This window comes from Lethenteron reissneri, chromosome 4 (assembly GCF_015708825.2).
Source record: "Lethenteron reissneri isolate LAM-NWPU_2019-01 chromosome 4, ASM1570882v1, whole genome shotgun sequence".
NCBI lineage: Eukaryota > Metazoa > Chordata > Hyperoartia > Petromyzontiformes > Petromyzontidae > Lethenteron > Lethenteron reissneri.
Window position 1 is genome coordinate 8547549 of NC_083782.1, and position 69853 is coordinate 8617401.

At 50.7% G+C, this 69853-nt stretch overlaps 5 protein-coding genes across 11 annotated transcripts in view; 3 read left to right on the top strand and 2 right to left on the bottom strand.

The window, feature by feature from the left end:
• Positions 1-12203: 12203 nt before the first annotated feature.
• LOC133350172 (zinc finger protein 883-like) lies at positions 12204-17340 on the top strand. The gene is made up of 2 exons (XM_061564236.1): positions 12204-13042; positions 14161-17340. Exons 1-2 carry the CDS (start codon positions 12767-12769, stop codon positions 15334-15336), a joined length of 1452 nt encoding a protein of 483 aa, XP_061420220.1. The 5' UTR covers positions 12204-12766; the 3' UTR covers positions 15337-17340.
• A 9026-nt stretch (positions 17341-26366) lies between these two features.
• LOC133350177 (zinc finger protein 79-like) lies at positions 26367-42496 on the top strand. Of its 7 annotated transcripts, XR_009756020.1 has the most exons (7): positions 26367-26882; positions 28910-29490; positions 29791-29889; positions 30103-30195; positions 37063-37137; positions 37606-39011; positions 39712-42496. XR_009756020.1 is itself a non-coding variant. In XM_061564252.1 (6 exons), the coding sequence occupies exons 2-6, from the start codon at positions 28929-28931 to the stop codon at positions 38265-38267; spliced, it is 1491 nt and encodes a 496-aa protein (XP_061420236.1). In that variant the 5' UTR covers positions 26367-26882; positions 28910-28928; the 3' UTR covers positions 38268-42496. The 7 variants fall into 7 exon arrangements, 6 of the variants coding, with proteins under 6 accessions (XP_061420236.1, XP_061420269.1, XP_061420250.1 ...); XM_061564252.1 differs by having other exon boundaries at positions 37606-42496; XM_061564285.1 differs by having other exon boundaries at positions 28913-29490; positions 37606-42496.
• Positions 42497-44585: 2089 nt separating this feature from the next.
• On the top strand, positions 44586-53715 carry LOC133350205 (zinc finger protein 239-like). Its single transcript, XM_061564310.1, has 5 exons — positions 44586-44794; positions 46996-47658; positions 48496-48639; positions 49072-49134; positions 49748-53715. The coding sequence occupies exons 2-5, from the start codon at positions 47013-47015 to the stop codon at positions 50440-50442; spliced, it is 1548 nt and encodes a 515-aa protein (XP_061420294.1). The 5' UTR covers positions 44586-44794; positions 46996-47012; the 3' UTR covers positions 50443-53715.
• A 4154-nt stretch (positions 53716-57869) lies between these two features.
• Positions 57870-66441, bottom strand: LOC133350741 (uncharacterized). Its single transcript, XM_061565456.1, has 5 exons — positions 66126-66441; positions 63333-63380; positions 62552-62738; positions 58061-58781; positions 57870-58003 (listed from the first exon to the last, which is right to left on the bottom strand). Exons 3-5 carry the CDS (start codon positions 62711-62713, stop codon positions 57870-57872), a joined length of 1017 nt encoding a protein of 338 aa, XP_061421440.1. The 5' UTR covers positions 62714-62738; positions 63333-63380; positions 66126-66441.
• Positions 66442-66474: 33 nt separating this feature from the next.
• SMIM44 (small integral membrane protein 44) overlaps positions 66475-69853 on the bottom strand; it is a 4068-nt gene continuing 689 nt past the window's right edge. Inside the window, exon 2 of the mRNA XM_061565681.1 lies at positions 66475-66913. Within this exon, the coding sequence (XP_061421665.1) occupies positions 66621-66913 (293 nt within the window). The 3' untranslated portion in view covers positions 66475-66620. The remainder of the gene's footprint in view (positions 66914-69853) is intronic.

A 69853-nucleotide genomic window follows, 5' to 3' on the forward strand; every position in this document is an offset into this window, starting at 1 on the left:
GTATAGAATACCTAAAATTTCCATCAGTTTTATGATGTATTTATTCTGACAAGCTAGCGAGCCATAAATAACACAATATAAGACCGTATGAAATCTGACCGCGAGCCGTGATTGCCCCGCGGGACGGACTTTCGACATGCCTGCCCTACGGCAACGCCGTGCGGGTCGTGGTGGGGTCATTTGATCATACTTCACCACGCGTGCCAATGCGGCTCGCTGTGTTTACGCCACCCGCAATATGCGGTACAAATACCTCCGCAACCGGTGACACAGACGGGTGCAGGCGCAGCACTGAAAGTGCGAACTCGGCAAACCCGCCGGCAGAAGGGCCTCCACCAACAGGGAGCTCTGCAAAGCCCCGTGTAGAGGGTATTTGGCCTACTCTTCCACGTTGGACAGACGTCTTGGAAGAAGAGGTCGGAGTATCCGAATTTTACCCCACCACGTGATAGCTGATAATAATAGACGGTTTATCTTCTTGGTTCTTTCGGTGAAGTCACGTAGAATGGGAAATAATAAAGTAATAAAAATAAAACATGATAAAATAATTCTCACGACGTTTCGGCCACAACGCAAGCAGCCGTCCTCAGGTGAAGAACAGGTCTGTCGAGACGACAGAGTCTGAATGACACACCCCAGGTTTGGAGCGTCTATTTAAGCTGGGAGGGAGGAGGAAGAGCGCCTTGAAAAAAGAATTTGCATATCAAGAGGAATTGTTTTATTTTTATTATTTTATTATTTCCATTCTACGTGACTTTACCGAAAGAACCAAGAAGATGAATCCCTGCAGTCACGAAAGCTTTAAATCGAAAAATAGACGATTTCTTACTCAAGGTATCTATTTGGTATTTGAATATCTTAACACCCTGTTTTATTGCCAGAAAGGGGTGGATCTATTCTTATTTTTTATTGTTTGATACGAGCAAAAAGGTCCAACGATATAGGCGCTCACCTCGAGCTACAAATGCTCTGATACGTGCCTTGTCTGGATTTGAAGCTTTCGTGACTGCAGGAACCCATACTCTTTGGTTCTTTCGGTAAAGTCACGTGGGTAGAAGATAAACTAAATCACAACATCTCGATCGCAACACAAGTGGTCGTCCTTAGGCGGAAAAAATATATATATAATCCAGCAGTTCCACTGCTGAACAGTTCAGCAGAATCAAAGAGTACGTGCCATTGTCTATGTGCTGTTCGCCTTTTGGCGTTCTCTGGTCTAGCACTTCTAAATTTGAAGCTTTCGTGACTGCAAGGATTCATATTCTTGGGTTTTTTCGGTAAAGTCACGTAGGTAAAAATTTTTCAATTAAAATTAATAAAAGTAAAATAAAATAAAAATCACGACGTTTCGGAGGCAACACAAGCCTCCGTCTTGTTTTTTTACCTACGTTACTTTACCGAAAAAACCCAAGAATTATGGTCTAGCACTGGTGAGAGGCAAGGCCTTATCTCTGGTGTATGCCAATCAGCTTCAAAGACAACGCGTGCATTATCAGAGCGTGTTTGTTTGTATGTTCACTACAAGTCCTGCGTGTTGTTAATGCAGATTTTATTCCTTGCAATAGGCACATTGATTACCATATAAATAACCCAACCGGCAATGGATACCCATAGTCATTTATATTCCCTCCCCTACTTCGCACAAGAAGAGCTCACGAGCGATGCCATCACATCTACCCCTCTATTTAAGGAACGAAACAGGAGGATTTCTCCACAAATCTGGCTGTCGCCTGGTGAAGCTAGTTGTGATTAATGACGAAACGTCGTACTCAGATTGTAAATGTTGTGGCTTTGCTCTCCAACACACCGGTGTGATGTACTAGTAACGAACTGGTACGTTCTGTTTACGTGACAAACCTTACTAATTGGCTGTGTCGGGTGGTGGCGGGTTTAACGACACATTTATATATTTACGCGATCTAATAAATAAAAACCTGTGTTATGTATCCATTTGGTGTTTGAACATCTTGACACCCATACTCTTAGGCTTTTCGGTAAAGTCACGTAGGTAAAAACATAATAAAATAAATAGAAGTAATAATAGAAGTAAAAGAATAAATCACGACGTTTCGGAGGCAACACAAGTAATGCAGTAATATTCTTGGTTCTTTCGGTAAAGTGACGTAGAATGGAAATAATAAAATAATACAAATAAAACATAATAAAATAGTGAGAATTATTTTATTATGTTTTATTTGTATTATTTTATTATTTCCATTCTACGTGACTTTACCGAAAGAACCAAGAAGATGAATCCCTGCAGTCACGAAAGCTTTAAATCGAAATTTAATGCAGTAATTTTTGCTGTGACGGTCTCACCTGATGACGGAGACTTGTGTTTCCTCCGAAACATCGTGATTTAGTATTGTATTTCTATTATTACTTCTATGAATTTTATTTTTTTACCTACGTGACTTTACCGAAAAAGCCTAAGAGTATGAATCCTTGCAGTCACGAAGCTTCAAATCTAGAAATCTTGACACCAGCTGTTATCAGGGGCGGCCCGAGGCTAGCTGCCAGCAACTGTTCGCCCTCGGCGTCGCCCACTCATACACCCCAAGGGCAAATCTCTTTTTTCCCGTTTGATGTTTTTCAATTCGTCTTTTTTTTTAACAGAGGCACAATTATTCGGGTTGTCCGTCCGTCCGTCTGTCCAAACAATACATTCCCAGAAATGCTGAGAAATTAATGGTAATTCATTATTGCCTCGGTACGCGCACGGGAATTGAAATCATGACATCGTTGTTATTGTATTAGTATTTCCATAATAGAGCGGTTTTTTGGGGGAGGGGGTTAGGTCGCGTAAATATATAAATGTGTCGTGAAAACCCGCTACCGCCCGACACAGCCAACTAGTAAGGGTTGTCACGTAAACAGAACGTGGCCAATTCGTCACTAGTACAACACTAACCGGTTGTGTGTTGGAGAGCCAAGCCACAATATTTACAATCTGAGTACGACGTTTCGCTAATGAGTCAACGTGCATTATGCGAGCCCTTTGATCTTGTCACTCACCTAACTTGGCCCCAAAGACGACCACCCTAGTTCGCCCTATATGGACGGGCCGCCCTCAGCTGTTTTATTACCAGAAGGATTAAAGCCTAAATTTCGATTTAAAGCTTTCGTGACTGCAGGGATTCATCTTCTTGGTTCTTTCGGTAAAGTCACGTAGAAGGGAAATAATGAAATAATAATAAAAAAATTATTATGCTTTATTTTTATTCTTTTAAAATATTTGTTTTCATGTTTTATTTTTATGACTTTATTATTTCCCTTCTACGTGACTTTACCGAAAGAACCAAGAAGATTAAAGCCTAATCTTATATTTCATACTTTTATCCTGGTCAAAACAACAACAACAGTTTCCATGACCTAGACCAACTGCGGTGGCTATGTGGAATTGTCATAAACTCGTCCCCCATTATTCAACCGCTACACCAGGAGATGGAATCGAACTGGCTGGTTTGTAGTTGCAGGTCCCGTGCGCCGCTCACTGCTGCCCCATCACTGTGGCATCAGCAAGCGGCTCTCTCCTGCAAAGCGGATTGGATTGATATTCTTGGTTCTTTCGGTAAAGTCACAAGAAGGGAAACAATAAAATAATAAAAATATCAAAACAATACAATTCTCACGACGTTTCGATTGCAACACAAGCAATCATCATCAGGTGTATAAATAAAGTAGGGAACTGATAAGGGGTTGATAGGTATGCACGATACATTACACACTACTTTACACTCAAATACCCATCTATACACTGCACTATACACTACACTACCCATACACTATACACTACACTATACACTACAAACTATACACTCAAATACCCATCTATACACTACACTATACACTACACTACCCATACACTACGCTATACACTACACACTACTCTATACTCAAAAACTCATCTATACACTACACTATTATACACTACACTACCCATACACTAAACTATAATACCTGTCAACCCATATGCTCTACCCCGTATTCTTGTACAGGGAAATTGAGTTGTCAGGTTCATACGGCGTGCAGCCGTTTCAAGACGGACAACAACCAAAATGTCTTTGTTTGTGTCTCTCTCCTTGTGATGGGACTTTGTAGGATGAACGTTGAGATGTGTAATAAAAGGACTCAGACGCTTCTCTCTGACTCCGTGTCCTTTATTTGGGGTTCGCGTTCTCCTTCCCACACGGCACTCCTCCTGAGACTCTCTCCCTGGCAGCCCCACATCTGCCTTCGCTCCCGTAGCCTTCCACGCTCCTGCAGCTCCGCTGCAGGCTCTTAGTGCAGCCCTCTGGCTGCTCTCACAGCAGCTCCATCTCTGCTCCCTGTTCCTCCGTGCGTGGCGATCTCGCCACCTCCCAATGTCAGCCCTTCGTGGCCTCTATGGCTATCTCGCCATTTCCTACCTCAGCCCTTCGTGGCCTCTGTGGCTATCTCGCCACTTCCTACCTCAGCCCTTCGTGGCCTCTGTGGCTATCTCGCCACTCTCTCTTCCACCCCGCTGGCTGGCGCCGTCATGAGCCCCTCAGCCACCAGGCTGAGGCACGGCGACCACCCAACGTGTTCACCACCCTTCACTCCCCCGACTGACCCAGATAGCTTCCTGTCTCCCCGCTATAACTTCTCCCCCACGTCACCCTGACTCCTCCCTCTCGGATCGTCATATCCGCCCCGCCCATTTACGCCCGCATTACACTACCCTCCCCCGTAGAGAAAATCCCAGCCGTCCTCGGCTGAAACAGAACAAAATAATGCGGGCGAAGGCATCACAATCAGGAGTCCCCCAGACACAACGGAGATTATAACAACAACAACACAAGCAACGAAAGGGGAGGTATCAGGAACTGGAACAGAACACCGGCCTGTCCTCCGCGCAACAACAACAAGAATAAGAATGGCACAATGAACAACAACGGCAACTGACACGCAAGAACGGCCAACGCGCACAACCCAGAAATGTGATGTTTTAGTGCGTGTCCATGTTGCAGTTCCATCCGCTCGGCTCAAGTCCAACGTCAAAGAGCAAGTGGTAGAGCAGAATGACGAACGGCGCTCAATTGCTCCTTCAAGTCCTCATCCAGCTAGCACACCAGGTAACACCCAGTGCGACGGGAGCTGAAGAACCTGTGACGAGAAGGAGAATCCAATCCCCTGAGGCACAGCACAACAACGCACATCCGCATGTCGTACACGACAGCCACCCGGCCTCAGGGTAGTGGAGATGATGTAAATCCAGCCCGCTTAAAAAAAACTCCCCATAAATACCCAAAATAACGCAATGGATGCCCCCTTATTTATATTTTAACAACAATATTATTTACACGTGACAACAACAACAACATTTCCTGCTCTTACCCACCAGCAGTCCTCCCTTGAGGACCAGTACAGACATCGCACGTACACAGCATGTACCCACGGTCACTCTCAGCAACCCAACAAAACGCCTAATCGCACACCCTCGTGTGGAGAGAGCCACGCTCCCCAGCGGTAACGTTTAACTCGCCCTAACCCCCACCGTGGTCGTCAACCCCCAGCAACATCCACTGACCATACTCTCCGCTAGTGCAATTTCGGGGATGAGCAGCAACTCGGCCACGCTCCTCCCTTACTATCCCATCAGAGATGGACACACACCAGCCTCGTATAGTCCGATGCTTTATAGCCCAGGGAAGGTTCATCCCCCAGCAATGCCAGACCCCCTGTACTCCCCCCACGGGGCAATGTTCTCTTATAGAGACAATAACACCCTAACCCAGATCCCGTGAGCCCCCGGCACACCAGGTTCAGTCTGCCCCCGCACAACTGAACCATGACTCCCCGAGCCATATGAGCACATGGCCCATTAGTTTAAGACATACCACGGAGGTTTCGCCTCCGGGCTGTCAGGTCAGCCATCAGCCATAGGCCGATGTGACCACAACTCGTGCATCGCCCAATCAACAATGGCAGGCATAACAGATGGAATATTTGCCCCACCTCGGTTTATCCCGCGCGCTCAAAATGGCGTCCCCCTTCGCCCAGCGCGTTCGCGCAATATCTCGCGCGCACTCAAAATGGCGGCCCTTTCCGCAAAGCGCATCGTCACCATACCCCGCGTGCGCACAAAATGGCGACCCAACGTGCGAACACGTGGCCAGTTTTCTCCATTCGTGCACCCCAGCTTCCCTTAACTGGGGGTCACAAGACGCATCCCCCGTCACGTTATAACAACCCCACCAACGATAGACGCACAGCCCCAGCTTGCTGCGCACAGCTGTCATATCGTGGAATTTTTAACCAATATTTTACCAACCACATTGGTTACACAACCCAACTCGCCAAGCAACTCGTGGCTGCATGCGATCAACCGAATACGCGACGCCACTTGGCGCCAATTTACGGTCCCATTAGCATTAACCTTTGAGACACCCACAACGGCGTCATCGCGCACCCTCATTTTCAAAAAGCTCAATTACCCCTATAATATACACGCAATCTCGTGTGCACAACACCCATACAACCAAATTTTTGGGTCCCCTCTATAATATACACGCAATCTCGTGTGCACAACACCCATACAACCAAATTTTTGGGTCCCCTCTATAATATACACGCAATCTCGTGTGCACAACACCCATACAACCAAATTTTTGGGTCCCCTCTATAATATACACGCAATCTCGTGTGCACAACACCCATACAACCAAATTTTTGGGTCCCCTCTATAATATACACGCAATCTCGTGTGCACAACACCCATACAACCAAATTTTTGGGTCCCCTCTATAATATACACGCAATCTCGTGTGCACAACACCCATACAACCAAATTTTATGGTCCCCCTCTATAATATACACGCAATCTCGTGTGCACAACAACCATACAACCAAATATTTGGGTCCCCCTCGAATTTGTTAGCAATTTCCAACAGGTACGCACAATATAATAACAATCTCAATTCCAATAGTCAACCACTGCATCGCACCCCATAACCATACAGAACGGTATAACAGCACATGCAATCAGCATATCGCGATCACACGCGTACATTTAAGCACAATAGCAAGCAGATCTGCAGGCAACCAACACACCATTAATCCTGTCGTAACTTTGCAGCAACAACACAATTATTCTCTCTCTTGCAACAATCGCATCGCACACAGCACCTCGCAGCACAATACACCAAAAATATATATATATTTTTTTTACAATTAAGCCCATCGCACAAGGTACAGCCCAGGATACCCGACGCTCCCAAGTTAATAATTAACTTCACCATCAAGATAACAACTACACGCAGCAGCGCACACACACCATTTGACACTCAGCAAACACAGCAGACTCTCCGTCCATTCTCAACACACGCACACACTTATATTGACACCAAGCAACAAGCAGATAGCGCGTTCATCGTTATTACATACACAGTCCGAACCGCGCTCCGCACAATAGAGTCATAAGAGAAAACCAAAATAGCCCCCCGGACCTCGAAAGATGAGTGAGGTGTGTGTTAAGGCCGGGTGCGTATCGTTATGACTCGCCCGGGGCTGCAGCAAGAAGAGGACGGCAGGGTGGCAACTTGAGACGCCTCGCAGAACTCGTTCGGCGACTTGACGGCTCCGTTGTCACGCACCCGAGCCAGGACGGGAAGCTCCCGCCCCAGCAGCTGCAGCATCGGCGTCTTCTCCTCGCAGCACCCCCTCGAAAAACAGCAGCTCACAGCAGGCTGCTCACCCCGCGGCACCTCCAGATGGCAGCGCAAGGCTGCCTCTCCGCCGCGATGTTGAAGATGGCGGCGTCCTCCCGCCGCGGTGAAGACAAGATGGCGGCTTCCCGCCGTTTCTCCCCTGCCACGCCCAAGATGGCGTCTTCGTGCCACGTGGCAATGGCGCTGGCAGCGCAGGAAAGGCAGAGGCCTGCGGATCACCACCGGGCCTCCCCGACGTCGTCCTCGGCGTGGTGAACTCACACAGTCGCGCCAGCACGATTTTCAAGGTCCCCATCTGCATCACCATCTGTCTCCATCGTAAGTTGGCATCCTCCGGCACAGACAGGTCCACCGACGCGGCGACACCTTGCTCACCCGGACCCGTACTCGTTCCAGAACGGATCTCCTCTTCCATCGCAGGCAGGTCCACTGTCTGAGGAAGGTCGTCGTCGTCGGATGATGTAGCAGGAATATTTTTTTTTCTTCTTTCTCTCAGTTGTTTTGAGATGCCGTTTCACTTCTGACTCCAGTGTAATAAAAGGACTCAGACGCTTCTCTCTGACTCCGTGTCCTTTATTTGGGGTTCGCGTTCTCCTTCCCACACGGCACTCCTCCTGAGACTCTCTCCCTGGCAGCCCCACATCTGCCTTCGCTCCCGTAGCCTTCCACGCTCCTGCAGCTCCGCTGCAGGCTCTTGGTGCAGCCCTCTGGCTGCTCTCACAGCAGCTCCATCTCTGCTCCCTGTTCCTCCGTGCGTGGCGATCTCGCCACCTCCCAATGTCAGCCCTTCGTGGCCTCTATGGCTATCTCGCCATTTCCTACCTCAGCCCTTCGTGGCCTCTGTGGCTATCTCGCCACTTCCTACCTCAGCCCTTCGTGGCCTCTGTGGCTATCTCGCCACTCTCTCTTCCACCCCGCTGGCTGGCGCCGTCATGAGCCCCTCAGCCACCAGGCTGAGGCACGGCGACCACCCAACGTGTTCACCACCCTTCACTCCCCCGACTGACCCAGATAGCTTCCTGTCTCCCCGCTATAACTTCTCCCCCACGTCACCCTGACTCCTCCCTCTCGGATCGTCATATCCGCCCCGCCCATTTACGCCCGCATTACAGATGTATAAGGGGCACGGGGTGACCAATAAGGTCTGAATTGGTCTGTGATAAGGTAGGGCACTGATAAGGGGTGACAGGATTGTAGTAGTGTATAGTGTAGTGTATTATATATTAGTGTAGTGTATAGTGTAGTGTATAGTGTAGTGTATATAGTAGTGTGTAGTGTAGTGTATATAGTAGTGTATAGTGTAGTGTATATATTAGTGTGTAGTGTAGTGTATAGTGTAGTGTATATAGTAGTGTATAGTGTAGTGTATAGTAGTGTATAGTAGTGTATAGTGTAGTGTATAGTAGTGTAGTGTAGTAGTGTATAGTGTAGTGTATAGTGTAATGTATAGTAGTGTATAGAGTAGTGTATAGTGTAGTGTATAGTGTAGTATATAGTGTAGTGTATAGTAGTGTATAGTAGTGTATAGTGTAGTGTATAGTGTAGTATATAGTAGTGTATAGTGTAGTGTATAGTGGTGTATAGTAGTGTATAGTGTAGTGTATAGTAGTGTATAGTGTAGTGTATAGTAGTGTATAGTGTAGTGTATAGTAGTGTATAGTGCAGTGTATAGTAGTGTATAGTGTAGTGTATAGTGTAGTGTATAGGATGAACGTTGAGACTTATAAGGGGCACGGGGTAATCAATAAGGTCTGAATTGGCCTGTAGCACCCTCGGTTATTTTAAAATTGTGTGCGTAGTTCAAGTTCATGTATTAGGTATAGCCCTGTGAGCCATTCGGCTCTTTAATCGGGTGCAACTGCAACAAACAAAAAACAAAAACATGAACAAAAAAACATCTTAAAGTGACTTTGTGCAAACAGAAAATCCAAGAAAAGACATTGCAGAAAAAGCACCGTACACCAACACTGTGTGCAAAAATCCCAGTGGGATACAAGTCAAACAACAACAACAACCACAAGACAACTTAAATTAAAGCAATCAGTCTAAATCTGTATTGCAACAAACAAACATGGCCAAACCAAAAAACTCTTCGAAAATCACCAAAAAGTTCATATCGTGCCTCGCCAAACGCTACCGTTTCGGTCTTTATGGGCTAATTATTTTCGCCGAACGCGTTTTAAAATTAAAGGGGGCATTTATTTGGAACGCATCTACATCGTTCAACGAGGACTTGCTGCGCTGCAGTAATAATGTTGGGGAGTTCCCACAAACGCACTCGGAGACGCAGGTAAGTTGAGAGGCTTTCGCCAAAGGTTAATTAAGGATATAACAATAACACACACCAGGGTATACAACTTCATAGGGATTTAAAGCTTTCGTGACTGCAGGGATTCATCTTCTTGGTTCTTTCGGTAAAGTCACGTGGAAGGGCAGTAATAAAATAATAAAAATAAAACATTAAAAAATAATTCTTACTTCCCTTCTACGTGACTTTACCGAAAGAACCAAGATGAAATATCAAAACTAGTTAATTATATCAGTATAGAAGTTTTCCCGTAGGGGTCACTAAAAACTAACGCAAGCGATTATCTCATCCCTTAACTTGTTGAATCATAAATATCGTCGAGATGGCGGCGACTTGGGAAAGCCTTCATCCAGCAGTAGATCGACCTTGGCTGTTTCACATTAAGTTAGTTCATCATAATCATCATCATTTATTCAACAACTTAAGTGCGTTCTAAGAAACGTGTTACCAGTGAGCAAATCGCCGCGGTCCCTTGGTATGTTGATGGGGGGGGCTTCAAGAGACCGCGGTGAACTCGCCAAGGCCTCCCGCGTTCTCGACACTTCACGTAGTCGTCGTTGTTGTCGTAGTCGTCGTTGTTGTTGTTGTTGTTGTTTTGGGGGGCTTACGTTGACACGTGAAGACTCGTCTCCCTGTTGAGTTCATTTTGTTTTCTCTGACGGTCCCATGGAGGCGGGGCAGCGGGGAGCTGCTCGAGATGCCGCGAGCCCGAGCCCCCCACTCCTCTAATCCGCGAGCCCGAGCCCCCCCCCCCACTCCTCTAATCCGCGAGCCCGAGCCCCCCCCCCCCACTCCTCTAATCCGCGAGCCCGAGCCCCCCCCCCACTCCTCTAATCCGTGAGCTCGAGCCCCCCCCCACTCCTCTAATCCGCGAGCCCGAGCCCCCCCCCCCCCCCACTCCTCTAATCCGCGAGCCCCCCCCCCACTCCTCTAATCCGCGAGCCCGAGCCCCCCCCCACTCCTCTAATCCGCGAGCCCGAGCCCCCCCCCCCCACTCCTCTAATCCGCGAGCTCGAGCCCTCCCCCCACTCCTCTAATCCGCGAGCCCGAGCCCCCCCCCACTCCTCTAATCCGCGAGCCCGAGCCCCCCCCCACTCCTCTAATCCGCGAGCCCGAGCCCCCCCCCCACTCCTCTAATCCGCGAGCTCGAGCCCTCCCCCCACTCCTCTAATCTGCGAGCCCGAGCCCCCCCCCCCTCCTCTAATCCGTGAGCTCGAGCCCCCCCCCCCCACTCCTCTAATCCGCGAGCCCGAGCCCCCCCCCCACTCCTCTAATCCGCGAGCTCGAGCCCCCCCCCACTCCTCTAATCCGCGAGCCCGAGCCCCCCCCCCACTCCTCTAATCCGCGAGCTCGAGCCCCCCCCCCCACTCCTCTAATCCGTGAGCCCCCCCCCACTCCTCTAATCCGCGAGCTCGAGCCCCCCCCCACTCCTCTAATCCGCGAGCCCCCCCCCCCCCCCCCATTCCTGTAATCTGCGATTCTATGAACCTCGATCCTATTTGTAATCCTTAATCCCATTAACAGCGATCCCATTAACCGCGATCCCATTAACAGCAACCCCACTCCCCTAATCCTTGATCCCATTAACCGCGATCCCATTAACAGCGACCGCACTCCCCTAATCCGCGATCCCATTAACAGCAATCCCACTCCCCTAATCCACGATCCCATTAACCGCGATCCCATTAACAGCGACCCCACTCCCCTAATCCACGATCCCATTAACCGCGATCCCATTAACAGCAGCCCCACTCCCCTAATCCACGATCCCATTAACCGCGATCCCATTAACAGCAATCCCACTCCCCTAATCCACGATCCCATTAACCGCGATCCCATTAACAGCGACCCCACTCCCCTAATCCACGATCCCATTAACCGCGATCCCATTAACAGCAGCCCCACTCCCCTAATCCACGATCCCATTAACCGCGATCCCATTAACAGCGACCCCACTCCCCTAATCCACCATCCCATTAACCGCGATCCCATTAACAGCGACCCCACTCCCCTAATCCACGATCCCATTAACCGTGATTCCATTAACAGCAACCCCACTCCCCTAATCTGCGATCCCATTAACCGTGATCCCATTAACCGTGATCCCATTAACAGCCCCACTCCCCTAATCCGCGATCCAATTAACCGCGATCCCATTAACAGCAGCCCCACTCCCCTAATCCGCGATCCCATTAACCGCGATCCCATTAACCGCGATCCCATTAACAGCGACCCCACTCCCCTAATCCACGATCCCATTAACCGTGATTCCATTAACAGCAACCCCACTCCCCTAATCTGCGATCCCATTAACCGTGATCCCATTAACCGTGATCCCATTAACAGCCCCACTCCCCTAATCCGCGATCCAATTAACCGCGATCCCATTAACAGCAGCCCCACTCCCCTAATCCGCGATCCCATTAACCGCGATCCCATTAACCGCGATCCCATTAACAGCAACCCCACTCCCCTAATCCGCGATCCCATTAACCGCGATCCCTTTGAAGAGAACTAAATTCGTATTGTGGCCACGCGCATCCACGATGTCCACATCTCCTCTCTTCCCACGTTGAGTCCATCGTGACACTGGACTCCATCATCATCAGCAGGACGAACCGTGACCCCCCCCTCACCAGCATTCCACGCATCTCGATTCCCTGCCACTCAGTCTCGATCCCGTTATCTGCACACCCATCATCTTCGCCGATTGGTGACCCCCCCCCCGTGTATCCGCTCTCCGTGTCCGCACTCACCGCTTCTGCCCATGGAGCCTCTGTCTGTGCAGCAGGAGATGCAGGAGAAGGCCGAGGCACCTGCTACCGTGGAATTCGAGTCCCGGGGCTCTGCAGTGGTGGCTTCAGGCCCTTTGCCGTGCGATTTCGCGGTGGCGCGGGCCGAGCTGATGGCATGCGGCGAGTGCCGCAAGGAGTTTGCGAACAAGCGCTCGCTGCGTGCCCACGCCAAGCGAATGCACGCGACCCAGCGGCCCTACCCGTGCCAGGTGTGCGGCAAGGGCTTCATGAAGCCCTCCACGCTCAGGGTACGTCTGCACGCACTTCACTGCGCACTCGTTCACACACACAGTACCCTTTGAACTGGTGCGAAAAAATTCCTTGTATGAAGGTGTCAGTTTTTGTAGCAGTTGAAAGGGTAAAAAGCTACTACTATATTTTGCCACTGGTAAAGGAGTAAAGTACGCTGTTTTTGAGTTTTATTATTATTATTTTATTATTTCCGTTCTACGTGACTTTACCGAAAGAACCAAGAAGATGAATCCCTGCAGTCACGAAAGCTTTAAATCGAAATGTCTTTGAGTTGTACGCCTTTTGGCGTCATCTGGTCCAACACCAATGGAGACTAGGCTCTAAGAAAAGCTGTCTCGGGTGTGGACCAATCAAATTCAAGGACAGTGCATATCATTATCATCATCAGAGTTGTTTCTTTTTGTTTGCATTTTGACTGCTTGTGTTGTGGTTATTGCGAACATGCCTTGTATAAAGGTGTCAGTTTTTGTACCAGTTTAAAGGGTAAAAACCTACTACTATATTTTGCCACTGGTAAGGAGATGTCTCATAGTGTACACACAGAGTGATTGCCACCAATGAACCACAGTGCCTTGACGATGTCGGCGAAGGAGCAGAAACCATCATCGCGCAAAAACTCGCAGCGGCTTCTGGCTGGCCATCGAACAAAGACGGTCAACGCGTTGCGCGCTTTCGGATGCGGTTCTGCGTCCGTCTGGAACGCTCTTCCCAATATTGGGAAGCCGCTGGAGCAATGCACTTGTTTAAATCATCGTCTAGATTGAAAACTAATTCAATTAGAACAGCTTTTATTGAATTTTGATTTAAAGCTTTCGTGACTGCAGGGATTCATATTCTTGGTTCTTTCGGTAAAGTCACGTAGAAGGGAAATAATAAAATAATAAAAATATTAAAATTCTCACGACGTTTCAACTGCAACACAAGCAATCATCAGGTGATTTTATTGAGTTTGTTGTCCTTTCCCCGCACCTCCGATTACCACGGTCGCTACGTACGGTGCGAATGAAGTTCGTCACGCATGTACACATTGGTGGAGACGAGTACACTGCAGTAATTTTTACGAAACGTCATCTCGTCACCCCGGTTTGTGACCCCTTCCTCTCGTCCCGCCCAGGAGCACGAGCAGACGCACTCGGGCGTGCGCCCCTTCGCCTGCGAGCTCTGCGGCCTCCGCTTCCTGCTCAAGCACCACCTCGGGGCGCACGCGGCCACGCACGCGGCCGCCCGCCCGCACGTCTGCGCCGCCTGCGGCCTGGCCTTCGCGCTGGCCGCCGGCCTGCGCAAGCACCGGCGCGTGCACACGGGCGAGCGCCCGCACGCCTGCGAGCTGTGCGACCGGCGCTTCGCCCTCGCCGGCACCCTGCGCGCGCACCGGCGGACGCACGCCGACGGCGCCGCCCCCGCCTCCGTTTCGCCGGAAAAACTCCACATGTGCGAGGAGTGCGGCAAGTTGTTCGCCGACGCGGGGCGCCTGCGGCAGCACCGGCGCGTGCACACCGGGGAGAAGCCGTTCGAGTGCGCCGAGTGCGGGCGCCGGTTTTCCCGACAGGCCTACCTCCGCAGGCACCGGCCTACGCACGCCGTCGCCGCCCCCCCCCCCACGCCGCCGGCGCCGCCGCCGCCGTGCGGGGCCTGCGCCGCTTTGCCCGACCCGCGCCCTCCCTGCCGGCACGGCCGCGCGAGGGAGCGCCGGCACGCCTGCGAGCGGTGCGGAGAGCGCTTCTTCCTGCCGCACCACCTGCGGGCGCACCGGCGCGTGCACACCGGGGAGAAGCCGCACGAGTGCGAACGCTGCGGCCGCCGCTTCTCCGGCCGCCACCACCTGGACGCTCACCGGCGCACACACACTGGCGAGCGGCCTCACATCTGCACCGAGTGCGGTCGGGCGTTCGCGCAGCCCGCCGGTCTCGCCAAGCACCGGCGCGCGCACGCCGGGGAGAAGCCGTTCGAGTGCGCCGAGTGCCGGCGCCGGTTCGCCAGCCGGCACCACCTGGCGGAGCACGCGCTCACGCACGCCGGCGGGAAGCCGTTCGCGTGCGCCGACTGCGGGAACGTGTACGCACAGAGCAGCGGCCTCCGCAAACACCGGCGCCAGCACTTGGCCGGCGGCGTCGGCACGCGGCCGTTTCTGTGCGACGAGTGCGGCTTGGCGTTCGGCAGGCGCGCCGCCCTCCTGCGCCACCAGGAGGGACACCGCCACGGAGACGCGGGGAAGGCGCCGGCGGGCACGGTGGCGCTGGAGGCCGTGGGAGATGTTCTCGACGGCGGTCCCGGCGATACGCGGCCGTGAATCGGCGGACGTCGGGGTCGTGGGGAGAGTCGGGTTCTGGTGGGGTTGGGGAATTTTGCAGAGATTGGGTTGTGTGGTGTTGGACTCTGAAGCTGCGTGGCTGTGTAGTAGCCCTTCGACGGCAAGTACCACGATGGGCTCACTGCTGTCATGGATCAAAACTTCGATGAAAAGCTTTCGTGACTACAGGGATTCATATTCTTGGTTCTTTCGGTAAAGTCATGTAGAAGGAAAATAATAAAATAATACAAATATAAAAACAATAAAAATTCTCACGACATTTCGACTGAAACACAAGCAATCGTCATCAGCTGTGAAATACACAGCCACTTTTTTCAAAATTTCTTGCTGTGGATTTCACACCTGATGATGATTGCTTGTGTTGCAGTCGAAACGTGAGAATTTTTATTTTTTTAATATTTATTTTATTTTATTATTTCCCTTCTACGTGACTTTACCGAAAGAACCAATCAAAACTTGTTTTCCATATTCTTAGGCTTTTTCGGTAAAGTCACGTAGGTAAAACATTTTAATTCATAAAAATAAAATAAAAATCACGACGTTTCGGAGGCAACACAAGCTTCCGTCTTCAGGTGGAAGTCACCTACGTGACTTTACCGAAAAAACTTAAGAATATTAATCCTTGCAGTCACGAAAGCTTCAAATCTAGAATTGTTTTCCATACCCATCATTAACACTGCCTTGTATCATGAATGTGGGTGGAGGAGGAGTCTGTGCCACAGTCGTTAGCGCATTGCTTTGTAAACACGGCGATCTGCATTAGATTCCCGGACACGGCTAACATCAAAGTACTGGGCAAACTCCTGCTTGTTCATACTGCAGCTGCTAGAGTTCTTACACCACATACACCATTCCATGAGCACATTGCACCAGCCCTCCTATATCCATTGGCTACAAGTCAAAATCCGAGTGGATTTAAAGGTATTGCTATTAACCGACAAGGCTTTAAAAGGGCTCACCACACATCACTTGCAGGAACTATTACATTTATATATTCCATCAAGGTCCTTAATCTCTTCTGATCTCCAGCTGATCAGTGTTCCCATGTCTACAGGTTGAGCTCTTTGGGCGATCGGTGCTTTTGTTAGCGTGGCAGCAAGCCACGGAACGCCTCGCCGCTTGAAATCAGGGCTATCAGAGTCGGTAGATATATTTCAGTCTGCTTGAAAACCGCATCTCTTTCAAGTGGCCCTTCCCTCTTTAGTGTGGTCGGTTGCCCAGGATCTCTTTTTTTTTCCTGCCTTTCATGTATTGCACATTGAGATCCTAGGATGGAATGCCCATGAAACATTTTAATTCTTATTATCAGTGGCAAGCGATATCTGTACCGGTCCTGGCCGCCCCTTCATAACCCGCAATCGACTAGCGTGGTGAAATATATATTTTAAAATTGTATTCTCACCAATGCATTCAAAGATGTTTTTCATTAGTTTTGAGTGTTCTAGCCACGGGCACGTTCCCTCCCTTGGGCTGCCCTTTCCATGGTGCGTCTCGACCACCGGACATCGTCGGAGCCAGTGCGCAGCAGCGGGATGCTGGCCAGGCCATGAGAGATGACGCAGCTTTGGGGACCACTTAATCCGACGGTGGATAAGATCATGGCTGATGATGGTGATAAACACATTCCTCCTGCGGAGGGAGCTGGTAGGAACGTTGGGTTGCTCGGTCAGTGGCCAGGGTCAAAGGCGGCATGGTGTATTTCCGCAAATATGGCCGACTGTGAGGGCGGGCACAAGCCGGCGTGAGGAGGTTAAACGTTGAGTTTTATAAGGGCACCACGGGGTGACCAGCCCCTCTCCACCCAGCCCCACCCCTCCCACCCCCCCACCCAGCCCCACCCTCCCCACCCAGCCCCACCCTCCCTACCCAGCCCCTCCCTGCACGACGGACGGACACAATAATCCCCTGTGGGCTGGTGGAACCAGTGGGTTCCTACCAGTATGAATCCCCTTTGTAATAAAGATCAGTGTTGTTGTGTACATTAACACGCTGTGGTGGTAATGTGCCGGCATAAGGTGGTACGCCATGCCGACGTCCCTCACAACACCAAACACCTACGAATCATCTCAACCCATGGCACCGCCTGGGCTCTGTCCCTTGACCTGCCAGCAAGCCTTCGGCACTACACGTGGCCTCAGTGCACCTAACCTGGCACAAACGCCGCGGTGACGTCACAGCCACTGGGTGGCGATGGTGGCTCTTGAGTGAGTGTGTGTGTGTCTCTGTGTGAGTCTATGGGTCTCTATGTGAGTCTATGGGTCTCTGTGAGTCTATGGGTATTTGTGTGAGTATGGGTCTGAGTCAATGGGTTTGCGTGAGTATGGGTCTCTGTGTGAGTCTATTGGTATCTGTGTGTGAGTCTATGGGTCTCTATGTGAGTCTATGGGTCTGTGTGTGAGGCTATGGGTCTCTATGTGAGTCTATGGGTCTCTGTGTGAGTCTATGGGTCTGTGTGAGTCTATTGGTCTCTGTGTGAGTCTATGGGTCTCTGTGTGAGGCTATGGGTTTCCGTGTGAGTCTGGGTATTTGTGTGAGTATGGGTCTGAGTCAATGGGTTTGCGTGAGTATGGGTCTCTGTGTGAGTCTATTGGTATCTGTGTGTGAGTCTATGGGTCTCTATGTGAGTCTATGGGTCTGTGTGTGAGGCTATGGGTCTCTATGTGAGTCTATGGGTCTCTGTGTGAGTCTATGGGTCTGTGTGAGTCTATTGGTCTCTGTGTGAGTCTATGGGTCTCTGTGTGAGGCTATGGGTTTCCGTGTGAGTCTGGGTATTTGTGTGAGTATGGGTCTCTGAGTCAATGGGTTTGCGTGAGTATGGGTCTCTGTGTGTGAGTCTGTGAGTCTCTGGGTCTCTGTGTGAGTCTATGGGTCTCTGTGAGTATTTGTGGGTCTCTATGTGAGCCTATGGGTCTCTGTGTGAGGCTATGGGTCTCCACGTGAGTCTATGGGTCTCTGTGTGAGTCTGTTTCTGTGCGAGTCTGGGTCTATGTGAGTCTATGGGTCTTGTGTGAGTCTGGGTCTGTGCGAGTCTGGGTCTATGTGAGTCTATGGGTCTCTGTGTGAGGCTATTGGTCTCTGTGTGAGTCTGGGTCTGTGCGAGTCTGGGTCTATGTGAGTCTATGGGTCTCTGTGTGTGTCTATTCGTCTCTGTGGCCACCCGGTTTAATCACACAGCCGGGGTCAGCGGTGTCTCACCCGCCCTGCCATGGAAGAGTAACGCTCATCGCAGGTTTCGCGCCCGTTTCGAATCGATTTCCACGGGCGAAGCAGATAACAATCCTCACTCCCACACTCGTCGTCTGATGTGCTCGTTAAGGGAAGTGGTTTAATGATCGGTGCCGAGGCGTGGTCACCGAGATCAATGTTGCTCTGCTCGGGGCTGCCCCGCGTGTGGGTACAAGCGCAGCCCTGCAATGTCTCACACCACTGCTGACAAAAGGGCCTTCCTTTCCAGGGAGCTCGTCCCCCTCTCTTGAAGGTTTTTTGGCCGTTTCTTCCACGCTGACGTCCCGGAAGAGGTGTGAGTACCCACAATTCACCCCTCCACACGTGACCTGCCAATCTTAGAGTGTGGTGAACCCACCTGGGTGGACAGAGGCAGTGGACGGGTTTGAGAAACGTGCTCCAGACGGCACGTCGTGTGATAATCTCTGCGGGTGTTACACCCCGCAGTAATAACCAGGGCGGCCGCTGTAATCGAACCGTGCCCCGCTGCGTCCCGCTGCGCTCGTTTGTAAATATCGGGCAGTTCACCAGCATTGATTCAAGTAAGCCAGAGTTTGCTGATGAGACATTGAATATCGAAACCGGCCCAGATTGTTGCTTGCGTTGGACCAATTCTGCAAAATGTGTGCACTCCCATTCGGCCGCGTGGCTGATGAGATGTGTAATCCATGCTGTCAGGCACTTCTCATTAGTTGAGTGATTTGGCATCGGAATGTTTTACATCAGCCTGACATTTACATTTCGATAAGGCGACGGCGCAGTGCAAACACTGGTTGTTCAATTGCTCTGAGTTGCCACGTGTCTGGATGACCAATTGCAATTAGCTCAGGGTAAACGATCTTTCTATTCGTTTCGATTTCAACAGACAACTTCCCCGCGCCGTGTCAATCACGGCGGTTTGTTTTACCATACTTCACCACGCTGGTCAGTGGAGGTTGATGGAAGGTGGTGGGGGGGTGAGGGTTCAGTATCTGCTCGAGTGCGACGCGCCACTGACGTGAGCCGTGGCCGGGAATCGAACTCGGGTCGCCAGGTTCAGAGTGCGGTGCGCTAACCGCTGCGCCACCGCTCCCCGCACCCACAAGCAAAGCAAGTATGGCGCACCATCTGTTCACATCATGCTCTTCGGTTTTTTCGGTTAAGTCACGTAGGTAAAAATAAATAATAAAATAGAAATAATAGAAATAAAAATTAGAAATCACGACGTTTCGGAGGCAACACAAGTCTCCGTCATCAGGTGGGACCGTCACAGCTAAAATTACTGTAACCAGGTTACACTGAGACTTCGTCGTGATTTATAATTTGTATTTCTATTATTTCTATTATTTTAAATCTCGCTGTGACGGTCGCACCTGATGACGGAGACTTGTGTTGCCTCCGAAACGTCGTGATTTAAAAAAAATATTTCTACACTATGGGGACCTCATTTGCCAGTAAAAATATGATAATTGGTTCTTTACCCTTCTATCTGGCAACAAAACTGACACCTTTTTGCAAGGAGTCATGTTTGCATAGACCGCAATACCTGCAGTCATAAATACAAACAAAAGACATAACTCTGATAATGTGCACTGTCCTTGAAGTTGATTGGTCCACACCCGAGACAGCTTTCCTTCGAGCCTAGTTCCATATGGGACTAGGCTCGAAGGAAAGCTGTCTCGGGTGTGGACCAATCAACTTCAAGGACAGTGCACATTATCAGAGTTATGTCTTTTGTTTGTATTTATGACTGCAGGTATTGCGGTCTATGCAAACATGACTCCTTGCAAAAAGGTGTCAGTTTTGTTGCCAGATAGAAGGGTAAAGAACCAATTATCAAAAATATTTCTATTATTATTTATATTATTTTTTATTTTTACCTACGTGACTTTACCGAAAAATCCTAAGAGTATGAATCCTTGCAGTCACGAAAGCTTTAAATCTAGCATGTTCGCATCATCTTTGCACAGCCTCAACTATTCTCGCATGATTGTATCGCTGTGCAATCGTCGTCCTCGCCAGCCATGGTCAATCCACCACTGGATGAAGGCCTCCGCAAGCCACCGCCACCTCTCACGACCTGAGCCAAATGTTAAATAGCCCAAAGAAATGTTGCTGGTCTCTGGGGTGAGCCTCCTGAATAATGGAACGGAATTTATTTTAAAAAAAAAGACGCGTGCTGGATTAATCGAGCCCCGCAAGGTGTTCCACTTTGCCACCCAAATACAAACCTCACACAGACTCGCATGAAGAGTCATAGATTCACGTGGAGACCGATACGTAGAGAGACCCATTGACGAGGCTCACACCCATAGCAAGGCGTCGGCAAAGTACCCTTTTTAAATCCTTTATATTAAGTTCACTGGCTTGCTTGCTTGCGCGCTTACGACCGTGCAAATCTTTCGGTCGTTTTTTAACCCACTTCCCGTGATCCAATCGAGCTGACATTTTGCACACAGACTCGTTGTGCGTGACAATTTATTTTCGTGAAAAAATTTCCAAAATTTTCTACTTTATAGGAAATTTTTTTTCATATTTAATTTAAAATACCAATGTGATAAAAATGAAACTCTTACTCAAGAAAAACAGAAATGAATAATAAAATAAAACCGATGCCACGCATATAAAGGATTTATAGTGAAAACTTTGTTTTTAACGGGTTAATTTTTTACCGGGTAAAAGGGGTAAAGGTAAAGGTGTCGACATGCCAAGCGGTAAGGGTAAAGGGTAGGGTAAAAGGTAGGCTCGTTGCTTTTTACCTGTTACCTTACCTGCTAAAGGGTAAAAGGTAGGGTAGAGTGATTGTATTGTGGTAAGGTAAAAGGTAGGGTAAAGGTAGGCTCGTTTTTTACACTTTTACCTTACCTTGCCGAGACCTACCCATAGCCTCACATGGAGTGGTGTTGCATGGTTTACGCGGGGCCTGGTACCTCCTGCCATAGGAATGTGGAATTTCCACCACTGGCTCTGGACTGTAAAGCAATACATGAGCAGGACATCGTTTTGACTTCCATTCATATGTCCTAACGAGTGGTTGTAATGGAACCCGTTTGGCTTTGCTGCTGTGCAGAGCGGGGGGGGGGGGGGCTTTGTGGAGGTCTAAGCCCTTTGGGCTCTCCGCTCGCCAATTTCGTTTACCAAATGTCTGAGAAACCTCAGTGAGTGATGTATTTGAGGCCAGTGCCCCGTTCCGAATTGGGGATAACGCCTCTAAGGGAGACAGTGAGCGAGTGGGCACCGATCTGGACAAACACCACAACGCTCCTGTACTCGCTCACGGCGATGGTGGGGTGGGTGGGGGGAGACAGAATTGGAATTGCAAATTAAAATCGACTTGAAAACAGAGAGAGAGAAATTAACACGCGTCCCGGTTCGCAGATGTGAAATCCCTCTTTCCTCCTGAAATGTTAACGCCGTTCCCATTGAATGAGATCTGGCACTGGGCCAGGTTATTTGCCACGAAGAACGGCCGATGCCTGCAACGTCGCCTATTGTATATATTATACGTTTCACTTGGTAAAGGCACGCTGATGTCATTGACGAATATGGCGTTGTTTTAGTTGTGGTTGCACACCCCCTCTTTCAAAGGTCTGGTCAGCATGGAAGAGTAGGCCAAATACCCTCTCGAGTGGCTTTCTAGAGCTCCCTCTAATTAAGCTCGCACTTGCAGGGTTTGCGCCTGTACCCTTTTAATCCACTGCTGGATGAGGGCCTCCTCACGCCGTTCGGGTCGTGGGGGAATGTTTCATCATACTTCACCATCCCTGGCTGATGCGGGTTGGTGAAGGTGGCGAAGGAGCATAGTCGTAGAGTCCAACAATTGATTGGGCTGCACCGCCCTCTGCCGACAGCTGTCACGCCACGCGTCTTGATTGGGCCATCCTCGACGGTAAATTTGGCGTGAGCACGTGGCCGGGCAGAGCCAGTCCCACCGTGTCGGTGAACTCATTCAGACTGCAGAAGGAAATCCGATGAGCTATGAAGCTCTTTTCCAGCCCCCTCCCCAGACTTGCTGACGATGGGACACGGGGTTAGAAGGTCAGAACGATATAAATAAAATATTTAAAAATACTTTAAAAAAAACACATTTTAATGAAATGTACTGCCTGAGCTGCCCTTACCCCTGCCCCTTTCCCCCATCGCCCCTCCCCTCCTTCCACATCCCCCGCCCCTCGGCGTGGCTCCATGAGGCTTGCCGTGACGTCAGGGACCACGTGGTGATTTACAGACAACAACGTGAGTTGAGCGTGGACAATTAGAGCCGTAAATAATTGTTAAAAAAATATTTTTAATTTTCAATGATAGAATATAGTATTGTCATCATTATGACATAGTTATACCAAGTTTGCAGTCGATAGGACATTGGGAATACGGTTAAAATTGAGTTACAAGATTTTTTGATACGACAACACATCCAGTAAGTTAAATAAAAGCGTGTAAAAAGTTTTAAATATGTTTAGGATTTTTGTTTTTGTGATAGAATATCGTGTTGTCATCAGTATGACATAAATATACCAAGTTTGCAGTCGATAGCACATTGGGAAGTGTGTAAAAATTGAGTTACAAGATTTCTTTTTTTAAATCCTTTATATTAAGTTCACTTGCTTGCGCGCTTACGACCGTGCAAATCTTTCGGTCGTTTTTTAACCCACTTCCCGTGATCCAATCGAGCTGACATTTTGCACACAGACTCGTTGTGCGTGACAATGTATTTTCGTGAAAATGTTTTTTCCAAAATTTGACACTTTTTAGGAAATAATAAATTATATTTAATTACCAATTGCTTAATGGTGGCAGCCATTCATCTGACCCATAGGGTGGCAGCCATCTCAAGCCAGAGGACGAGAGGACTCTAGCCGCCACGCATATAAAGGATTTATAGTGAAAAACTTTGTTTTTACGGGTACATTTTTTGAGGATACAACAGACGAAGTGAGTTATAAAATAATAATAATAAAAAAGCGTGTAAAAAGCGTGTAATCACAATAATAAAAACGCTTCGGTCAAATGATCGCGGGCATACCCATGGCTGTCAACCCATCCGGTTTACCCCGCGTTCTTGTGCAGAGGAATTGAGCATTCAGGGCCATGCGTCTTACAGCCGCCGTTTCAATCCGGGAGAACATTAATCATATTTATTGTCTTATCTGTTTGTGTTTCTCCCTCGTGATGGGGCATTGTAGGATGAACGTTGAGATGTATAGGGGCACGGGGTGACCAATACGATCTAAATTGGTCTGTGATAAGGTAGGCAATGATAAGGGGTTGACAGGTATGTAGTGGTGTAGTGTATTGTGTAGTGTATAGTGTAGTGTATATAGTAGTGTATAGTGTAGTGTATAGGATGAACGTCGAGATTTAAAGGGGCACGGGGTGACCAATAAGATCTGAATTGATCAGTAATACGCTAGGCAATGATAAGGGGTTGTGACAGGTATGAGTTCCTGAGCAGTTTCACGCACCAGCACGACGTTTCGGGCAACTATCCTGCATATAGCACGTGGATAGAGTGGATTTACATTTAAGGTTTGGATGTTGTGCTTGTTCATAGCACGTCGGCCTGTGAAATGTTTCCTAATGATTTAAAGCTTTCGTGACTGCAGGGATTCATCATCAAACATAATAAAATAAAATGTTTTTTTTATTATTTCCCTTCTACGTGACTTTACCAAAAGAACCAAGATGTGTTTCCTAATGAGTCGTTTTAAAAATAAAATGTTTTATTTTTATTATTTTATTATTTCCCTTCTACGTGACTTTACCGACAGAACCAAGAAGATGTTTCCTAATGAGTCGTTTAAATTTTTTTTTTGAAATATTAATGCAAAAGTTCGCCTAACTATTCATATGCAAATGTGTATCTGAAGTCGCCTATCCGATTGGTCAATGGCTTCTGAATCGATTCGTCATTAAATGGCAGCAATGATATCGATTGATTAACAAGGCATGATCGATTCCTCGTACAATACGGGTGCATGCCGTCGTCTCGTCAGTATTTGCAAAGGACAACCATTTGGCCGCCGAATCATTTATAATCGATCTCGAGTTCGCTCGTCAAAATACTCGATATCCTTTACGTTAATTTTTAAAAAAAACAATGCGTTGCTTCTATTAATTATCGTGACGCGTGCTACTTAACGTTGTGGCTATTTCAATTTCCGGATAGTCATACATGTTTAAAATCAATGCATGACGTACATCGATTCCACATATATCGATTACCACGTCTTTAGTTTCCACCTTGATCGATTCAATCTTCATCTATTCCATCTTCATCGATTCCACGTCTTTAGATTCAACCTTTATGGATCGATTCTATCTTCATCGATGCCATATTTTTCTAATTCCATTGTTATCGATTTCACCTCTTATCGATTCCACCGCCCTCGTTAACCCCCCCCCCCACCCCCCGCGCGGCCGCGCCTCACTCTGATTGGCCACTCTTCTCCGCCAATAGAACGCCGTCTTAGTCCGAGGCGCGCCGGTCTCCACCAATCGTGCGTCGTCTTACTTCGCGGGGGTGGGGGGAGGCGTTTGGCGGGGCGGGGGGAGGGGTTTGGGGGGGGTGGGGGGAGGGGTTTGGGGGGTGGGGGGAGGGGTTTGGGGGGAGGGGTTTGGGGGGAGGGGTTTGGGGGGGTGGGGGAGGGGGGAGGGGTTTGGGGGGGTGGGGGGAGGGGTTTGGGGGGAGGGGTTTGGGGGGGTGGGAGGAGGGGTTTGGGGGGGTGGGGGGAGGGGTTTGGGGGGTGGGGGGAGGGGTTTGGGGGGGTGGGGGGAGGGGTTTGGGGGGGTGGGGTTTGGGGGGTTGGAGGAGGGGTTTGGGGGGAGTGGGGGGAGGGGTTTGGGGGGAGGGGTTTGGGGGGTTGGAGGAGGGGTTTGGGGGGAGTGGGGGGAGGGGTTTGGGGGGGAGGGGTTTGGGGGAGGGGTTTGGGGGGGTGGGGGAGGGGTTTGGGGGGTGGGGGAGGGGTTTGGGGGGGAGGGGTTTGGGGGGAGGGGTTTGGGGGGGTGGGGGAGGGGTTTGAAGGGTGGGGGGAGGGGTTTGGGGGGGAGGGGTTTGGGGGGAGGGGTTTGGGGGGGTGGGGGGAGGGGTTTGGGGGGTGGGGGGAGGGGTTTGGGGGAGGGGTTTGGGGGGAGGGGTTTGGGGGGGTGGGGGGAGGGGTTTGGGGGGGTGGGGGGAGGGGTTTGGGGGTTGGGGGGAGGGGTTTGGGGGGAGGGGTTTGGGGGGGTGGGGGGAGGGGTTTGGGGGGGTGGGGGGAGGGGTTTGGGGGTTGGGGGGAGGGGTTTGGGGGGTGGGGGGAGGGGTTTGGGGGGTGGGGGAGGGGTTTGGCGGGGTGGGGGGAGGGGTTTGGGGGTTGGGGGGAGGGGTTTGGGGGGTGGGGGGAGGGGTTTGGGGGGTGGGGGGAGGGGTTTGAGGGGAGGGGTTTGGGGGGTGGGGGGAGGGGTTTGGGGGGAGGGGTTTGGGGGGTGGGGGGAGGGGTTTGGCGGGGGTGGGGGGAGGGGGGGTTTGGGGGGTGGGGGGAGGGGTTTGGGGGGTGAGGGGAGGGGTTTGGGGGGTGGGGGAGGAGGGAGTGGGGGAGGGGTTTGGGGGTGGGGGGAGGGGTTTGGGGGGTGGGGGGAGGGGTTTGGCGGGGGGAGGGTTTGGGGGTGGGGGAGGGGTTTGGCGGGGGTGGGGGGAGGGGGCGTTTGGGGGGTGGGGGGAGGGGTTTGGGGGGTGGGGGGAGGGGTTTGGCGGGGTGGGGGGAGGGGTTTGGGGGGAGTAGGGGGCGGGGCTACCCTGATGACGCGAGACGCGCGTCACGTGAGCGGGTGAGCGCTGAGGTTTCCCGCCTGATTCTTCCTCACCAACCCTCGGCCCCCCTCGACCCCCTCATCCCCCTTCGTCCGCCGTACAACTCCGACACTAGGGACCGGCGTCTGGCGGCGGCGGCGACGACGTCGAGGGAGAGAAACTCTCTCGCAAGCGGCGGGGGAAGACGGCCACCCTCGCACCAAGCGGGGAAACACGTGGCGTCGATTGGCGTGCGCCGCTCTTGTGAGGCCTAGTTCAGGCTTCAGCGGCCCAGGCCGAGCCTGGGACTCCCCTCTCGACCCGTGCCCCGGGGCCGCCTCTCTCCACCCTCCTCCTCTTCCTCCTCCTCCCCACCCACTCGGGAGTTGGCGTCGTGGCTCGCGCAGTTCTTCGTCGTTCCGCCATCATTTGGTTCTCTGTTCGCCGTGACCCCCATCACCACCACCGCCGCCGCCTCCTCACCCGATAGAAGCCGTCCACCTCCGGGTGGCTGGGCCCCCCGTGTTTGCCTGCCAATTGGCGTCCGTGGTGTTCGGTTAGTAGCAGGCATTTATATTTTATTTTTTGACCGAGATTTTTGTGCTGCTTTTGTGTTGAGCTATCGCCCTTTACTGCACAGTTTTTTTGGTTAAATAATAGACCTGGGCCGACTCGGAAATACGTCCGATTTTTGATCTTTTTCTCCACTGGTTCTGTCCTCCTGATCCTCTTGCTCCACTGGTTCTGTCCTGGTCCTCTTGCTCCACTGGTTCTGCCCTGGTTCTCTTCCTCCGCTGGTTCTGTCTGGTTCCCTTGCTCCACTGGTTCTGTCCTGGTCCTCTTGCTCCACTGGTTCTGTCCTGGTCCTCTTGCTCCACTGGTTCTGCCCTGGTTCTCTTGCTCCACTGGTTCTGTCCTGGTTCCCTTGCTCCACTGGTTCTTCCTGGTTCCCTTGCTCCACTGGTTCTGACCTGGTCCTCTTGCTCCACTGGTTCTGTCCTGGTTCCCTTGCTCCACTGGTTCTGTCTGGTTCTCTTACTCCACTGGTTCTGTCCTGGTCCTCTTGCTCCACTGGTTTCTGACCTGGTCCTCTTGCTCCACTGGTTCTGTCTGGTTCCCTTGCTCCACTGGTTCTGTCCTGGTTCTCTTACTCCACTGGTTCTGTCCTGGTCCTCTTGCTCCACTGGTTCTGACCTGGTCCTCTTGCTCCACTGGTTCTGTCCTGGTTCCCTTGCTCCACTGGTTCTGTCTGTTCTCTTACTCCACTGGTTCTGTCCTGGTCCTCTTGCTCCACTGGTTCTGTCCTGGTCCCCGTGCTCCACTGGTTCTCTCCTGGTTCTCTTCCTCCACTGGTTCTGTCCTGGTCCTCTTGCTCCACTGGTTCTGTCCTGGTCCTCTTGCTCCACTGGTTCTGTCTGGTTCCCTTGCTCCACTGGTTCTGACCTGGTCCTCTTGCTCCACTGGTTCTGTCTGGTTCCCTTGCTCCACTGGTTCTGTCTGGTTCCCTTGCTCCACTGGTTCTGTCTGGTTCCCTTGCTCCACTGGTTCTGTCCTGGTTCTCTTACTCCACTGGTTCTGTCCTGGTCCTCTTGCTCCACTGGTTCTGACCTGGTCCTCTTGCTCCACTGGTTCTGTCCTGGTTCCCTTGCTCCACTGGTTCTCAATTTGGCAAAGTCGATATTCGCCCACATTACACAGCTCGGAACGATACAATGCAACCATCGCACACGACGGTGAGGTTTCTCTGGGAACTGTCGTCTCCTGGCAAGTTGGGCAGATCTCATTTACATCTGCCATATCTTCGATATTTTTAGGACTTGGGTTTCAGGCCAATTATAAGACCACATTTAAGTTGACGGGTTTGTCTGTGCAGTGTCTGGTGACCAATCTGAGACTCGTCCAAACTAACCACACCTCAGAACAACTCGTTCAGTCAGTTTGTTGGTCTCTGTATAAGTCTTAAATGTCACGTGAGTTATTTGTCACTGGGCTCAGAGCATCATCTGGTTTTGTTAGAGGTGGCTTAAACATGGATTTAATTCCAGGTTCTCGGCGGTGCTGGCTCTCTGATTAGACATCTCGACATTTCTGTATCAGATGCAGAAAATTCTGCCTGAATACATTATCTCAGGGCAGGATGTAACCTCGATCCCAGCAACACGTGTTGCTGGTGAATTAGAAATGCTATTGTTAGTCTGTGTCACCACCTCCACCAACACTAGAAAATAAAAGAAATCACATTTTTGGTCGATTTCCAGTATCATTTCGGTCACAATTAATTTTTGGGTTGGGCCACTTAATTATATGGCCAAACTTTTGTTGTGTAAACCCTCCACCACCCGACAGCATCACCGCTGTGAAATGGGGTTCTCAAATGTGAGTGTAAAGGTATTTAAACTGCCAGTTATTGTTTCGGCTCGCCGATAAGTTAAACAATTGTCACAGCCGAATTTGGTAGTTGGATACGATGGATTGCTTGACACTGCATGAAACATCGTAAGGTATTCAATAATAAAACTAATATAAAAGTATTGAAAGTGATTGTATCTTTATGTCACCACCTCCCATCCTACCATACCCCAGCAGTGCTGATTAGCAAGCGATGGCGGCGTGCGCGGTGGAGGTAAACCCGCGCGGGGACTTCCCGGCGTGGCTGGCGGCACGCGGCATGAAGCCCACGTTCGCCGACGCCATGCAGCGCGAGCTGGGCATCAGCGACTACGAGGAGCTGCTGGCGTGCGCCGAGGACGCGCAGGTGACGGCCGAGCTGCTGGGCGCCGCCCGCGACCGCCTGCCCTTCGCCTTCTACGCCGTGCTGCGCCGACTCGTGCTCGCGCTGGCGCCGACGCGGCGGCGAGGACGTCGCCGGCGGGGGACGACCCCGGGCGACAGCGACGGCGAGGGAGAGGAGCGGCGAGGGTCCGTGGACGAAGACGACGAGGAGGCGGGGGCGTGCGGTCCCCGCTGCGAGGGGGCGCTGGCGAGCCGCGCCGTTCTCGGCAGCCTCCTGGACGCCATCGTGGCCACGCTGAGCTCGTTGAGCCGCGAGTTGCTGCAGTCAGCGCAGCGGTTCCGCTGCCTGGAGCCGGCGCTGGAGCCCGGATACTGTGGCTCCATTGGTGCGGCCGGATCCAACTCTCCTGGAGAGAAGCTCATCGACACAGGTGACGCCGTCACGCCACCACTGCCGTTATAGGTTTATAGTGTCGCGGACACGCACTAAAACAGCACGCACATACGCCTACCGGATTACGTGACGCACCCCCGTTGCGAAGTTCGCATGGGTTCACCAAGAGAGTTACATATATGATCAAAGACTCGCACAGACACCCAGAGCATCTTGCAGAGACCCATAGACTCGTACAAAGTGAATTCTACAAACTCAGATAGATGTGTGGCGTTCACTTTGTGTTGCTGAGTAAAGGTCTCTGTCTGAGTGGCATGTTCTCTCTGGCTTTCCCTAGACATGGTGGACGATGATAACGTGGAGAGCCTGGCGGACTTGCAGCACGACGAGATAGGAATGAACGGACATGCCATTTCGAGTCAAAAACCCTGTGCAGGTGAGAGGACGTTGGTGGGTGGGTGGCCACACTTTGGAGGCAAAGGTTGATGGTTTACGTAGGACAGGGGTCGGTAACTTAAGGCCTGTGGTTCAGATAAGGCCTACCGCGTGGAAATGACACACCGGCAATATATTTTTTCTCCGTCCGCAGCTTGTGTGACCAGCAGCACCCGAGCTGACAAAGTTCCTTGCTTGTTTTTGTGTTTTTTAGACCGCGCCCAACGTGCCCAATGTGACCTCCACACCACCAGCACGGAGACGCCGTTTCTGAGCATCAAGGTCGAGCAAGAGGACGAGACGGAAGGTGAGATGCGTCTGTGTGTGGAGTGCGTGTGGGGCAGCCGCCCTCCAGCAACAGTGGAGGGCAGAGGAGCGACGCTCGCAACGAGCTGAGTGCAAGCAGCTAAAACGCATCAAGTTGGCATATTGGCGAGCACGGGTGGTGTATCTACCAGTCAACCCCATGGCCCCCTGGGTCTGTACCGTGACCGCCTGCTGGCGAGCCTTCCACACTTTGCGTGATAGCCTGAAAGTGCATCTAATCTGGCACAAGCACTGTGGTGGCATCGCCATCATGGGAGGTGAACGGCGGGTGTTGCGAATACAAATAAAACACTCGGCCTTCTAGACCGAATATTTCGTTCACACTCCGTTCAACCACCACACTGCAGATCACGTCACTTCTCTCTCTGCCTCTTCCATCGCACTGCTCCACTCTGGAATTTCCTCCCGTCGTTTCTTTTCCCATTTCAATATTTGTGTAATTATTTTTTTATCTATTCCAACTTTGGCAGTGCTGTTTGTTTGCTAGCCGATTGACGTTTTAGACCTTTGGGCCTGTGCCCAGCAACCGTGTAAAAAAAAGACAGTACAACGAGACGCAGCAAAGTGAAGAATCTGTCCATGAATCAAAATGACGACAATTCATCCAGTCGCGTGGGAGGGGTCGGGGCAGATAGGGGGGGTGGGGGCTGGCGGTGGCAGTTGGGAGGGGACGAGGTGAATCGTTACACCGTGGCCCAGCACGGGGGACCAGCGCTGCCTCCTAGCATCTTCGTCTTTCTTCAGGAAGGTTTTGGCAAGTTGCTGGAGCTCAAAACATCTTTGCCTTCGCCCTGCAGGAGACACAGCAGCCGAAGCAGCAGGGTGCCGTTTGCACGCCGGCTATTCAAAGCCCCCAGCCGCAGAGCCGCAGGCCGCTGACGCCAGTAGCTCGCAGCACAGCAGTTCCGACTCAAACTTCCGCGTCACACTTTTGCCGGAGAGAGACAAAAGCGGCAGCTCGCCTCTCGACTGCGACTACGATGAGGACAAGGAGGAGGAGGACGACCCGTGCGGTCGCTCTGCGTCGGCAGACGAGGGACCGTGCCGGCCAGAATTCCTGGGCTACCTCGACGGCACCGCGCTGGCACTGGTAGACGGCGGCCTGGAAGGGCCGGGGCTCGGGGCGTTGTGCCGGGCCGGCATCGGCGGTGGCGTCGCGCGGAGCGGCTCCACCAGCGGGGAGGCGAGCCGCTGCTGCGAGCAGTGCGGACGCTACTTCTCGTGCCGCAGCAAGCTTCTGGTGCACGTGCGGCGACACACGGGCGAGCGGCCCTACCGCTGCTCCTGCTGTGGCAAGACGTTCGCGCAGGCATGGAACCTGGTGCGGCACCGACGGATTCACGCGGGGCAAAAGCCGTACGAGTGCCAGAACTGCGGGCAGGCCTTCTTTCAGCAGAGCGAGCTGCAGAAGCACAAGTGCCAATCGCCGTCACCGCCACCGGCAGCAGTAAAGGAGGAGAAGGGTGGGGGGTGTGCCAGATAGTGCTTGTGACGATCGGTCTGCCGAACAACGAGCTCGTCCCCCTCGCCGTCTCCGCCCCGTCGATGTTTCGTGCCATCGCGGTGGCCACCGCCTGCTGCTGTGCGCAAGTACAGCCGAATGTGATCCATACTTATTAGTAGGTGAGCAGTAGCCGGGTTAGTAGGCCGAGCAGTCGTTGATTGATAAGTTGCCGTGTAACGATTCACTGCTAACCCCCCACCCCAAAGGTGTGCTTTGAGGGTGGGGGAAATACCAAATAATTATTTTTACTTTATTTAGCGTCATCCATGTACATTCTATCTCAAAACACTGAAGATTGTGAACCACGAATAACGTCCAGAAAGGGATGAGGAATGCTATCAAGACAACACCAATACGGTCAAGGGTGTGTGGTAACCAAACGCAAACCAGGCGGGGTGACGGTAAACACTTGAGCCCCTGTTATTGCAGAACGTCTAGAGAATGACCACACAGCACACCAACCATGGAGTCCCCTACATGGAGACAGCAATAAGACGAGGTTCCAACCGGCACCACAATGCTGGCAGATCGACACCAGAATGATTCATCACAGCTGCGGACAGTAACCGCCACCCCTCACACACAATGTCATTTCTAAGTTTACCACCGCCCTCGCCGCCTCTCCCGGGAGAGTCGATGTACCGTGAAGTTGTCAGGGTTGCAACCTGATTCATGAATCTGTTGCGTGCATCGTGCATCTCGTTTGGGTGTTTTCTTGTGTTCTGCCCGTTTCTGTGGTGTTTTCCGTCTCGCTTGTGTTTTCTGTCGCTCCTTGTGTTGTCCTTCTCGTTTGGTACATTAGGCTACTTGAGCGTCGCACAGTAATTCCTCGTTTAACGCGGCAGATTCGTTCCCGAGAAGTGCCACGTTAACATGAAATTAATGAAGCAAAAAAAAATTCCCCACGGGAGATGTTAGGAAATAGTTTGGCCAGCTACGATGTACACACACACCATAAGGTGGCGGGGCAGAGAATTGAAATTCGGGTACGTTACGCACTGTGTCATTCTGCGCGTAAGCATTCCCGTACCGCTCAGCCGTGCAGCTCAAGGAGAACAGTAGTTCGTCGTCGGATGCTCAGAAATCGTGTTATTATGATGTGCAAAAAAAGTATTCCCTAATAGAAGAACCGTGTTATAGTGAAATTGCGTTAAGAAAAGACTTGCCGTACAGTTTACGCATGTTTTTTTTTGTGAGTGAATGATTTTTGGGTTAAGCTGCAATGATCTGGCCAAAATCTTTTTTTTTCCTAAGATCCACCACTGTCAAACACGGTCACACCAATTCAGATTGTTACAAGGCATTTCGGGATCATTAAGGGCGGGTTCAGCAAGTCACAACGGCAAATAATTTCAAAACAACTATAGGAGTGCACAATAGGTAAGAAAGTCAGGAGATATAAACAACAAATTATGTTTTGATTTAAAGCTTTCGTGACTACAGGGATTCATATTCTTGGTTCTTTCGGTAAAGTCACGTAGAAGGGAAATAATAAAAATATAAAAACAATTTTCACGACGTTTCGACTGCAACACAAGCTGTGGATTTCACACCTGATGACGATTGCTTGTGTTGCAGTCGAAACGTGATAATTTTTATTCTTTTTATATTTTTATTATTTCCCTTCTACGTGACTTTACTGAAAGAACCAATAAAACATATAATTCAACTATTTCAAGGCTTGGACAAGGCAGCAAAAACAACAACAACAACAACAACACTCCCAGACCAAACTTAGGGTAACACATTTTACGTACCAACTATTTTTGTTTCGGCTCACTCTCGCCACGTGGGTTCAGAAAATCTCTCAACCAAATATAAGCGTCCCTCGCATAGCGTGCGACATGCATTCCTGAGGGGGGTTACCGAATAAACAATTATCATTTCATTATTTTAGCCCTGGATTTGTATAATAGGTGAAAATTATCGTGCCTAATTATGATATTAACATAGCAAAAATTACTTTAATAACCACTTATTAACATAAAATAATTGCTCCTTGCAAAGATTTATATTTGATGAGGGTAACTTTGAGGGCTTCTTGAACCCTTTCCGTGCACGATGCAAACAAAGACGGCAGATCTACAACGGCTACGCCCAGCCTCGGTGACGCCATCAGAAATATTCGGGGTTTTTTTATTATCGGAATTGTTATCGTTAAAGATTATTTTTTACTTTGAAAATGTTTTATACTCTTAGGTTTGTTTTCTGCTTTCTGAGCACGCAACTGTGAAACGCATAGTCTAAGTGTGACGTATGCCCCTTGAAGATGAATCTCTTGACCCCGAATTTGTGCTACGGGGGTGGGTGGGGGGGGGGCACGTTACGCGAGGGATGCATGTTAGAGAATTTTTGTTCAAATATTTCACCTGGAAAATCGCTTGGGACGGATCACCATCCCGTTCGCAGGGGAGTCCAGGGTATCAATTGACACTTGCGTAGCGAACACGTGATGGTGCCGCTTATGCGCGCACACACACACATTTGATATCTATAACTTCCATCGTATTAATTTATAGACGTGCGCACCCAGTCAAATAAAAATTGCACGAGTCATCGTGCCTGGAGCCAGCGAGGAAACACAATTGTAAAGCAACGCTAACAGTACGTTCACGGTGAGACTAAAAAGTAAATGGTGGGCTTCGGAGATCTCGTGGCGTCATTTGGAAAGATTAGTCAGTCATCGGTGGGTTTGCAGAGCCACATCACCCTCCACTGTGACACTACTGCAGACCGTGAAAGCGTCACGCTATACCAGTGTTCTTCACTCGCTTTAAAAGGCGGGGGGGACAGTTTCGCCGATAATTACACTGGTCAAAAAAAAAAACCATTTTTTTCTGGCCTGGACTTTTGCAGCTGTTTTAGACTAATTTCAGGGTGCTGATTCCAAATCTGATCTCAGATTTGCTCTATCACATCTCATTTTATGCTATCGGCATACCCCATTTTCATTGATTTTACCCGAAATTAACTCTGTCACTTATGATTGCAAGTTGTTGCGAGTCAGTGACTGCTTTAGTGTTACAATATGGTGCTGTATTTTTAGGATATTGTGTTTATAATATCATTTTATGTAGATATCCACATTTATTTAATATTTTTCTTCTGCAGTTATTGAAAATGCAATATTTGATATCTCAAAAACCTGATGTGATAGGATTTGGAATCAGCACCCCAAAATTACCTTAAAACTGTTGGAATACCTTGTGCCAGAAAAAGTGTGGTGACCAGTGTAATACATCATCAGTGTGAGGGCTGCAAGTTGTGTTTTCACTTTTGTGTCTTGTTGGGAGACCGCATCAGTGGCCCGTTGACCTTGCAATGAACAACACTGTGCGATGAGAATGGCGCAAATATCAGATTTTTGTATGTTGAACTTATTTCGTTCTAGATTTGAAACTTTCGTGACTGCAAGGATTCATATTCTTAGGTTTTTTCGGTAAAGTCACGTAGGTCAAAAATTAAAATTAATGAAAATAAAATAAAAATCACGACGTTTCGGAGGCAACACAAGCTTCCGTCTTCAGGTGGAACCATCACAGCACGATAGCTGTATCAAGTGATCAGTGGCCCGTGGACCTCAAGTGATACAGCTGTCGTGGCTGTGACGGTTCCACCTGAAGACGGAAGCTTGTGTTGCCTCCGAAACGTCATGATTTTTATTTTATTTTACTTTTATTAATTTAAATTTTTTACCTACGTGACTTTACCGAAACAACCTACGAATATGAACTTATTTCGCTCCATACGTAGCCAATTTCGATAAACTAAATTGTCAATTATTACTCGTTTGCTATCTGTGTGCCTATCGACACTGGACGCATTTGCAATTTGAGACGTAATCCATCCCGAAGGATTTTGCAGGTGAAATATTTAGTTTTTTTTAGATGCATTACTGTACAGTAGATATTTAAATAGCACCTGCACTGTTTACAACTATAATCCATTTCTATGTTTTTTTATGTTAACACAAGTATGTAATATTTACATTAATTCATTGACGTAGATTAATTAACTTCGGAGAACTAACGCATTAATCGGCATACATTAACTTTGTTATTATAGACCCCTGTATCAATTTATACTTACGTTGAGACCAGGTGGCTCCGCAATCGGAACGAGCGGCTTCGCTATCAAAACCTCGTGGGACACTCGAATGTTGGTTGGTTTTAGGGTCGGGGTGTCGCGACCCCATCATCCCTACACAGGCTGTTAAAATGAGTACCACTTTTTTCGACGGTGGTTGCCCAATGGGGTGGACTTGCCCCTGCTGTAAAAATGTGTAATTCTTCACCGGGCTCAGGACTTGATGCGCATTTGCGCGGGGAAATCAATCTCGTTGACTTTTTAAAAATTGTATTTCAATTTTTGTAACTAATGTTAGTTTGAGGTTATCAATTGCATGTTGGTGAACTAAAAACAAACACGTGAACAACTTCCATTGTATTTTAAGAATTCACCAACAGCTGAGCGCCATTTCCCATTGGTCACACCGCGCTGATGAGACTCAGGGAAGTCAAAACGAGTCCAGGCCTTGCTGCATGCTGCAAGTTATTTTGTGAAGCCAGTCCGCTGTGCTCCCCCTTCGTGTATGTAAGCTCGCTTTTGTAACGCCTTCTCGCTTGTTTGTAGGTGGTTTTTCTCCCCGTTGGTTTTATAACTGCTTCTCTTGTAAAATGCTTTATAATTTTGAAACGAGTGTAATAAACGATGATGCTGTTGATTAACCGAGATGTTACCATGCGTTGTTTTCAGCGGGTGGCGAGACAGACCCGGCGCGCGTTTCATTCCGTCGTCGTGATGTCGACGGCGATCGTGACCATTTCAGATTCCCCAGCACCGCATGCCGCAAGGGTTTGGGTTACTTTCTGAGTTTTTGTCCTGGTCCTCCTGTTTCCCTCCCATAGCTCAAGCAAAACATCTGTACGATGTAACTGGTATTGTCCAAAACATCCAAATGCTGAAGAATTACCCAGCAAATTTCTCAGTTAGGATCGTTTGAAGCAGCAGCAACAAAGCCCCCGATCTCACGAGAGCTTTGGCGCAGGACCCTCTTTGAAATAGTCGGTAATCTTTTGAATTTGCCAAACTACGACCATGAGGCCGTCGCACAATGGCCTCTACTCGTTTAGAATGACATCTCGCGGAATCTTTGATGCGTCCACTAAGCGAAGCGTTTTTCACGACAGTAAAGCGCCCGACAAGAATAACAACAACCAGGGGGGGCGTCCCACTGGTTTACAAACTGCGGGTTTCTGCAACAAGTGGCAAACGCGCCATCGCCGAGCCACGTCCACAGGTCACGGGTTTCGGGCGCCCATGCATTTCTCGCTTGTGCCGCAGACACGCTGGTGGTGCAGGAGAAGGAGGAGGGCGCGTGGGAGCACGGCGAGCGGAGCGGCGAGGGCATGTGGGACGGTAAACAGCACCACGCAGTAATACGTCTCTCGTCATCTCTTGTTACCATCTGAACGGTCACACACGGCGCGCACAATGTTGCGACACGCCTGTCTCCACTTCTAGACGTGATTGGGTAGAATTGGCTGCGCTGGGTGGGACGTGCACGTTGGGGGCGGAGGGTCAATGGCCGAGACAGGCACTGACACGGTCTCCACAAATTCTGCGGCAAAGGAAAAGGCCAAAGAGCGAGCAGATGGTGGGAGACTATCAAGGAAGATCTATGGGTTTCTGTGAGCCTACAGCTTCCTGTATGATGCTGGCGGTCTCTGTGCATCTTTGTGCGAGTCTTAAGAGCAGATTGTGGGAGACCGTGAGGGCAGATCTGGGAGAAAACGTTTGTAGCGAGGACTGGTGGTGGCATCGTCAGCTTTGGCCACGGGTGACGCCTTGATCCGTTTGTCCGTCTTTCCGCTTCCCTGGCACTAGATTTGACGGTCGACGCTGAGCAAAAGCACGTGGCAAATCCGCCTCCGCGGAACTCGGCCAAGCAGCGCGACCGGAGCTGGACACCGGCAACGGATGCGGCACGTTACCGTCGCGTCGCAGTGGCGGCACCGCCAATTTCCTACCGTGCAACTGGCTGCGGCAATAGCGCCGCCGCCGGCGCCGCCGCCGCCACCACCAACGACGATGACGACAACGACGACGACAACGACGACAATAACCACAACGAAAACCTGGACGACGAGCAGGGCTTTGCCGACGACTACGGGGAGGACGAGGACGACGAGGCGATGGGTGGGGGATTGGCGGCGGGGCAGTTCGCTTGCGCCGAATTGGCCGTGCCCGGCGAAGGCGGCGGCGGCGGCGAGTGGGGCGGTGTCGGCGGCGGCGGCGGGAGGGAGAGGCGGTACCGCTGCCACGTGTGCGGGAAGCGCTTCCTGAAGGGCCGCGACGTGACGCGCCACATGCGCACGCACACGGGCGAGAAGCCTTACGCGTGCGAGGCATGCGGAGTCCGCTTCACACAGTCCTACAGCCTGACGCGGCACTTGCGTCGCCTCCACACCGCACGGCCCCTGCCGCCGCCGCCACCGCACGACCCACGCCGCCCTCTCTCCCTGCCCCGAGCGGCCGATGTCTCCTGAACCGTGCCACCTGCGGAACCCTGCCACTTTCCTCCTGCTCCCTGGGACCTCCATTGCCAGTATCAAAATATAAGAAGAGCTTTTACCCCAAACTGAAACCTTTCGCAAGGAATCATGTCGACATTGACCACGTATACTTGCGGTGAACATGCAAACAAAAACAACATGCTCTGATAGTATCTGCATTGTCTTTCAAACTGATTGGTCCACAACAGAGACGTCTTTCTTTAGAACCTCGTCTCAAGCAGTGTTAGATCAGAGGACGACACCAAAATGAGAACAGCACAACGACAATGCCACTATCAGGGCATTGAGAGCTCGGGGTCAGCAGTTTGCATGTTCACCACAAGTATATTTGGTCAATGCTGACATAATTCTTTGCAAGATGTTTCAGTTTGGTGTTTTAACATCTTAACACAGCTGTTTTATTGCTAGACAGGGTGAAACTTATTCTTATATTGCCCCTTGCTACCGCCTGTCATCCCGAATGCCAGTGTTGCCAACTCAAACCACGGGAATACAGGTAGTCCCCGAGTTACGATGGTCCGACTAACGATATTTCGATCTGGCGATAGCAATATAACAAAATTGTCATATTTTACATTTCGCGCGGCAGGCAATCGCAGCAGTGTACGCGGTACGATACTGAGACTTTATAATTGCCATCCTCTTTCAACAACTAAGTTAATGTAGCCATCAACAACCTAACATCTTTCAAGTGTGCAGACGACGGACAGAATCTTGGTGAGTATAGTACAATACGATACGTTACGATACGTTCAATGCATGCATGATAAGTAGCTTTAGCGATTTCATTTTAGGGTTACCATGATACGATACATACGTTCAATGCATGTTAAACGTTTTTATAGCAGATAGGATTGTTTCCTGAAAAAACTTTCTATTAAATTGCAGTTCATATAGGTAGGCTAAGAATTTACCTTGTTTTTTACTTTAAATCGTACTGTGCAATACAGTATTGTAATTAATAAATACATACAGTATATAGTTTATACAGTACGGTGCTGTAAATTGCTCTGTTTTGCTTAATTATCACCATTCTTTAAGACTCCTGGGTAGGCTAGGCCATCTTCGACTTACGATATTTTCGACTTACGATGGGGTCGTCGTAACGCATCTCCATCGTAAGTAGAGGGAGTACCTGTATACCGGATGTTGATCGATGCGATGTCTAAATTCGCCGAAACTATCGCGTTGATTTAGCGAGCATTGAATGTAGCGAGCTGATACAGGGTCCCCTGAATGCACCCACACCCATAATTGCATATACATTTGAATTATGTCCTCGTCTGGAATGTGACCAGATTGTTTGCCAGTCACTTTAGCAAAAGGTGTTACTAGGCATGTGGCCATGTATTGCGCGGAAGTTAAACATTATTTCTTGCTCAAATGAGCAAGTGCTCTTCTGTTTATCGCCTCGCAGAGCCAATGATGGAAATTCCACATCCCATGGTGGGTGGCGAATCAATCTAAAGGACAGACAATGTTGACTTCCTCAGAAGGTGGTACTTGTTTCGTCAACCTGGTCTGAGTCGACACCAGTGATCAAGATCTGAACTCACAACTTTCCAATCGTGGACTGCTTGCTCAGCCGCTGAGCCACCTGGCTGAATCACAAAATAAACTCGCAGATGAGCCTGAATATGCGCCTGAAATCGGCATAACACAAATAATGATTGTCGTTGTGGAGATAATATAAGCAGCAAAATCAACAAGTACACCATGCGCTCCTTTCCCACACATCTCAGATCAGATATGGGGGGCATTGTCCTGCGCAGCCCATGGTCGCGTTCATCCTCTGCTCAGCTCACGGCAAGGTCCCTTGCCAGCCCCCACCCTGGAGGTGACGGTTCAACCCGCTGCAGCCACGAGGAAACTCGACTCCCCGCCGGAGAGGGACTCGAGGCGGATCCTGAGGGTCTCCACGCTCAGGAGATGGCGATCAGTGTTGAGGAAAACCACGTCCCTGGAGACGATGCAGTCAATGCAGGAGCTTCCAGCCCACGAAAGCATGATCGCTCGCCCACCTCCGCATTGGCTGGCGTCGGAGGTCCAAGTCCAGCGATGCAGGCCAGGAAGCCGTCGGAATCGTGAACCAGCAATTCTCAGCCACTCGGACGTTGCAAAGTTAAAGAGCGAGGATTCTTTGCGAAACTTCGTAAGCCATGTGGACCAATACACACTTCTAATCCGAATGTTGAACTTCTTTTGCACCGTCCGTAGCCAACCTTGCTAATCGGAGGTGCAGGGAAAAGAACAATGGACCTCAGGCCACTTTCACCTTTAGTCTGCCCAATTCTCTTGATAGGAGAGGTAAGGTATCATATTCTACCAGAGTTGGGACGTTCCAGGAACAGAATCTTATGATTTTACGAAGGTTCACATCAGCCTGGCACCTTTGGGGTGACGACCCCTCAGCTCTCCCTCGACGTAAAATACAATATTTTTTTACACATCCAATCGGCCACACACCCTTTTTGGATGTGCATATTTCGGCAACATTGATTTAAACACAAGGGAACTCGGGACCATTTTTGAAATTTATTGTCTCATCAGCAGATACGGGTTTGCTTGAAGCAAGGACCCTCTTCGATATACCAAAATACAAAGTCGCTCAAATCTAGCGACTAAATGGTTGAGTTGGCAGCACTAAGTACACTCAGCCAGGCGTTTGTTCGATGCTGTCTGCCGTTGAATTTGATTAAAATTGGCGAACCAATATGTGACTGGTACCGCGGGAGTTCCAGCAGCTCGGTCTACACTTTGAGCGAGATAAATTTGCAGTCTGTGCCATCATCGTTAGCCATATATCCACTGCTCGATGAAGGCCTCTGCAAACCACCGCTATCTCGTGGGTGTCGCATTGCAACTATTTTTCTATGGGGGCCATAATCACATGCTGAATAGAGTCTACAGAATGTAGGGTTTTGCTTGTCAGTGCTTACGATATTTGGGCTCTGGGCTCAGTCTGACGTACTATATTATCAGTTTTATCAGCCATGATCTGCTGCTGGATGAAGGATTCTACACAACCGTCGCTGCCTGTCACGGGTCTTGCGACGGAACGATCCATCCTGCGCAAGAGCCAAGTTGATCACTCCGTCTCTGAGATGTACGTCCTCTCAGACACGTCGTTCCCTGCTGTGGTTGGCACTGTTATGATCGACCACTGACCGGCAGTCATCCCGACTTCGCAACTTGACCATCCCAAGCCCCATTAATATCTTGGGAGTTAGAACTTTGAACATGGCTAGCATTGGTTGCAAGTGATAGCTGAACCAGCCGTTGAAACCCACCTGCACTGACCAGCGTGGTAAAGTATGATGAAGTGACCCCGATGACTGAATGCATGCAGAGGCTTTCATCCAGCAGTGGATATTCGGAGGAATGCGGAACCGCGGAAGATGCCGAGATGATTTCCCTGGTCTCTGGCCGAACACGGTTATTCTTCAGTTTCTTTGTAATTCCCGCAACTGCTATCGGAATCGTGTTGTGAGATGAAGAAATCTTTCAGCTGGCAGTGCAACCATCAAGTATAAGAGCGGACCCTGTAAGATAACTTCACGGAACTACTTCTGAAGTCGCGTCAATCGGCCTCTTCATCCACACCAGTGGCACATGTTGTAGTGTCCTGCAAACTTTTTGTATTTCAAATATTTTTTTATTTGTGCAGTCTGTGGTGACCGTGCTGCTGAAAATGTCGAACCCAGGATCTCATTGGTGACAGCTCAGCACCTCTGACCTCTGTGTCACACGACCGCCGCATGTATTTTTACAGGACCATGCTTTTTTTTTTATAAATTTTTCTTGCTGTAAATATTCTACCCTGTTCCATAAGAGCTGTACATTTTTGGATGGTTAATGAAAATGGTTTGAATCCTTATTGTAAGTTTTTTTTTACCATTATAGCCATTTCGTAAACGCTTTATGATGGCAACCTTTAGTGATCTTGCTAATTTCAAGCGCGACCTTGTATAAATGCCCACACATGTTCGTCGGCGTTAAACCGCATGCCGTATTTTAAACAAATTATGTCCTGCAGCTTTTGTATGTATGTTGGACTTCTTTCTCACCGTACGCAGCCACAACCGTGCTAAGCGGAGGTGCAGTCGGAAGAATCGCGTTCGCTAAAATCATTTTTCGACCACTTGGTTTTCCTGTGTAAAAGCGCTTTACACTAACTTGAAATAAAAGAGCTTTTGTCTGTATGCAAGACCAACAGGGTTGATTTGGTGCGCGAGTGCTATTATTGTTGCTTGTCAACCCATTGTTCTTGTCGTAACTTTGAGCTTAAATTTCGATTTGAAGCTTTCGTGACTGCAGGGATTCATCTTCTTGGTTCTTTCGGTAAAGTCACGTAGAATGTAAATAATAAAATAATAATAAGTATAACCCGTAAAAACAAAGTTTTTCACTATAAATCCTTTATATGCGTGGCGGCTCGAGTCCTCTGGCTTGAGATGGCTGCCACCTATGGGTCAGATGATTGTCTGCCAGTATTAAGCAATTGGTAATTAAATATTTAATTTGTTTTCCCTAAACAGTGTAAAATTTTGGAGAAAAAAAATTCACGAACATTAATTGTCTCGCACAACGAGTCTGTGTGCAAAATGTCAGCTCGATTGGATCACGGGAAGTGGGTTAAAAAACGACCGAAAGATTTGCACGGTCGTAAGCAAGCAAGCACGCAAGCAAGCAAGCGAACTTAATATAAAGTATTTAAAAATAAAACAAACTAATTCTCACGACGTTTCGGCCACAACGAAGGACGGCTGCTTGCGTTGTGGCCGAAACGTGAGAATTATTTAATGTTAGATTTTTATTATTTTATTATTTCCATTCTACGTGAGTTTACCGAAAGAACCAAGAAGATGAACTTTGAGCTTATACGTATTTCCTTCCCTGGATGCTGCCATGGTGGTCAGCGCACTGAACTTGCAATCCAGAGGGCACCGGTTCGATTCCATCTCACGGCGCTGGGAGTTGAAACAATGGGGCAACGTTTCATCACCCCACCCCCCCACGCTCCGCCTCTGTCCACCCAGCAGTGTCGATGATTTCACCACAATTCGTGGATGGACAGGTCACGTGTGGTGGGGTTAAGTGTGGGTACTCCCACTTCTCTCAAAACGTCTGACCAGTGTGAAAAAAATATGCCAATGCTCTTTTAGAGCCGGCTAAAATATCTACATTATTAAGCATTAGATTTTACATTCTATAAACTGTAAACGTTTTTATTTTAGCAGGTCAGGCCCACTGAGTTATTTATCTCTTTTTCAGCAGCAACCTGGCCGCAAATGATAGCCAAACGAAGTGACTTTATCGTGTGTAAATGTATAGCGGTCAAATACAGTAAGTGCATGTTGATTCTAAATGTGGAGGGAAAAACTAGAGGACCCGGAGAAAAATCCACGCCAACTCCCAAATATACAGCAGGCATCAGGGTCGGGGTCAAACCCACGGACCTCCTGTAAACCAGGCGAGGTAGTTAACATCTCGCCACCGCGGCGTCTGTAATATGTCAGTCGCATGACATGACGCCTATAAACACATTCCTACGGAGGGAGCTGGTAGGAACGTTGGGTTGCTCGGTCAATGGCCAGGGTCAACGGCGGCGTGGTGTATTCCGCAAATATGCCCGACTGTGAGGGCGGGCACAAGCCGGCGTGAGTAGGTTAAACGTTGAGTTTTATAAGGGCACCACGGGGTGACCAGCCCCTCCCCACCCAGCCCATTTTTAAATCCTTTATATTAAGTTCGCTTGCTTGCTTGCGTGCTTGCTTACGACCGTGCAAATCTTTCGGTCGTTTTTTAACCCACTTCCCGTGATCCAATCGAGCTGACATTTTGCACACAGACTCGTTGTGCGAGACAATTAATGTTCGTGAATTTTTTTTCTCCAAACTTTTACACTGTTTAGGGAAAACAAATTAAATATTTAATTACCAATTGCTTAATACTGCAGACAATCATCTGACCCATAGGTGGCAGCCATCTCAAGCCAGAGGACTCTAGCCGCCACGCATATAAAGGATTTATAGTGAAAAACTTTGTTTTTACGGGTTATACTTATTTGAATCACGACGGACGGACACAATAATCCCCTGTGGGCTGGTGCAACCAGTAGGTTCCTACCAGTACTAATATTACGCCTATGAACTATACAGGCGTTGGGGTCGGGATCGAACCCACAACCTCCTGTACATACCTGTCAACCCATTCGGTTTAGCCCTATCCACATACAGGGGGAGGGGCGGGGGAGGGGCGAGGGTCAACCTTTGACCCGGTGACGTCACGGCTGCCCGTCCGCCCTCTTGTCTCGCCGTGGCGTGCGCGCCTCGGTCTCCACTCACCTCATATTCTCTCTCTCTCCTCTCTCTCCTCTCGCTGCCGTCCAAGGGCAAGTCGCTAGCGACTCAACCGAGGAGGAGTAGGAGGAGGGTAGTCACTCTTTGAGTTGCCTCGGGTGCCTGCAAGTGATCGTGGGAGTTTCGGCCGCGAGGGGGGTAAGAAGCCTTCGGCCTACGCCATTCTGCCACCGCGGGCTTGCCCCACACACACACACACTCCTACACCCACACAGCTGTTAGTTAGTTTGCCTCGTGTGTTGCTTTTAAATCTGTTGCGAATTGATTTGTTCGTTACAAAACAACGCGTTTGTGTGTACTTGAGTGGCACGCGCGCGTTTTGCGAGCGCCTGCCTACGGAGGGTTTAGTTCGCCGTGCGAACACGAAGTGGATTGTTGGCTCAAGTTGCATGCAATTTAACGCCGTCTGTGTGGTCTCCTTGTGCCACAATGATGATTCTGCTGCTAGCACGGCACAACGCGGAGCTCTCGACGAGTTCGTTTGTTAACAATGTGGCCATCGGAGGAGGCAACGGGCGACGTTTCGGGCAATGGCCCTTGGCCGCTGAGTGGTTGATGCCTTTGCTGTGAATGAGGGCCGCGTTGTTGTTGTTGTTGGTGGTGGTTGTTGTTGTTGCAACAGTCGCGGTGTGATTCTGTGTTTGTGTTGTCGAGAAAGCTCTGCAAGCAATTATCACCGCAAGTCCACTCTCTCCCCAAATGTGCAATATGTTTTTTGCCCACCAATTGTTCAAAGACGGCGTAACCTCCCTGTAGGAAGCACTTGCGTTTACTTAACACGTTAAACTCGTACTCTTAGTTCTTTCGGTAAAGTCACGTAGGTAAAAAATGAAATACAAATTAATAAAATAATAAAAATCACGACGTTTCAGAGGCAACACAAGTCTCCGTCATCAGATGAAGCAAATCTGGCTGTGACGGTCCCACCTGATGACGGAGACTTGTGTTGCCTCCGAAACGTCGTGATTTTTATTGTTTTATTTTTATTAATTTTAATTTAATTTTTTACCTACGTGACTTTACCGAAATAACTAAGAGTATGAATCCTTGCAGTCACGAAAGCTTCAAATCTAGAATGTTAAACTCGCTTTTAAATTGCCTTCTGCAGATTCCTCTACATTGCGTGCAAGGTTCAGGAATATAAAACGGAATATATAAGTATTTGAAAGTCCCTTTGAGCCCAACGTTTCTTGATGTCATTCCAAGTCCTATTTCAATAATAATTAGGATATTTCCGCTAATTGGATTATGCTGATGATTGTTACTCATGAAGCAATGTGCCAGCAACGTGTTTTTAAAAAAATATAAATTGGCTTGTGTAGTGACCCATGTTCTATTATTGTGGCTTTTATCTGTTATTCAATAGCTACTCATAAGTAACTTCATATGCCAATTTAATAACTGGCCATCAGAAAAGTAAAAAAAAATGTAAGTCTTCTAAGGCCCCATGGTGTAAAGTGTATTCACCAACTCTCTGTCCACAGTGATATTGATGAATGTGTTGCGTTTTCTGTTTTTAGTCAACTAAGTTGACTATTTCCCCCAAAACGGAACAGTGTTTATTTAGCAGAGATTACTGACTTAGTGTGCTGTGATCTACATATTTTTTATAGTAGCGTCCTCACTGTAATTGTAACGTTGTTGTGGACAATTTAAGTAACAAAATAAGTAATTGGGCCGTTCTCATTTCAAATTCCTACACGGGGCACTTCATGACCAACCTGAGGAGGGCCAAGCTTGGTGCAGCCTCATCTCCGTCTGGCTGAGCTCTGTGAACATCTATCGGGGGTTTGCCATAAGATGAACGATACATCTGTGAATACCAGTGTGGAAACTACCCGAAGAGAAGTGGGGCTGACCCAAGAACGGAGGAGCGCTTTGTGAAGGACTTTTAATATAGCGGCCAAGAAAACTATATTGAGTACGTGGAAAAATCACGAACCCACCTCCCACCCACCTATACTCAATGGCTGAATTCATTAGGCCCGATCTCGGGCCTGTAGCATCTGAGCTATAAGCTTTAGAGACAAGGAAGAATAATACACATGAACATGATGTCCATTTCTAAACCTTAGACCAGTCTTAAACACCTCAACCCAGAACAACAACGAGCGGCCAACCCCAAATCCCCCGAAGAAAAACCCATTAACCCCCTCCCCCCGTGTGGGGACTGATGCCTGATATTGCTAATGGCCTTGGAACGACCGCCTAGAACGTCAAAATGTTGACCTATATCAGTCAAATGTATGATGTGAGGCAGGGATATGGAATACAAATATTTCATAAAAAGTTGCAATTTTTGGAATAAGCACCACCATTTCTCTCCACACTGTGGGCAGCGCTATCTGGGCGAGCGATGGCGGCGTGCGCGGTGGAGGCAAACCCGCGCGGGGACTTCCCGGCGTGGCTGGCGGCGCGCGGCATGAAGCCCACGTTCGCCGACGCCATGGAGCGCGAGCTGGGCATCAGCGACTACGAGGAGCTGCTGGCGTGCGCCGAGGACGCGCAGGTGACGGCCGAGCTGCTGGGCGCCGCCCGCGACCGCCTGCCCTTCGCCTTCTACGCCGTGCTGCGCCGACTCGTGCTGGCGCTGGCGCCGACGCGGCGGCGAGGGCGTCGCCGGCGGGGGACGACCCCGGGCGACAGCGACGGCGAGGGAGAGGAGCGGCGAGGGTCCTTGGACGAAGACGACGAGGAGGCGGGGGCGTGCGGTCCCCGCTGCGAGGGGGCGCTGGCGAGCCGCGCCGTTCTCGGCAGCCTCCTGGACGCCATCGTGGCCACGCTGAGCTCGCTGAGCCGCGAGCTGCTCCAGTCGGCGCAGCGGTTCCGCTGCCTGGAGCCGGCGCTCGGAGCGATCGGCGTGGAGGCCGTCGAGGGGCCGGCGGCTCCCTCGGTGGTGGAAGGGGGAGAGCAGGACAGCGAGCCGGTGGAGACTTACCAATCGGTGGAGGAGCAGGGAGGATGGGCCGAGATGAGCACCGATAACATCAAGCAGGAGTCGGGTACGAGGTCCCGTGGCGCTCGCGGTTTAGTGGGTAATGCGGAGCCCGTGGGATAATCGATAGAGCTGGGCTCGCCGATTGTGTAAGTAATTGGTCGACTGCCGATTATTTACACAAAAATTATCAGGCGAATAAGGTTTGCCTTCTGTTCTATCGCGTGCCGCTACATAAAAGGTGATGGGTGGGGCTTGCTTACGTCATCATCAACCGCAGGGAGGCAGCAGGATGTGTGGGTGGCCACCACTTCTCAAAGAGACCCCGTGGATCGAGCACAAAAGATGTGTTTATTGCAATGTTTTGTTTATGAATAGTTTGCGCGTTCGCGGCTTTACGATCATAGAGCTGCCTTTATAGACGTCTCCCGAGTGCTTTACACTCGATAAGCAACTTGTATGGCATCTCATCTCAACACGTTTAAAAGGGCATCCCTAGTGGCAAATGCGCTTGTGGGCACAATGTGGCTCGGCACCTTCGTCTGCCACGGGTGTACCAGTGACCGGCGCCTGTTATCACAATCGAGTAATTTTCCGGTAATTATTTTTTTCTTGTCAAATTCGGACCCTGACACCGGCAAAACAACAGCCTCAACATTTTGTATGACGTCACGGGATCTTTAACGTTGACCGCGAGCGAAGCAGGCGGCGCGTATCGTTTTATTGTAGACACACTCCGCGGTAATAACCCCAGGGCAGCCCGCCGGTTTCGAAACAACGAAGCTCCGTAAAACAAGCGGGTAAAAATCAAGCGGGCTGCGTCGCCGCCGCCGCCGCGTGCAACGGCACCAGCACCACGAAGCAGGGCGCGCTAACGAGTCGCTCGTTCGCTTTGATCGGGCAGAGGGAGGAGCGGACGCCAAGTGCGATCTCAAGGGGTCGCAGGCCGGGGAGCAGGTCGGCGAGTGGGACCCAGCCGACTGCTACGAGGAGGAGACGGCGCACGGATGGGCCAGCCTCAAAGCCGAGCAGGACACGGCCTGCGGTGGTGAGGAGTGCGGCCCCCTGTGAATAGAGGACATCACCATCGTCGTCACCATTATAAGCGTTGTGGAAAATACGAGTAGCAGAGTAATTAAGCAGACGGTGTGCCTCTTTCACCGTGCCTATGAACAACTGGCTGTTCACCAGTAATGGTTCAAGCGAGCTTGACGCTGCCGATGACACCCTGTATTTCGAAACCGCTCCAGCGTTTGCCTGCGTTGAAGCAACACAAGCTGTTGATACGTATGCATAGAGGGATCAGTAGGTCCAGGCTGTCTCGTTATGTGTAGTTGGCCAGACATACCAACGTAGGGCCACAGAGCTTGGGAAACGGTTGCCGCCAGTTCTAGCTGCCTTCCCACCACTTGTCTGTAAATGTGGTTGCTGCGGTGGTTGTCGTGATTGTTGTTGTTGCGGCTGTTGTGTTGCGGTGCAGGCGAGATGACCGACATGGAGTCTGGTGCTGAGCCTGCCATACTCATGGACTCGGTGGCCACTGGTACAGCGCATGAGCATGACCACTGCGGTTGAGCGTCGTCGTCATCGTGGTTGTTGTGAAGTTATTCAAACAAATCAAGCACGGACGCGCCCGATATTGTCACAGATCAGAAGCTGGTGGGGCTGATCCTGGGTTGTGCTTGAATGCATGGCTGCTTGGGAACGCCGACTGTTGTCGGCTTAGGTTGCCAAGTGGCCAGGAGAGGGCAGTTCAGCAGTGAATTTTTGATTCTATGTCTATGAAGCTGTTGTGAGTCTTACCTCCTCAAGCGTAGCTTTTATTTACGTTTGATTCATGTTTATTTTGTGCGATCATTAATAGTTGATACTGTTAGGTAAAAAAAGGTGTCAGTTTTGCCAGATAGAAGGGTAAAAAACCAATTATCATATTTTTTACTGGCAAATGAGGCTCCAATGGTGTAAGTCTGCCTCGGCTGACGAGACGCAAAAGTCCTCGTCGCTGATGGGATATGTAAAAAATATATACTTTTATGTTTTTACGTGGAGGAATCAACGTGTGAAGGCGTCACGTTGACTGATGCTTTGTGGATCTATGGATCGTTGCACACACAGTGATTGCTAATGAGATGCAATTTCCGCGTGTGATTGACAAGGTGAGAACTGCTACGAGTACCAGGAGGGGCAGCTCCACACCGAAAATCCCGACTTCGACCGTAACCACTTCGCCGCCGCCGCCGTCGACGCCGCCTCCGTTGGCCATCACCAGCAGGCCGGCACGGCGGCGGCGGTGGGGCCCGGTCGTCCTATCCGGCCCCACCAGCACCAACATTATGGCACCCCGGCAGGACCGGCAAGAGAACCCAAAACCCGCGATGGCTCCGCTTGGAACGGCGCCACGATCATCACCCGGCTGCAGAAGCACGAGCAAGCGGCGACGGGCGCCTCGCAGGAATCGCCGTTTCCACCGACGGGATCCGGCTACCGGATCACCGTGGCGCAGCCGGCGCGGTTCAGGAGCGCCGGTCGGCGCGGCAGCGACGGAAACGGCGGCATCGGTCCGTCCGCCTCGCCGGCCGGGCCGGCCCCGCCCCGGCCGTTCTGCTGCGAGGTTTGCGGCAAGAGCTTCCTGCAGCAGGGCTCCCTGCAGATCCACCGGCGTCGGCACACGGGCGAGCGTCCGTACGCCTGTGCCGACTGCGGCCGCCGCTTCTCGGTGTTTTGCAACCTGACACGGCACCGCAAGACGCACACGGGCGAGAAACCGTACGCCTGCCACGCTTGCGGCAAGGGCTTCATCCAGCTCATACACCTCAACAAGCACCGCTGCAGCTGCGTGCTCATCTCCTGACGCAACGTCGCCGCCGCCTCGTCCACACCATTACACGCCACGCGGGTGTTGCGTAGGTTTCACAGGAGTAGTTGAAGTAGGAATGGTTCACGTGTGATTTTTTTTTGGGTTAGGCCCCACCGAATTAGCTGACAGTGGCAGTATCGCGACGAACCTTCCACCACTGGACGCATTAAGTTGTCGCGCGTGCCGGCTTTCGACAACGTGCCGATCGCTGTTGTTTCACCTTGCCAGTGAGTTCCCAGAGCAATCCTCACAGCCAAATTTAGCGATTAGAAACGCGAGGTTTTGCTTGAAACTGCGTCAAACATCATCAGGACAGGGTCCAGGAAATCTTGAGTCACAATCCAGGAAGTCGGGATCACTGTGGCATGCTTCCTTAAACGTGTGTCGCATCAAAACTACGTGTTTAAGCGAGTAGGGATGATGATGATGGTGATCGTGATGATTGATGTTGCTGTTGTGCTGAGTGTGATGGGTCGCAACAGCGACAAAAAAAATCAGTCGTATGAATAATGATATTGTGATGATGATGATTGTCACGTGATACTGCCGAGCGTGGCGGGAGATCACATTACGGTCATTACGACAGCAAACGCTCGTGGTTTTCGTACAGTGACCACGTGGGTTCTTGTTGTTGTAGTTGCAGTCGTGGTGACAATGCCGATGAACCAGTGTATACCTCTCGTCGCCGTGGCTGTGACTTCTGCTAGCCCACCCACTACGGTCTTGCCAGCGACTCGGAAAGTATTTCCGCACTCGGCACACCACATCCAGTATACCTCTGGTCGCTACGGTTGTGACTCGCAGTCACGCGCCACCTACTCATTCGGTCTTGCGAGTGACCGAGACAATACTGAGTGAGATGCTAAGCCCCGGGTGATTGGCGGTAGCGAGTCCGGGCTGTAGCGTAACTGTTCGTACCTGCGATTCGTTATTTTGAGTCTTGGGTATGAGGCCATGTAATGATGTTGCCAGACCGGACGCAGAAAGACCTCTTCATAATTCTGGTAAAACCGCCTGAAGATGGTTTTAGTAGCCTGCGAAACATACTGAAATTATATTCTTAGGTTTTTTCGGTAAAGTCACGTAGGTAAAACATTAAAATTAATGAAAGTAAAATAAAATAAAAATCACGACGTTTCGGAGGCAACACAAGTCTCCGTCATCAGGTGGGACCGTCACAGCCAGATTTGCTGCATCAAGTGAGGCAATGATTCAAGATGTAATCCCTTAAAAGCAAGTTGAGGGGGGAGGAGAGGGGGGGGGGATCTCATCAGAATGTGGTAGCCAATGAATGGAACGTATCGGGAAATGTGGGTTTGTGCTCCCATCACACCGATGTGCTGAAGTAGGCAAGTTTTAGTCACGTGACAAACCTTACTGATTGTCAGGTGCTGGTGGGTTAACGACACATTTACGCGATCTAACCCAAACACCTTTATTACCTTCGATAAGCACCCCGAAATGTCTGTCCGTCCCGCCCGTGACGTCGCTGCAAAAGAGCCCCCCCTCCCCCCAACCTCATTAATGTTCATGCCCGCGTGGAAATTTACACTAACGCACAAGGTCGCGCACTCCACATGCCGCACCCCCCCCCCCCCCCCTCATTAATAAGCATGAGCTGAACAATTTTTCTATTGAATATTTTAGATTTACTGCAATATACACCCGTCCTTGTGCAAAAAAGTTAGTTATTCATATCCAGAAAGTCGGAATAAAATACAGGTGACGGTTGAATTTGCTTGGACAGGTCAGTGGTGGAGGGTCTTGTGAAAGCTATTTGGCCAAATCATTTAATTGACCCAACCCAAGAATCAATTAGGAATCGCATTGACTGCAATATCCTACGTGTTAAGTTATGTACAGTAAGTACGTGTGTTATGTATTTTTTTTTTATTCGGAATAAAAGCAATTTTATAACGCGCACAATATTTCACGGACGTAAATGGCCGTGACTCCCAGTAGGCTCGGAGCCGACGGGCGTGTCGCCTTCTCGGCGTCTCTCGGAGTTGCTGCGGAGTTGACGCCGCCGCCGCTGCTACCGCAGAGGTCGCAAACGGGTTTTTATTCCTTACCCGTACCCGGCCGCACCAGGGTCGCAAACGGGTACCCGTACCCGGCCGTACCCTACCCGTACCCGGACGGGTATTGGGTACGTGATTGCGACCTCTGGGATGAAGCCATGTTGCAGGTGCGGGTGGGTTGATTCTAGGAACTTGAATTGTGAGAAGAGACAAGACGTTGGGCAATGAGTGACAAACGGTTACTTACCAGTGATTCACGGTCTACCCGTACCCGGCCGGGTAGCCGGGTATCGGGTAGGGTACGGTTATCGGGTACCCGGTTGCGACCTCTGTGCTACCGTGACCGTGCGGTAGCAGCAGCACCGGCGGCGTACGATGGCCGCGTTCCACACGGCTGGGGGCTGCCACGTAGGAGAACGATCGTCCTGGTCCTCGGGTGTGAAGAGCGAGGCGGAGGTTGCAAGTCGGACGGCAGGGGACTTCGTAGCCGCCGGCCCTGCTAGCGATGTCGGGAAGCCAGTGGAGGCATCGGTGACGAGTGGACTCCTGGGGTGGTAGATGGCGGCATCTGACGGTGCCGTTGGCGTAGCTGTCAAAGGACAAGGTGGAGCCGATAAGTAACGCCGAAGGACTTGATGTGGTCGGAGGAACGGAGAGCGGAGCCAGCAATTGTTAGTGCGCTAGAAGGGAGCGTGGACGTGTAGGTCGTGAACAGCGCCGGGCAGCCGAGGATTGAACCACGAGAGGGGACTGGCGCGTGAGAGCTTTGCCTCTGCAGATTAAGGCTCCACACACCGAGAGACATCGGGGGAGTTGTGGGCCTCGGCGTGAGAGGGGTCAGGGTGAAGCCTGCGGCGATGTGGCAAAGTTTGTTGGTGACGTCCGTGCCCAAGGAGGTTGCGAGCTTCAGCGGTGCGCGTGTGTGGGGTGGGGGGGTGGAAGTCATCGTTGCTGATTCACGGTAATCGGAGTAGTTAGCGGTCGTCGTCGAAGCGACAGACTATAAATACAGCTGTGTCCTACCAAATCCACTTGCAGGTTCGTGCTGGAACGTCCGGAAAGGATTTTTTCGCAGCCTTTGCTCACCTCGCGCCCACGCCGTGAACGCGCCACTGTCGCGGTTCGGCTCCGCGAGGTTTGCGACTCCGACCGTCGTGAGCGTACGAAGCGGACACGACACGAGAGTCTGCCGGGAGGGCGCTTGTACAAGCAACTCTTCGTTCACAATAAAGTTCTGCGAACGGTGTGTGTGTGTGTCCCCCACCCCGCTAGGCTGTCGAGCGCTTTCCATCGTGGGATCGATTTTCGTGGCCGTGTCGAGAGACGCCGCCCAGATCATGAGTTACACGAGTCGAGGCGGCCCGCTGCCTCTGTGCATTAGCCGCGTGATCTCGGCCCGGTCGTCGATGATGACACACGAATGTGTGAAACTTTCGTTTCGATTTAAAGCTTTCGTGACTGCAGGGATTCATCTTCTTGGTTCTTTCGGTAAAGTCACGTAGAAGGGAAATAATAAAATAATAAAAATAAAACATAAATAATTCTCACGACGTTTCGGCCACCACAACGCAAGCAGCCGTCCTCAGGTGGAGAACAGGTCTGTCGAGAACTCGACTCGACAGACCTGTTCTCCACCTGAGGACGGCTGCTTGCGTTGTGGCTGAAACGTCGTGAGAATTATTTTATGTTTTATTTTTATTATTTTCATTCGTTTCGTGTTTCGGGAGCGGCTGTTCTCGGAGAACACAGATAAGTTCAGCATCGCCCGAGATGTCGCCTATTGTATATACTGTACGTGCAGTATATTGATATCCCACGCGACGTTTTTGGGGAGTGCACCATATCAGAAGCATTCTCTTAGGTTTTTTTCGGTTAAGTCACGTAGGTAAAATAAATAATAGAAATAAAATAATAAATCACGACGTTTCGGAGGCAACACAAGTCTCTGTCATCAGGTGGGACCGTCACAGCTAGATTTGCTGTATCAATGAGGCAAAATTCCAAGAGACGAGTTCTTAAATACAAGTTAGGGGGGAGGGGGAGGGGCTTATCTGAATGTGGAAGCCAATGAATGGAACGTATAGTGCGTTGTCTTTGAACTGTGCGCCTTTTGGCGTCATCTGGTCGAACACCATATGAGACTAGGCTCTAAAGAAAGCTGTCTCTGGTGTAGACCAATCAGTTTCAAGGACAATGCATAAATTATCAGAGTATTGTTTTTTTTGTTAGCATTTGACTGCAAGTATTGTGGTTAATGTAAACGTGATTCCTTGCAAAAGGTGTCGGTTTTGTTGCCAAAAAAAGGGGAAAAACCCTATTAGTATGAAAGGAACGTGTTTGGGGGGGGGGGGGCGGGGCTACAAGAGAACAATCGGTGCACTTGCTGATGCAAGCAAACTGTGGGATCGGCTTCGATATTTTGTCGTCTGACCAGCGAATCGTGGGGGCTGGCGAGAAGCAATCCCGGCAGACCCGCCCGATGATCCTGTAGTGCTTGGACCCTCGCGGAGATGGGCTCCAGCGATCCGCACGACGAGATAATGCAGCGCGCGTGCCATTGTCATGCGCTCCAATGTTTATTATTTTGTCTTAATTTCTCCGCAGCGGCGCGCGAAGATTATTGTCGTACAGAAGAGGGGGGCAACGTTTCGGGCGATGGCCCTTTTGTCGAGGCGGGGAACGCAGCGGCGGGGGAGGTCCCTACATTTCAATTTTCCCCACACAGGTCACAACTGATAACATCTTTTCTGCCTGGGGGGCTGGAGGGGGATTCAATTATTGCGCGGCGGCGGCGGTGGTGGTGGTGGCTTTCCCGTGTTGAGATTGGCCATGGCGTGTAGCGATGCCCTGGGCACCTTCACGAAGCTTCATCTGCCCGCATGAATGATTTATGTGCGGCGCCGAGTGTCGTTTTAATTTCACATTCATAGAACTCCCCCGCGCCGCGTGGAATGGGGTGACCTGGGGTTGTTTGTAGAAGGAAGAGAGAGCGGGGGTGGTGGGGTGCACGTGCTTTAGAGACCAAACTACAAAGGCCGTGGCTCGGATATCAACATTTCAAAACCCACCACCCCGTTGCTCATGTCGGTTTGCGTTTCCACCCACCCCCCCTCGGCTCACGTGACGGCACTTGCCCCAACAGTCTGTTGAGGCTATACGGGGGGTCTTTGTCTTTGCGTCGAATCTGTGTGATGCTCACGAACAGGACCTTCCAACAGCCTGTGTGTTTTGTGTGTGGGGGGGGGGCAGAACGTAGTGGATAGCACTCTGCTCAACGAACCCGGCGACCCGAGTTCGATTCCCGCTCACAGCTGACACCAGTGGTCCCCCTTTAGGTCAACTCGGCCTCAAATGAGTACGTGGTGCAATGTGTAAAGATCGCAACTGGGGAGACGAAGACGGCCAGGCGTGGTGCTGGCCACCCACCCCCTCCCGAGTGTGTGTCGTGGCAATCTTCATCGATGCTCGCTAACTGCACTTGCCCCAACTGGCTGTTGAAGGCTACACGGGGATGTTTGTTGCGAGCGTGTGTGTAGTTTTTTTGAGTGGTGTCTTTGTATTTCGGTGTTTGTGTCAGTCTGTATATGTGGATGTGTCTGTGTGTTCTTTGTCTTCTGTGCATGTGGGTATATTTTTTAAAACGAATTCAAATAAGGATCCCATCCTGGGCATTTTTTTTAGATATAAAGAACTGATTTCTCCACGCGAGCCGTGTTTTGATCATCGGCACTCGATACGGAATGCTAATCTCGCCGCACGCTGCGTGTGCATGCAAACCACGCTCCCCGTACCCTGAATCCTCCATACAGAGCACGAGTCGTTCAATTCCTACACCCTGCACCCCTACACCATTCCTACACCCTCCCTCCCTACACCCTCAATCCACCTTGGCCACATTTCCGGTCTTGAGAATGAAAATATCGGTTTGACCGTCACGTGACGAACCTTGCCCTCAATCAGAGCGAGTGGCGAGCTGCTGCCCTCTACCGCGCGCGTGCGTGCGTGTGTGTGGAGCAGAGTGTCGCGTTGACGAAGGGCTCTCCGCGAGCTACCGCTCTGTGATGTCCACTTCCGCGGCCACATTCTGCCTGACGCCGATGGCGCAATCGGGATAACGTGGAGGAGAGTGACGCGCAAAAAAACACGACAACAACATTTCTGCAAAAATAATTATGACATTTTAATACCACGTAAGTTGGCAATCTTCAACAAAAAAAATAACACAAAGCGTTGACTTGTAAACGAACGTTCACCCCTTTGTAACTCTTTAACTCGCCCTGCGCTCGTGCCCGTCACGAGTGACATTCGAGTCGACAGACAACCCGAAGTGTTTTCTCGAGCCCCCCCCCCGCTTGAGTCCCACCGCTTGAGCCCCCCCCCCTCCCCCCGCTTGAGCCCCCCCGGTTTCGGGGATGCGGGCACTGCCGCTTGGAACTCGACGCTCGCCGATCCGGAACAAATCTTCGATCGAGGCCGCCCGTTCGTCGCTCCGTTCCAAACGTCTTTAGTCCGCACAACATCTCGCGTCTCCGCTCGTAGCGTTGGGCGTTGGATGCGAGTCGGCGCATGTCAAATGTGAAAGGCAGTACAGCAAGTGGGTGGGTCGGCCTGCTCGTGCGTAATACGAGCGCGCTCCCTGGGAGCTCTTCACCCACCTTCGTTCACGGAGGGAGGCCGATTGATTTATTTCAGGATCGTTTACGCGCGGGCTACCCTTAGGTCCGCTCGGCACGAAACCCGGGAGGCCGCACAAGGGACGCCTTGTGCGGAGCGGCCCGGATGAATGCGCGCGGATAAACAAGGGGGCGATTGTGCGAGCGCTGTGTCCGTGGGCGCGTTCTACGCACGGGGAGCGGTGGCGCCGCCGTCGCCGCTCGCTGCGCCACGAACCCGACGGACCCCGGTTCGAATCCCGCTTCGTGACCAACATCGGCGATGAACATCGCAACGGGCGGGCCTATGCGCTAGCCGCACCAACCACCCCCACCCCCTTGTGGGCATTACTTAATAGGTGTTCGCAAACAGCACTTGCCCCAGGAGTCGTCTACGCGAGGCACCTTTGTCGACGCGTGCGTCCGCCCTGTGTGCGCGAAGAGACGCGAGGTGGCCGCCTGTGGCTGCCCCGACGGAGTGAACGAAGCGGGTGGCGCTGCAGTGGAGTTAGTCGCTGGCCGGCCGAGTGAACCACCGAGCGCCAGAGGTCGCAACCGGGTACCCAATACCCGTACCCTACCCGATACCCGGCTACCTACGGGTACGGGTACCTGATACCCGTACCCTACCCGGCTACCCGTACCCGGCTAGGTACGGGTACGGGTGGGTACCCGTTTGCGACCCTGGTGCGGCCGGGTACGGGTCAGGAATCAAAACCCGTTTGCGAACTCTGCCGAGCGCCCAGCGCTACACGAAGCTCGCGTCCGCCCCCTCTCCCGGCCAGCGCCAGCGCCCCCCGAATCTCGGGGCCCTGCCGCCTCCACGCTCCCCTCGGCTGCCCTCGCCGCGCAGCTGCGCCGAGCCGACCACCACGCGGACGCCTCCCCCGTCCCCCCCGTGACCCCCGTGACCCTCGTGGCCCCCGTCCCCCCCGTGACCCCCGTCCCCCCCGTGGCCCCCGCGCGCCACCGGCGCTCCGGGGACTACGGGGAGCCGCGGCAGGAGGGCTCTGCTCCCTCGTCCCATCGTCTCCTCTCCCCCGTCCTCCTCCTGTAAGTCCTCCTCTTCGGCGCTGCTCGCCTCCGCGGGAGTCTCGCAAATCCTCAGCCTCGGCAGCGGGCCGTGGAAGCGCAAGGCGGAGTCGTCGGAATCGGAGCTCCCGGTGGAGCCGAGCGTCAACCCCCGATCGCCCGGCCGCTCGCCGCCGCCACCACCGCCAACATCGTCGCCGTCGTCCTGGGTCACCTCGTCACGTTGCGAGTCCACCGTCGCTGCCGTGGGTTGAGTCTCCCGCGAGTGCGGGGAGCTGTTGGGCAGATGGAGGCATCGGGGTCTGTCCCTGCAGCGATGGAGGAGGAGGCGGTGGCGATGATGAGGAGGAGTCGGTGGTCGAGGAGGTGGTGTCATCAGTTCAGGAGGCTCGGCAGAATCACGTGGGCTCGAGGCGCAAGGCTCGTCCACGCTGCTGCTGTTGATGATGCTGTTCCTGCTGATGCTGCTCTTGCTGATGATGATGCTGTTCCTGCTGGTGCTGCTGCTGCTGCTGCTGGAGGAGGAGGAAGCACACTCGTGGTTGAGGTGGAGCCTCAGGGAGCGAACCTCGTCGAGGAGCTGCGTGAAACGTTGGAACAGGTCCACGTCCATCGCTCGCACGGTCGCCTGGAGACACGGGGGGGGGGGTGGACATGGGGACAGAGGGGGGACGGGGGGGGGGGCATGAATACACGGGGGACAGGCACCAGTGGAGCGGACCATCACCGGTTGTGGTGGTGACATTTGTCCCAAAAACTACGAACCTGGCCACCTGAGTTCGACTCTCGTGTATGGCTAACATCTGTGGTGACCGTCTGGACCGGTCACATGCCTCACCTGGGTTGGGCTCAGCTGTAAACATCGCTGGGCACGCAATGCCGACCTCAATAGCTGCTCGCAAACAGCACTTGCCCCTAACCGCCTGGTAGAGCTGTACGGGTGGCCTTTATCTTTGTAGTCCGGCCATACCCCACCCCCCCCTCCGCCCCCTTACGTGTGCCACGTACCGACCTCCGACAGGTGCTCGCTAGCACAGGCCGTGTGGAGGACAAGTTGGACTCGATTGATTTCGCACGCATGCAGCATGTATTCACGGTAGGGCGCGCTGATGGATGCACGAGTTATACGCCCTCTGCACGCATCGCGGGAAAGGTCGCAGCTTACATTACCGCGTGCGATGCTTTTGCATTCGCGCGTTTACCAACAACCTGCCTGCCTGCCTCCCCCCGCCTGCCCCTCGTTTGTTTACGCGCCCATTCTCGATCCACTGCTAGGCGACGGCTCCTCCGCACGGTATTGACGATCGGGAAACTCTAGATTTGAAGCTTTCGTGACTGCAAGGATTCATATTCTTAGGTTTTTTCGGTAAAGTCACGTAGGTAAAAATTGTTTTTAAAAACGTCGTGGTATTTTATTTTTATTTTATTTTACTTTTATTAATTTTAATTTTTTTACCTACGTGACTTTACCGAAAAAAACCTCAGAATATTATCGGGAAACTGCTTCGATCAAACGTTCGGCCTCGGCAGGGCACGGCCCCGCGTGTCCGGCCTCCCTGGCCCCACGCAACACGGAGGAGATCGGAATCATCGGAATATTTTGTTCCTGCTGGAGAAATCCGATGAGCTGTGGAGTTCCTTTTCACAGAGGATGGCCCGGCAGTTTTCGCAGACGTCCAGAAGATGTCTCGCCTGTCAGTGTGCAGAGGTGGCAGAGCTAAGCGAGGTCCGTCCGACTCTTCCCCCAACGTGCACAGCCAATGATTTTAGTCCGTCTAACAACGAGTAGTGGTGGTGGTAGTTGTTGGCTTTCACGGCCAATATTATCCATAAGAGGTTTTTTTGGGGGGGGGAGGTTAGATCACGTAAATATATAAATGTGTCAAACTTGATTTGAAGCTTTCGTGACTGCAGGAATTACTCTTTGGTTATTTCGGTAAAGTCACGTCGAAAGAGAAAATAATGATGACGTGTTGCAATCGAAACGTCGTATTCTATTATTTAATTTATTTTATTTCTACTTGACTTTACCGAAAGAACCAAAGAGTATATAAATGTGTCGTTAGACCCACCACCACCCCGACACGGCCAATTGGTAAGGGATTGTCACGTAAACAGTTTACGGGCCATTCAGACGCTGTCTTTCCGACAGACCTGTTCTTCACCTGAGGACGGCTGCTTGCGTTGTGGCCGAATTGCCCGATGATGCTGGATGCAATTACCAGCGAAACGTCGTACTCAAATTGTAAATGTTATGGCTTCAACACACCGTTGGGCTAAAGCAGTTAACTATTTGTCTTTGTCAACGTGACACTTTTTTACTGATTGGCCGTGTCGGGTGGTGGAGGGTTACGACACATTTATAAATAACGCGGCGATCTAAAACCCAAAAACGTTGATTATGAATATTTTATTATGTTTTATTTTTATTATTTTATTATTTCAATTCTACGTGACTTTACCGAAAGAACCAAGAAGAAGTTTACGGGTGGTAGCAGGTTTCACGACTCATTTACGCGATCTAACTCCCCCTCCCAAAAAAGCATCTATTGGTGGATAGAACAAGAAGAGACATTCTTTTCGAATTTCGTCCAACAAAAACCCTCAATATTTCAAGAGCCGCGTTGCACTGTGTGGTGAATTCGAGACGGCGCTCCGTCGTATCACAGCTGTCACGGAGCAGCGGCTCTTAAAGAGCCACCGCCACCGCCGCCACGTGCGGCTCGCAACAGCAAGTTGCTGACTTCTCTGCTCGAGCGGAAGTGAAACGCACAAGCCGTGCAGCCACACGGCTCGCTCAGCCATCGTCACCTCGGCACTCAAGTTTCATGTATTAGGTATAGCCCTGTGAGCCATTCGGCTCTTGAATCGGGTGCAACCGCAACAAACAAAAACATGAACAAAAACATCTTAAAGTGAATATGTGACTAAGTGCAAACAGAAAATTCAAGAAAAGACAGCAAAATATTGCAGAAAAAAAGCACCGTACACCAACGCTGTGTGCAAAAATTCCAGTGGGATGCAAGTCAAACAACCAACAACAACCACAAGACAACTTAGATTAAGGCCATCAGTCTAACTCTGTACTACAACAAACAAACATGGCCAAACCAATACACGAATACATTGATCCGCTGGTCAACACACTTTTTCTGGCATAAGGTATTCCAACGGTGTAAAGGTAATTTTGGGGTGCTGATTCTAAATCTGGCATCAGTTTTTGTGTATCACATCAGGTTTTTGAGATATCAAATATTGCATTTTCAATAAAAACTGCAGAAGAAAAATATTAAATGAATGTGGATATCTACATAAAATGATATAATAAACACACTATCCTAAAAATACAGCACCATATTTTAACACTAAAGCAGTCACTGACTCGCAACAACTTGCAATCATAAATGACAGAGTTAATTTCGGGTAAAATCAATGAAAATGGGGTATGCCGATAGCATAAAATGAGATGTGATAGAGCAAATCTGAGATCAGATTTGGAATCAGCACCCTGAAATTAGTCTAAAACAGCTGCAAAAGTCCAGGCCAGAAAAAAATGTTTTTGTTTTTGTTTACCAGTGTTATGATAAAGATGATGAGTGGATGACAACGATGATCGTGGTGACGACGGTTGATTTATAATCTGTGTCTATGTTTACCTTCTTACGCTAGGTAAGTAGCCCAACACCGCTAATCGGAGGCAGACAGACAACAAACTAAACACACACACAAAAACTGTTCCAAAAACAAAATAAGTTTGTCAATCTGGACGATTTTAAAAGAGCATAGGAAGGGAGGAGCGTTCCAGACGGCCACAGAAACGCATCTGAAAGCGCGCGATGTAGGCGAGCGTTATTGTTGGGTGGTCAGCCAGAAGCCGCCGCCGCTGCTGCTGCTGCTGCGAGGATTGACCGGAGGTTCGCGTGATGATGATGCTGATGATGACTTTTACTCCTTTGACGAGATGTGCAAGGTGGTCAGAGCACTCTGTGTGTAACGAGTGCGACCGTATAATGTAGATTACATTGACGACATCGATGCTTCATGATAACAACGATGATGATGATGGTGATCATGATGATGATGATCATGATGATGATTATGATGATGATCATGATGATTATGATCATGATGATCCTGATGATGATGATGGTGATCATGATGATCATGATGATCCTGATGATGATTATGATGATGATGGTGATCATGATTATCATGATCATGATGATGACCATGATGATGATGATCATGATGATCATGATGATGATGATGATCATGATGATGATCATGATGATGATTATGATGATGATCCTGATGACCATGATGATTATGATGATGATGACCATGATGATGACCATCATGATGATGATGATTATGATGATGATCATCAGCGTATCTCACCATCTCCGTCCGAAGCCGCTCAATCCTGTCTCTCTGCTCCGGCGAAGGGGGGTCGCACTGACCCCACCGAGGGGGTCTCGCTCCCCCGGGACCCCCACTCATCCCCGCGGGCAAGTCGACCCCAGCAGCGGCGCGCTCCTCCATCCACGGGAATCTGCTCATCGCAGCGTCAGGGTCCCAGTGTCGACTGTTGAGAGGTCGTGCGTGTGCGCGCGTGTGGGTGGGTGGGTGTGTGTGGGTGTCTGCGTGTGGGTGTGTGTGTGTCTGTGCGTTGTTTGTGTATTGTCTGTGCGTTGTTTGTGTATTGTCTGCGTGTTGTGTGTGTGTCTGTGCGTGTTGTGTGTGTGTTGTCTGTGCGTTGTTTGTGTATTGTCTGCGTGTGGGTGTGTGTGTGTCTGCGTGTTGTGTGTGTGTCTGCGTGTGGGTGTGTGTGTCTGCGTGTTGTGTGTGTGTCTGCGTGTTGTGTTTGTGTGTGTCTGCGTGTTGTGTGTGTGTCTGCGTGTTGTGTGTGTGTGTCTGCGTGTTGTGTGTGTTGTTTGTGTATTGTTTGCGTGGCGTTTGCGTGTTGTTTGTGTGTTGTTTGTATGTTGTTTGTGTGTCGTTTGCGTGTTGTGTGTGTGTTTGCGTGGTGTCTGCGTGCGAGTGTGTTGTGTGTGCGAGCGTGTGACTATCAGCTGTTGAGAGATTGCGTGCGCGCGTGTGTGTGTGTCAGTCAGTCTACGTTGTCTGCGCGTTCGTATGTTGTTCGTATGTTGTCCGCGTGGTGTGTGGTCAGCGTTACCGAGGGGACTCGAGACTCCACGCCGCCCGTTAGCACCGTGGCTCTCGACTGCGACGCGACCGGACGACGACGACGAAGAGGAGGAGGCAGCGGGGGGAGGGCAGCAGTGAAGAAGTTGCCCATTGTGGGCGAGACGCGGGGGCGCCACGGGGGGGTGGGGGAGGGGAGCGGGGAATACACAACAACAGTGTGGCTCCATCAGTCGCCCTGGCCTGGCTCTGTGAGTCACTCTGATCTGGCTCTGTGAGTCACTTGGTCTGGCTCTGTGAGTCACTCTGGTCTGGCTCCATCAGTCGCTCTGGTCTGGCTCCATCAGTCGCCCTCGTCTGGCTCTGTGACTCACCTGGTCTGGCTCTGTGAGTCACTCTGATCTGGCTCTGTGAGTCACCTGGTCTGGCTCTGTGACTCACTCTGGTCTGGCTCTGTGAGTCACCTGGCCTGGCTCTGTGAGTCACCTGGTCTGGCTCTATGTGAGATCAACACACCACTCACCGCGTGGACTCACGCACCGTGCCGGTTGTTGTTGTTGTTGTTGTTTAATCCGCGCGTTCAACAAGCCGCGAGCTTGCACGACGGAGACGCGCAGACACCGTCGGGTGACGTCACCGACGATCACGTGGCGATGCTGATGATGATGCGATGCTGATGATGATGATGTGGCGATGTTGATGATGATGACAGGAATGATGATGATGATGTGGCGATGCTGATGATGATGATGTGGCGATGCTGATGATGATGACAGGATTAATGATGATGATGTGGCGATGATGATGACAGGAATGATGATGATGATGTGGCGATGCTGATGATGATGACAGGGATGATGATGATGATGTGGCGATGCTGATGATGATGACAGGATTGATGATGATGATTATGACAGGAATAATGATGATGATGTGGCGATGCTGATGATGATGACAGGATTAATGATGATGATGTGGCGATGCTGATGATGATGACAGGAATGATGATGATGTGGCGATGCTGATGATGCCAGAAATAATGATGACGATGATGATGACAGGGATGCTGATGATGATGTGGCGATACTGATGATTGGTGATGGTGGTGATGGTGATGATGATGTAGTGATGGTGATTAGGGTGGTGATGATAATGTACGAAATTGATGATTACCAAATCGAACAATTCTAATCGCAGTTTCCAGATAAGAGATTGGTTGATCATTATTGGGATCCCATGTAAATGGTTAGACGGGGGAGCGGTGGCGCAGCGGTTAGCGTGCGGCGCTCTTAACCCGGCGGCCCGAGTTGAATTCGCCGGCCACCTCGCAGTGACCAGCGTGGTGAAGTATGGTCAAACCTCCCCCCATTGACGACATAGCGTTGGGGTTGCCTTCATCCAGCAGTAGATTGCGAACGTGTGGAAAATATGAACAGTATCTGTAACGCGTTACCCTATGGGGCATTCCGTTATCCACTGAAGCTAATGGGCATTGACAATTAGTCCGACTGATGTGACAACAACAACACGTCCATCCACTTTGCGTCACTGCTCAAACGCGTGGCGTTCTCCCCGTGTCTCTGTTGGCCGCCCATCTTAGCGGTGGAAATTCCACATTCCCGCGACGGTGACCAGTCCATCGCGAAGTGCAACCGATACAGCGCCTGCTCCGTGACGAGCGGGTTCGCGTTTTATCGACCCGAGAGAGTCGATGATGATTTGGTTGAGTTGCAAGGCGTTGGCGGGGTTTAACGATGCGGTTACACCATTGGAACCTCATTTGCCAGAAGATAAAATCTGGCAACAAAACTGACACCTTTTTTACACTAGTTTTGTTGCCAGATGAAAGGGTAAAAAACCAATTATCATATTTTTTCTAATGGCAAATGAGGTTACCCCGAGCTCTCATACTCTGATGGTGCATTGTCTTTGAGTTGTGCGCCTTTTGGCGTCATCTGGTCCAACACCATGTGAGACTAGGCTCTAAGGAAAGCTGTCTCGGGTGTGGACTAATCAACTTCAAGGACAGTGCATACATTATCAGAGTTGTGTTTTTTGTTTGGATTATGACTGCAGGTATTGTCGTCTATGCAAACATGACTCCTCGTAAAAAAAGGTGTCAGTTTTGTTGCCAGATAGAAGGGTAAAAGACGCGCTAACATTTACGCGATCTGACTCAGAAACTCCCCTTGTGGATAATTCACTGGTCAAGACACGTTTTTCTGGCATAAGGTATTCCAACGGTTTTAAGGCAAGTTTGAGGTGCTGATTCCAAATCTGGCATCAGTTTTTGTCTATCACATCAGGTTTTTGAGATATGAAATATTGCATTTTCAATAAAAAAACTGCAGAAGAAAAATATTGAATAAATGTGGATATCTACACAAAATGATATTATAAACACACTATCCTAAAAATACAGCACCATATTTTAATACTAAAGCAGTCACTGACTCGCAACAACTTGCAATCATAAGTGACGGAGTTAATTTCGGGTAAAATCAATGAAAATGGGGTATGCCGATAGCATTAAAATGAGATGTGATAGAGCAAATCTGAGATCAGATTTGAAATCAGCACCCTGAAATTAGTCTAGAACAGCTGCAAAAATCCAGGCCAGAATATTTGTTTTTGTTGACTAGTGTAATATTTGTCGCGAAAACCCTCCGCGTGCTAAACTCGAGAGCGCTGTTCACGTGCCGAGGCGTTCATTCTCCTGCTCATAGTCCTGAGCCAGTCGACGTTACCATGCCGGGAGCAGTCCATCCATAGCATAGGTCTAATATTTCCCCGTGTTGGGGGTTAGCGGCGTGCAGCAGGTTACCTGCTCAGGTGGTGCGGGCTCGGGTTTGCGTGGTGGCCACGCAACGATGGATTCTTGACTCCATCTGTGCGGAGTTTTTGAATGTCACCCCCCGCTCGTGGTTTGGCTGCCTCCGACTTCGCTCATTCAAAGTCGGTTGTGGCCAAATCATCTCCATGTGGCGGCAACCCCTCCTGAACGGGTTCGACCGTCAAACCCATCACCGCGACCCACCAACATGAGCACCACAATGCCCCCCCCCCCCCCCCATGTCACCAGCGTCGTCTTCGTTCGCCCACATCACCACCGCCATCCACCAACATCATCACTGCAAATGTCACCGTCACCACCGTGACGCCACCGAGCATCTTGCGATTCGTGGGGAAGGCGGGGGGGGGGGCGCTTTCCTGGGTAAATAAGGGACGTGGTTTCTGTTGTTGTTGTTGTTGCTGTTGTTGTTGTGCTGCGACCTCGAGTCCATATCTCGCTGGTGTCTCGCGTTGACGCCGGGACCGGTCACGTGGGTAGGTGCCGTGACCCGTGGCTGCCCGCACCGCCAGGGCTCCCGGCTCCAGATTCCAGCCCCGACCTCGACCGCCCGCGACCTCCCCTGTGGCCGTTGGCGAGCACCTGCGGAGCCTCGGCGGGGTCTGGCTCGGGGTCCGGCTCGGCGAGCCGCTCCTCCAGGAGGACAGACACCAGACACGCAGAGTCCACGCGGCTCGCTCGGCGCGGCGATGACGCCGCACAGAACCGTGGCCGGTTTGACTCCCTGGCGTGCTTCCTGCGGCTGGGTCCGAACAGCCAGGCTAGGTGGGGGGAGAGGTGGGGGGGGGTGGGGGGAGATGTGGGGAGGGGAGAGGTGGGGGGGGGGAGGTGGGGGGGGGGGTGGGGGGAGGTGGGGAGAGGAGAGGTGGGGGGAGAGGTGGGGGGAGAGGTGGGGGGAGAGGAGAGGTGGGGGGAGAGGTGGGGGGAGAGGAGAGGTGGGGGAGAGGAGAGGTGGGGGGGGTGGGGGGAGAGGAGAAGTGGGGGGAGAGGAGAGGTGGGGGGGTGGGGGGAGAGGTGGGGAGAGGAGAGGTGGGGGGAGAGGAGAGGTGGGGGGTGGTGGGGGGATAGGAGAGGTGGGGGTGGAGGGGGAGAGGTGGGGGGGAGAGGAGAGGTGGGGGGGAGAGGTGGGGGGGGGAGATGGGGGAGAGGGGTAGGGGGGAGAGGGGAGGTGGGGGGGGAGAGGGGAGGTGGGGGGAGGTGAGGTGGGGTGGAGAGGGGAGGTGGGGGGAGGTGGAGGGAGAGGTGGGGGGAGAGGAGAGGTGGAGGGAGGTGGGGGGGGAGGTGGGGGGAGAGGAGAGGTGGAGGGAGGTGGGGGGGGGGAGAGGAGAGGTGGGGGAGAGGAGAGGGTGGTGGGGGGGGTGCAGAGAACGTGGGTCGAGGCGGGGGGCGGCTGCTCGACTGTTGCACCGCCCGCGATGATTTTGGTTCAAATGAGCGGAGCTCGAGAGGAGCGAGCAGCGACAAGGTGGTGGAGACGAAACAACGACGAGCTCGAGCGTTGTCCGGGGTTGACGCTCGTCCGCAACACGCGCGCATTGACTCACACAAACAAAGACAAATATCCCCCGTGTAGCCTTAACAGACTGTAGGGGCAAGTGCTGTTAGCGAGCACCCGGTCGGGTACGGGTACCCGTTTGCGACCCTGGTGCGGCCGAGTACGGGTAAGGAATCAAACCCCGTTTGCGACCTCTGCTGCTCAATAGCGTCGTTCACAGAGGCTGCCCCGGGTACCGGCAAAGTCAACTCGGCTCCCCATTCTCTTGTGCCCCGTATCAGACCCCATCTCGACTCCTGGCCCCTCCATCTGGCCAAACAGAAGCTGCTTGAGCAAGCGTTGGCTGCTCGAGCGGGCTACGTGACCCAGCCCGCGTGACATCCTCGCACTGATTGGGGACAGATCATTCAAGGGTCTGTGAGCTCATCACAGAATCCAGTCTGGTTGAACCCAAGATGGATCGTAAGCAGGCCAGCCTGGATGTTTCAAACCGGCGCAGATATCGATTTAAAGGGAGTCCGCACATATTTAGACTATAATGAGACAATAATGTTTGTGTGTAACGCGCGTGATGTCACTCAACATAGACTGTCAGTACACTCACCGAGGTTAAGAACCAGGCTACAGTCTACATTATAGACTGTCAGTACACTCACCGAGGTTAAGAACCAGGCTACAGTCTACATTGAAGACTGCCAGTACACTCACCAAACTTAATAACCAGGCTACAGTCTACATTATAGACTGCCAGTACACTCACCCAGCGTAATAACCAGGCTACAGGCTACATTATAGACTGTCAGTACACTCACCCAGCTTAATAACCATTGCTATAGTCTAGATTATAGACTGTCAGTACGCTCACCCAGCTTAATAACCAGGCTACAGTCTACATTATAGACTGCCATTACACTCACCAAACTTAATAACCAGGCTACAGTCTACATTATAGACTACCAGTACACTCACTCCGATTAAGAACCATGCTACAGTCTACATTATAGACTGTCAGGATACTCACCCAGCCTAATAACCAGGCTACAGTCTACATTATAGACTGCCAGTACAATCACCCAGCTTAACAACCATTGCTACAGTCTACATTATAAACTGCCAGTACACTCACTCCGATTAAGAACCAGGCCACAGTCTACATTATAGACTGCCAGTACATTCACCAAACTTAATAACCAGGTTACAGTCTACATTATAGACTGCCAGTACACTCACCCAGCTTAATAACCATTGCTAAAGTCTACATTGTAGACTGCCAGTACACTCACTCCGATTAAGAACCATGCTACAGTCTACATTAGTGATTTTGTTGTTGTTTATTATTGTTATTTTATCTTTATGATTTTTATTCACTTTATTTTTCTATCTACGCGACTTTACCGAAATAACCAAAGATTATGAATTCCTACAGCCACGAAAGTTTTAAGTAAAATTTTCTTCAGCACTTCAGACAAAAGGCAAGTCTAATTGATGCTTCTACATTGTGGTAAAATAGACATTTCTCGGTGATTTTCCAGATATTGTATCGAATTACAATTTATTTAAACCCCAGCCACCGAAAGCAGAAGAGAATAAAGTATCAGAGCAGTGAATTTGAACAATTTGACGGTCAGTTAAATACAATGCTACAGTGGCATGAAGCGAGATGTTTGATGACGTAGTTTTGTGCAATAATCACTGCCATTAATACAGTGTTCTTGGTTCTTTCGGTAAAGTCATCACGTAGAATGGAAATAATAAAATAATAAAAATAAAACATCAAATAATTCTCACGACGTTTCGGCCACAACGCAAGCAGCCGTCCTCAGGTGAAGAACATGTCTGTCGAGAAGACTCTGTCTGACTCTGGTCTCGACAGACCTGTTCTCCACCTGAGGACGGCTGCTTGCGTTGTGGCCGAAACGTCGTGAGAATTATTTTATGTTTTATTTTTATTATTTCCATTCTACGTGACTTTACCGAAAGAACCAAGAAAATGAATCCCTGCAGTCACGAAAGCTTTAAATCGAAAATTAATACAGCGCTACAGTGAACTGCAGTGAAGTGTTTGATGACGTACTTTCGTGCAAGATTCATTGCCATTAAATTTACACACGATACAATTATACTCTGGTCAATTTTTTCGTAAATATTACAGCTTCCGTCCTAGGACGAGCGAAAGGCTTGTACTCGCATATGTATACACACAAAT

Coding starts and splice junctions, on each gene's coding strand:
- LOC133350172 (XM_061564236.1), top strand. CDS start 12,767: ATGGAGCCTCTGTCTGTGCAGCAGGAGATGCAGGAGAAGGCCGAGGCA. Junction 13,043..14,160: donor TGAAGCCCTCCACGCTCAGG/GTACGTCTGCAC, acceptor CGTCCCGCCCAG/GAGCACGAGCAGACGCACTC.
- LOC133350205 (XM_061564310.1), top strand. CDS start 47,013: ATGGCGGCGTGCGCGGTGGAGGCAAACCCGCGCGGGGACTTCCCGGCG. Junction 47,659..48,495: donor TAACATCAAGCAGGAGTCGG/GTACGAGGTCCC, acceptor TTGATCGGGCAG/AGGGAGGAGCGGACGCCAAG. Junction 48,640..49,071: donor GCAGGACACGGCCTGCGGTG/GTGAGGAGTGCG, acceptor GTTGCGGTGCAG/GCGAGATGACCGACATGGAG.
- LOC133350177 (XM_061564252.1), top strand. CDS start 28,929: ATGGCGGCGTGCGCGGTGGAGGTAAACCCGCGCGGGGACTTCCCGGCG. Junction 29,890..30,102: donor GAGTCAAAAACCCTGTGCAG/GTGAGAGGACGT, acceptor TGTGTTTTTTAG/ACCGCGCCCAACGTGCCCAA. Junction 30,196..37,062: donor GCAAGAGGACGAGACGGAAG/GTGAGATGCGTC, acceptor CTTGTGCCGCAG/ACACGCTGGTGGTGCAGGAG.
- LOC133350741 (XM_061565456.1), bottom strand. CDS start 62,713: ATGAGCAGATTCCCGTGGATGGAGGAGCGCGCCGCTGCTGGGGTCGAC. Junction 58,782..62,551: donor AGCGGCTTCGGACGGAGATG/GTGAGATACGCT, acceptor CCGTGTCTCCAG/GCGACCGTGCGAGCGATGGA. Junction 58,004..58,060: donor GGGCCACGGGGGGGACGGGG/GTCACGGGGGGG, acceptor GGGACGGGGGAG/GCGTCCGCGTGGTGGTCGGC.